This window comes from Bombina bombina, chromosome 7 (genome assembly GCF_027579735.1).
Source record: "Bombina bombina isolate aBomBom1 chromosome 7, aBomBom1.pri, whole genome shotgun sequence".
NCBI classification, from domain to species: domain Eukaryota; kingdom Metazoa; phylum Chordata; class Amphibia; order Anura; family Bombinatoridae; genus Bombina; species Bombina bombina.
This window is the reverse complement of record NC_069505.1, coordinates 82,625,555-82,697,643: the sequence shown is the minus strand read 5'-3', so window position 1 is coordinate 82,697,643 and position 72,089 is coordinate 82,625,555. Positions and strand designations below refer to the sequence as shown.

Below are 72,089 nucleotides of genomic sequence, written 5' to 3'. Positions count from 1 at the left end.
ATAGGAGAGTGCATACTATGGCGTTAACCTTCCTCACTTTGAATGTGAAGGGGCTGAATTCCCCAACAAGCGCAGTCTGTTAAGAAACTTTCTTAAATCACGTAATCCGGATGTAGTCTACCTACAAGAGACTCATTGGTCGACCACACACATGCCTACACTTAAGTTCTCGGACTACTCCGAAATATTCCATTCTACCTACAAAGACAAAGCGAGAGGTGTCTCTATTCTGATTAATAAAAGGATAGCGTTTCATTTGGTTCATGCTGAAAGAGATGAGGAGGGCCGCTTCCTCATCTTGATAGGGAAACTTAATGAACAATTGTTCACTCTTGTTAATGTATACAGTCCTAACCAAAGACAGGTTTCCTTCCTAAAGAGGACTCTTCTCCTAGTTGATAGACTGAAACAGGGCACCCTGGTCTTAGGGGGCAATTTTAATCTGGTTTGGGACCCTCTCCTAGACAAGAAAATCTCTTCTAATAAAAAGATAGACTCTTATACCACTTTGGTGGCCCCAAAGTTCCAACACTTGATTGCCCAACATTCTCTTTTTGACGTATGGCGGGCACATCACCCCGACACGAAAGATTTCACTTATTTCTCAGCCTCTCATAGGTCTTATTCCAGACTTGATTATTTTTTTGTTAATTCATGGACATTGAACTCTATCGACAGGGCGCATATACACTATTGTACCTGGTCAGACCATGATGCCGTCACATTCCAGGTGCATGGCTCGAGGGCATTTACAGATGGGCCTCCATGGAGGTTCCCTCGGTTCTTGTGGAAGGACACTTCTTTCCTACTGGGGCTCGAGGAAGAGATCATTAAGTTCCTACAAGACAATCGAGAGGGGCAAACATCTCACCAGATTTGATTTGCGGCCTTGAAAGCTTATTTACGGGGCGTCTGTATTACTAAGGTGGCGGAGCTGCGCCGCTTGAGGGGAGCTCCCTTGGGAAAGCTCCATTGCGACCTCCGGGTGGCAGAAACTCTGAATAGACAAAACCCCTCTCAGGCACTCTCTATTGAGGTACAGAGACTGAGAAGCCTGATCAAGGAGCTGGAATTACAGAGAATCCAAAAGGCCCTCTCAGTTTTCAAACAACTTCTTTACCACAAAAGCAACAGGGCGGATTTGTTACTGGCTGGTAAATTGAGGAAGCGAACGGCTGCAGCAAGAATACCTTGTATTGTTCATGACGGTAGGAGAGTATGCGCCCCAGCTGCCATTGGATCAGCCTTTGCTATATTTTATGACAAGCTATACAACATAGCCAAAAGTGAGCACCCTCGATTGACCTCGGTCACAGAGATTGGCAATTTCCTTCGGGGCCTCGGTCTCCCGACGCTCTCGGAGGAAGATGGAGAGTCTCTCCTGGAACTGTTTAATAATAGAGAAATCTCACTACTTCTTAAAAATCTGAAAAATAATAAGGCCCCGGGACCGGATGGTTTCCTCTGCTTTTTTTATAAGAGATTTTCGAAGTTACTGATCCCAGTGCTAGGACCACTTTTTAACAAAATTAAATCAGACGGCCTAATTCTGAGAGAGAATCTTGAGGCGTCCATTGTCGCTATTCCTAAACTGAACAAGGACGTGATGCTATGCAGTAGCTACCGTCTGATTTCGTTAATCAATGTTGATATGAAACTCTACTCGAAACTCCTTGCGGACAGGCTGGTTAATCTACTACCCACCCTAATACAGTCGGACCAGGTCGGCTTTACTAAAGGCCGCCAGGGTCCAGACAACACAAGACGCTTAATTACGATATTCTCCGACGCCCGTAAGAATGGTACCCCACTGGTAGCCCTGTCCCTGGATGCTGAGAAAGCTTTCGACAGGGTCTGGTGGGAATACCTATGGGAAGTTCTCAGGGTATTTCATTTCCCTCCCCAAATTATTTTAGCAATTCAGGCCCTCTATACTTCCCCCCACGCGCGTATTAGGGGCCCAGGGTTTTGTTCGCCGGTAATAAATATTTCCAATGGCACCAGGCAGGGGTGCCCCCTCTCTCCTTTAATCTTTTCCCTGGTGATGGAACCCTTTGCCCAAGCAATACGACTGTCAGACATAATTACTGGAGTTCCATACTCGTCACGCGAGGAAAGGATTGCCCTCTATGCGGATGACGTGACTCTATTATTGACTAATCCGGAATCTTCGATTCCGAGGGTCTTTGACCTAATTGAAAAATTTGGCGGGTTTAGTTACTACAAATCCAATGTAGCTAAGACTGAAGCATATGCCATGAACATTTCCGCGGCGTGATTACTTGCACTGCGGGATAAATTTGACTTTCAGTGGTCTACAGAATGCTTACCCCACCTGGGTGTAATGCTTAGTGACAATGTAGACACTATGATCAAACTTAACTTTGATAACGTTTAAGATGTCGCTCCTCCCAAAGGCCTCACCAGATTCTTCAACAGATCCATAGAATTTTCCTCCGATATGTATGGGGACACAAAGTCCCACAAATACAAAATTCTCCAGAGACCCTTTTCCAAGGGTGGTATTGCGTTTCCAAATATATATCTCTATTATGAAGCAACGAGGCTCACTCATATTACTGCATGGGGAGTGGAGACAGATAGGCCAGGCTGGTACCACCTGGAACAATTAGCCTTGCCGATAGACCTGGACCTCCGGGATGCCATCTGGGTACCTAAGCATGCGAATCTCTCTGCCCAGATCAACAATCCCATTGTCAGTCATTCCCTACGCATTTGGCATGAGCTACGTCACAGGCTGTGTGTTTCACCCTAACCTTCCCCTATTCAGAGTCTGAAGGGTCTGCTGTGGAGCTCACCGGAGATTCACTTTGACTTTTGGAAGAGTAAAGACATCACAAAGGTTTCTGATCTGTACCGCTCAGGAACCCTTATAACTGCCTCACAATTAGCAGGACCCGGTGGGGAAAACCCGCTATGGTTTCGCTTTGAGAGCTACAGAGTACTCAGTATTGTCAGGGCTAGGGGATTCCCCACGACATCCCTTCAAGAAAAAACAGGGTGGGAATCTAGGTGGTGTCAAGGGGGACTGAGATCCCGTCCCATTTCGTTCCACTATGCCACGCTTCTTAATGACTGTACGCCTGGTTTACCATGGCAAATACGAGCCTGGTGTTGGGAGCTTAATACATCCATTTCCTAGTGCGACCTTGCTTATGCAATTACTCTTACTAAAAAGAAGCTTCATTGTGTCACAGTCTTTGAGACATATATGAAAGGTGTGTTGAAGTGGTAAAGAGTCCCAACACGACTGGCAGCGATGTTCCCATCCTCCACCAGAAAATGCTGGAGACAGTGTGACCTTGAAGGTTCTGACCTCCACGTGTGGTGCAGCTGCCCGAAGGTTACCCCTCTATGGAGAGAGGTTGAATTATTACTTAGTTCCATGAACCTAGATGTCCACCTGACACCTAAGATGGCTTTGCTCCACATTCTCCCGAGATCTTTCTCCCTGAGCGCCAAGAAGTTCTTAATCTATGCCCTGGCAGCGACTAAACTGTGCATAGCTCGGGCATGGAAGCGGACTGATCCCCCAAATTTAAACGAGGTCTGTGATGTGATAAATCACTTTGCAACCATGGAAAGATATGTCGCTGGGGAAAACAATACTCTAGACTCTTACTGGGAGACGTGGTCTGACTGGCTTGAGCTCCGATAAATGAGACCTACCAGCTGTGCTGTTCGCACTCGAATCTCGAGGAGGCAGTCTATGTGACTCCTTCCCCGCTCCATCTCCTCCCCCCCCCTTTTTTATTTCTCCTCCTTCTTCTCTTTCTTTTTCTCTCTTCTTACCCTCTTTATGAGGGAGATGTGTATAACCTCTAATCACCAAGTTGTCTGGAAAATCAGTACATGTGCCCTGTTGGCTCACATTCTACTTGCTCCCCTTTTAGGGCCAATTAATGCCCGGTATCATGTTTTTTCTTTATATTCGCTGTTATGTAAATGTACACTGCCGACACACAAGTTTTAATGTTTCTGACTATTTCAGCAAGTGAAATGTATGTTTCTGCTAACCTTTACCAATTGGTATATTTTTGTTCAAGATATATTTTGCTGCAATGCTACTACGATATTATTGGACGGTGCATTTCTATTTAATAAAGAAAAAATATTTAATTAAAAAAAAAAGGCTATAGAAATATGTAACTTAAATAATATTCAATTAATTAATCTGTTACCCTTTTGATATAAGCACAATATTGTTGGAAATCAAAATCTTGACTCAAAATGAATTAAATGTCAAATATCATAGTAAAGATTTTCTAGAACAATTCAGAATAAGCCACAATACTAATTAATAACACAAATGGCTAATTAGTAGAATTAAGCTATTGGGTATCAACCAAAAATTTCCATCAACAGAACCTTTGTTATAACAATTTAATAAGATCATACCATCAAATATAAGGCCTGGTTAGCAGACCTAACACAATTGTCAATAAATCACATATATTAGTTAGAAGCTTTATAATGGTTCACCAACTTTTCAGCATTTATCCGAAAATAAATGTAGCTAAATTATATAACAATATTGCTAACAGACCTTTAGTCTCAATGCGTACATTAATTTCCTAGGACAGTCACTTTTAAAATATCAAGCTGAGACATACAATACATTTTTATTTTTAAGCAGGAAGTTAAAAGTCACTTCTAGCTATGTTAATAATTCAGGGATTTTACCATTGCACCAATCAGGAAGCTCTACGAGCATGTTAACCCCAATTAATGCACATCAATTAATACAATATGGCTAAACTTTAAGTACAATTTCTAAAATATATTATAATAATTTAAAATCAATTAATAAGTATTTTTTACAGAATCCCTTTTTCTTCAATATTAAATGTTTTCAATGAAAAAATAATCATCTATGAGATATTATATTATAAATATAAAACACACTTTTAATAACAATAATACTTCAGAGATTTCCCAGAGATATCAGTACTAATTTAAATTAATTTTAATTATAGCTACTATTTTAATATTAAATTGCTATTATACGTTACCGGGTACCAAGTTTATGTTCAGGAAAAACATATCTCTATATCTGTTGGGCCTGAGTGTATCCCTCAAGCAAAATTTTCCAATAGTTAGGTGGGCAGGCAACAAGATCGCCTAAGTAGTCTTCTGAGTTAGTAAGTCAGCTGGAATATAAGATTTGTCTTAGCCCAGAGGTTTCACTGTCAGAGCAGGGAATTTTAGCCACCAAGGCATAGGATTTAGCAAAAATTATATGCCTCTCAACTCTGTGGGAGCTCTATTCTTTCTAACATTTCCTCTTCCTTTTTGCTAATCATCCAGTGAAATCATTGAAGCTGGTGTGAGTGACATTTCTCTTGGGTCAGCCTCTTGCCCCCTGTTGTGAGTGAATGCCCATAAGGTCAAATATACTTGGTTGCATTCTCCCCAATGACCAAAAGGTGTCAACCCTGAGCAGCAGGACATTGAATTTAGGTATAGTAAAAAAAAGTATTAAAAAATGTTGTGTGTTCTAATATTTAATTATTGTATATGTCAAAACACCATAACCATAACAGCATTAAAGATAAATGAGGAGGCGGAGCAAACCACGGGACTGAAAAGTCGCAACAGCACAGAGCTCTCCTGACAAACGAGAGACAAAGTGCATTATAAATGCCCAACAACCCCCCCCCAAAAAAACACATTTAATTTTCTCATCATTTTGCCATAACCTAGGCACCTGAAGCACAGTGTCTAAGCCGGTGTCCTGTGTTGGTGAACCTTAACAGCCAGGAGCTACACAACAGTCCCGTGATAAAGCGGCAACCTAAGAGGTACCTCTAGACTCAGGCTCAACTATACAAGTCTAGCAGCAACCTCGTCCACTGAGATCGTGAACCATACTGCTGAGCCAAATATGACAGTAAGTGCAGCTGCGGCCATCTTCACCTTCCGTTCAATCCACAAGTGCTCCATAGCACGTGGAAGGCCGCCATCTTGCCATGACTCCTCAGCCAGCACACGGACACAGGAGTAATGTTGCAGAACAGTCACTGGATTTCCTAGGACCCGACTGAGAAGAATGCTAGACAGTAAGTCACTCCCAACACCCATCCACACTTGGGACGATATCTAGGAGTAGACAGTTACTGACCACTACGCCTCGCAGGCTCTCTTTACCATGCTTCCTACAAGGATTACACAGAGCCTGGCAGTTACATTCCAATCAGGGAGACCTTCAGTTAGTGTCCACATCTCACCTAAGACCAAGCACTAACCCTCCAATAAAGGCTGTTAAAGCTGAACTCACTCACAACACCAGTAATTTAAAACCACCACACCACTGGCCTAGTACGGCCTAGATCTCAAAGAAGCCAGTCTCAATACCTAAGACTCAGTGCTCCACACTCAGAGGCAACTTAATAAGAACACTTCTCATCTGCATTTGAGAGCCACTAAACTACTCTGGCACATAACACGGCCTAGTGAGGCCCAACCACCAAAAGATCTTACAGAGGCCTTCTCACCTACGCAGCTGAGCACAACACTGCATACAACCATTTTCATTGTAGGTGTTCTAACCTGAGCTCTTCCAAGGTGGCCCATATATCATAGTGCAGACTACTGCTTCATAAATCAAGGTCTACATTATTACCCAGGCGCTAAGGCGCACCGACAATGCTACTGACTAAAGCTGTACTATCTCCACTAATTCACTGAATATAGGCCATAGCCCTCAATACTATTCAGTGCCTGCAGCTCCAATTACTACCAAAGACATCCACTGAACCTTCTTGAAGAAGCGGCTGATATACAGCTCTTCCATAGCAATCAACCCCCTACAACCCACGTACTCCGAGTACTAAGCCCCTCTCCTTCCTTTCCCGCCGGCCCTCATTGTCTAGAATCATCCACCTTCCTATAAAATACAAAGGAACAACAGACCACACTTAGCAAACCAGTCCAAGTTCACTTATACACTAGTTGAATGACCATGCAGTGCTAATTACTCTGGGTTGATGGTGCCGGACATACTCCCCCCAGTTTCTATTCTCTTAAGGGAAGTTGCTACTTAGGGTCTATATATCTTCTTAAAATTCAAAGTGAAATATCTTATCTCTTAAGATGGCTCAATCTACAAAGAAAAAACAAAAACACCAAGAAAATCCTAAATGGACCCTAGCAGACCACTTAAATAGTAAAATTCACTATGACCAAGAGGTTTCAGATGAAGATTCTAGAGAATCCACTACTTCACTTAAAGGAGCTCATAGACCTGACAATCAACTTGCAGACAGGTCTATCGCCCCACACTCCTCTATACTCAACTCCATCAGAGCCTTATCTAATAAAATGGACACCCACTACACATCTCTCAAACAAGACATCAAGTCATCAGTTAGTGAACTCAAAAGAGACATCTCATCTCTAGGAGAACGTTCAGAGAGTTTAGAGAGGAAACATGAAGATCTCAATGTGGACCATACAAATCTCCTGTCCTATACTCAGAACCTGGCAGAAATGATATCAGACCTAGAATCCAAACTGGCAGATCTGGAGGACAGGTTACGCCGTAACTCCATACCTACCTGGCTTCCTAATTGGCTTATTTAAAGAATTATTTGGAACATTTCAAGACCAGGAGCTTCTTGTTGATAGAGCACACAGGGCCCTTCATCCAAGAAACACAGCCTCTGATATCCCAAGGGAAGTTATTATCAGATAGCATTACTATACCTTCAAAGAGAAACTTCTTAGAGCCGATTTCCTCAATAAAAACTTGAAGGACCCATATCACACCATTCAAATCTCCCCAGATTTATCTCCACATATGCTAGCCAAGAGATGCTCATTCCAACAGTTTACCCAAAAGTACCCAAAGTCTACGCCAAAATAATGTGAAGTACAGATGGGGCTTCCCGGTGAAGATATTCTTTCAATACGAAGACCACTCATACATCTCCTTGCTGGATCAAGGCATAAAACTCTTTCAATCACTTGGCCTACATCAACCTCAAGACCCAAACATCAAACCGTCTGAGACCTCTTCTGGACACAGCTGCTCCTGAGTGGTGACCGCTACCTAGAAGGCCATCTCAACAATCCAAAAGAAAAGACACAATTATTCCCAGATAACGTACTTAAATGACCCAATCCTGTTTAACCCTTATGGTTGTATTATCTCTTTACATGGGTACATACTCTGGCCCTGTGACTTTGTATAGGACTCAATGTATCCTTTATCTAAAAATGTAAGGCTTTCTCAGGACTGTAGCCTTAACTGTACTAAGTTTACTGTTATTGAAAGTTTTGCATCATCACTCTTAGTATTCTACTATGTCTCTCACCTAAAATAATGGATCTACCTAGAAGTAATACCCCTATCCTAACTGCAAGTAGTTAACTTATTTAAATGTTTCCACTGATTCTTTCATTCTCCTGGTTCTAAATCCTACACAGTTACTACCCAAACCTTAAACATATTGCCCATATATTATTCCATACCCCATTTAATTCCTAGTTCACTTAAGACTAAAAGTGATATCCCAGGTACCTCCTAAATAATCCCTTCATGAAATATGGTCTGATATTAATGAGGTTTGGGACACAGAAAAGAAACACTAGAAATCTAGAAAACACTAGAAAGCTTGTTGTGCAGTTTATATAATCCTACTGTTCATATTTAAGCTTATCTAACCCAAATGTCCTTTTTTAGAGGTATGTTACTATGTACTATTTTAACTTGACTATCTCAATACTCTCTCCAATACTATAATATTAATCAATCTATACACTCAGGGAACCACATTTCCATATACTTCCCTAACTACACACTTTTCCACACTATAACTGGGGGGAGTGTCTACCTCTGGTACCCCCTCTGTCTTCTCTCCTTTTAATGCCCAGTACTCATACGACAAACTCTATCTCCTTTTAGATAGCACCTTCTCTCTACTCAATATAAAAATTTTCTTACCCTATAATAGGCGCTAACTCTACTCCTATAACCTATTACTATGTAACTCTTCCATAATTCTACAAAAGAGCTAAACATCATTTCTACCACACTTGCACTGTTCTTCCCATATCAATCTACATCAGTTAGCCTCATTAGAGGCTACATTATTGTTTCTACCACCTCCTTCAACCCCTCCTCCAACTTAAAGCGACTCTTGACTGCTGATTCACCCCAACCATAGTTTACATTAGCACCCAAATTCTATACTCCCATACTTATTAACCATATTTATATACAGGTGTCCTTACAATTTAAATAACCCCTAAATTCCAACTTGTTACAGAAGCATTAGTTATTTTGTTGTGAAGAGCTTATTTCCCAGCAGCAATGCCTGAACCAGCAAGCCAGCGCCTAAGAAGGGCTCCAAGAAAACCGTAACAAGTTTCATTTCATAAAGAGTTAACTCTTTTTTTTCAGCTTTTAGAAACTATTGTCTAATCACCTCTGGAGCCAGACTGCTAATTGATAAGATGAACTTGTAAACTTGTTATCTTAAGTACTGTAATCCTATTGTGGCCTGTCAAAGGACAGTGCTCTCTATCTAAATGTTTGATGGGGGATTTTGTGCTTCCCCCCCTCTCCCCCTGGGAGTGCCCTGTGTGCATGTAACCTTAATAAAAAGCAGGCTGGGCATCCCAGTCCTGAGTTCTTGTTTTGACCCTCAATCGCAGCGTTGACTCGTTTTTGTGGGCAGAAGGGTATCCTAGCTGTACTGCAGCTAAGGGAGATTATTCTATATTTGCGAGACTCATATAGAATACTATGGAAAGCAGCTTCTCCCCTCTTTAGCAATAGGGATCCAGGCTACTAAGCGGTCCATCTCTCAGCGAGACTAAGGGTAACCGTAACATTTGGCGGCAGCGGCGGGATTTTCCTGGATTTCCTAGGAGAGGTACAGAACGGATGGAGAGCGCTTACGAAAAATTGAAGCGTACAACCCTAAAGGATTTACTTGAAAGCAGAGGGGGGTACGCCAGCAACCGGCCGAGGAGAGAGCTGATCGCAGAATTGACCGAACTGGATCAGAGCTTCACAATGGCGGAAACACCGACCACGATTAGTGACGAAAAAACCAGGATTGTTCGGGAAAGGCTCTCATTATACGGGCCGAACCCCTCCATGGAATTGGTACAGCAGTTGATGGCGGAGGCGGACGAGGATATACGAGAGACTCGAGCCCACGAACTCAACCTAGCGAACGCACACCGCAATGCTGAAACCCCGCAGGTAATCATCCCTGTCGAAAATGCTGGGAGGCCCAAGATACCCTATGCGGCATTTCGACCCTTCCTAGAGAGCGAGACAGGGATTGATGAATATTTGGCGGACTTCGAAAGGCAATGTGCCCTGCACCAGATTCCCAACAGAGAGTGGCCCACGATATTGTCTGGGAAACTATCCGGGCGAGCCCTGGAAGCCTTTCGTACTCTGGGTGCTGAGGAAGTGACACAGTATGAGCTAGTTAAGGAGACACTGTTGCGACGGTACGCTGTAACTCCGGACACGTATCGCCGACAGTTTCGGGGCACGGAAAAGAAGCCTAACGATACCCATATGGAATGGGCGCACCGAATGCGGAGAGCGGCAAATCACTGGCTGAGCGGAAGTAAAGCGGTGACTGGGGAGGAAATTTTACAATTGTTTCTCTTAGAACATTTTTATAATGGCATGGAACAGCAAGGGAAGGAATGGCTGCGAGACAGGCGGCCTTCTACCTTAGAAGAAGCAGCCAAATTGGCCGATGAACATTATGACTCCCGTCTTCACGAACCCATGAACTACCGAGCTCCAGCACGGGTCGAACCCAGAGAGGTTTACCGTGCACCCCCTCGTGCTGAATTCCGAGCCCCGGTGCCCACAGGGCCCATCCGACACTCAGGACCACCCAATAACAGCTCTGAGCGTCCCAGACCGACTTGCCACCGATGCAAGCAACCAGGGCATTTCATGGCTAGCTGCCCCCTTAATACGCACCAGACACCCAGGAATTACAATTACCCCTCTGGGTCCTATCGTCCGGCCCGGGCCCTCTGTGTTAACCAAGAGGCCCCTATGGAGGGATATGTGGGGCCGCTTCACGAGGCAGACCCTGTATATGCTGCCTCAGATAACCGATAGCACCATCGGCAGAGGGTATGGCTCGAGGGGCGATCTACCGAGGGATTGCGAGACACAGGGGCTACTATCACGCTGGTACAGAGTCATTTGGTGCCAGAGCACAAGCGATCCGGACAGACTGTGGCCGTTAGAGTGGCGGGGGGGGATGTGTACAAAATTCCAACAGCTAAAGTGCATCTTGATTGGGGAGCGGGAAAGGGGGCTGTGAACGTGGGCCTAATGGATAATTTACCTGCCGAAGTACTACTGGGCAACGATTTGGGCCCCATGACTTCTGCCTATGCTCCAGTATGCAACAACGAGGCGGACCCAGTGACTACACGGGCCCAAGCCCGGACGGAGCGAGAGCTTTCACCAGTGCGGGAGACACAGGTAAGACCTACCCCGACCTTGCCTGACAGGTTAGGCCCCATACCCTGGGACACCCCAGATGCTTTCGAGGCAGAGTCTAAGACTGACCCGACCTTACAAAAGTACCGGGAACGAGCAGAGACCGGAGGGGGCGGGGCAGATAACGAAACATTCTTATGGGAAAAAGGGAAACTATACCGCTGGACAGAGAAAAGGGGACAGCGTAGGCGACAGCTGGTAGTGCCCCACAAATACCGTCAAGAAATCCTCAAAATAGGCCACGACATCCCCTTAGCAGGCCACCTAGCCGTTACCCGTACCCTACACCGCATTACTCACACGTTCTTTTGGCCAGGGGTGCACGCTGACGTTAGAACTTACTGTAACACCTGCGATGTGTGTCAACGAGTAGGAAGGCGAGGCGATCACCCTAAAGCCCAGCTAGTAAATATGCCCATTGTAGAGGAACCCTTCAGCCGGGTTGCTATTGACCTAGTGGGACCACTGGCTACCCCTAGTCCCTCCGGTAAGCGATACATTCTTACCGTAGTGGACTACGCTACCAGGTACCCAGAGGCTGTCGCCCTATCCAACATACAAGCGGATACGGTAGCGAATGCACTAGTACAGGTGTTCTCCCGGGTAGGATTTCCAAAAGAAATCCTATCCGACCGAGGCACCCAATTTACGGCTGAATTGACCCAACAACTCTGGCAGGTTTGCAAAATTAAGTCCCTCCTAAGCTCCCCATACCACCCCCAGACGAACGGGCTGTGTGAGAGGTTCAATGGGACCCTCAAGCAAATGCTCAAGACGTTCACTCAGGAATACCGAGACTGGGAACGCTTCCTGCCGCACCTCCTATTTGCTTATCGGGAGGTACCCCAGGAAACGACAGGGTTCTCTCCCTTCGAGTTGCTCTACGGAAGAAAGGTACGGGGACCCCTAAACCTGATCCGGGAGCACTGGGAGGGAGAGATGGAGGCTGACGGTGTCCCAATTGTGCCATACGTGCTGGAACTCAGGGACCGAATGGAGCAATTAGCCAAATCCGTGCGGGCTAATCTCCAGTTGGCCCAGAGAAGACAGAAAGTATGGTACGATCGGGGGGCCCGAAAGAGAATCTTCACCATAGGACAAAAGGTGTTAGTACTTAAGCCGGTGAAGACAGACAAATTGCAGGCGTCCTGGCAGGGTCCCTACCAGATCGTAGAGAAAAGGGGAGACACCACTTATGTGATAGCTAGCTGCCATGACAACAATCTTAGAAAGACATTCCATGTAAACATGCTCAAGGAATATTTTGAGCGACCAGAGAACGTGACGGCCGTATGTTGTTCCCCTCAGGAAGACCCCGACAGTTTACCCATTCCAGACCTATTAGAAAAGAGCCTCCCCACAGGTATAGTGGCGCAGGTTCAGATAGGGGACCGACTTAGCCCCACTGAAAGGGAGCAGCTCAACCAACTCCTCAAGTCCAAACACCTCACCTTCTCCCCGAAGCCAGGGTACACTACTTTAACCACCCACCAGGTAGATACTCCGGGACAAGCTCCCTTGCGCCAGGCTCCGTACCGAATCCCCGAAGCAGTTAGGACAGGAATGAAGAAGGAGATCGATGAGATGCTCCAGCTCAGGGTAATTGAGCCCTCCGATAGTCCCTGGGCCTCCCCAGTTGTCTTGGTGCCCAAGAAAGATGGGACCACCCGGTTCTGCGTAGACTATCGGAGGCTCAATGAAAATACCGTGACGGACGCTTACCCTATGCCCAGGGTAGACGAGCTACTCGATCGTATAGCCAGGGGAAATTACCTGACCACTATTGACCTCTGCAAAGGTTACTGGCAGATTCCCCTGGCCCCGGAGGCTATCCCCAAGTCGGCATTCGTCACCCCATTCGGCTTATATCAGTTTAGGGTAATGCCGTTTGGGATGAAGAATGCCCCAGCTACATTCCAGCGCTTGGTGGATAGGCTCCTGGATGGCTTCCAGAGTTTTGCTTGCGCCTACCTGGACGACATAGCGATCCACAGTGAGTCCTGGGAGGACCACTTAGCTCATGTGGGAATGGTTCTGGATCAGATCCGGGCTGCTGGCCTGACTCTGAAGCCAGAAAAATGCCACTTTGGGATGGCCGAGGTACAGTACTTGGGTCACCGGGTGGGGTGTGGAAAGCAGCGACCAGAGCCGGCCAAAATAGAAGCTGTCGCCAATTGGCCCACCCCCATCACTAAGACTCAGGTCCTAGCCTTCCTGGGCACGGCAGGGTACTATAGACGGTTCGTACCAGACTACAGCACACTTGCCAAACCCCTGACTGACTTGACCAAGAAGAACTTACCTCGACAGGTCCTGTGGTCTCCCCACTGTGAAACAGCTTTCCAGGCTCTCAAAAATGCTCTAATTAACGCTCCTGTCTTGGCGGCCCCAGCCCTTAACAAACGTTTTATCGTCCATACAGATGCTTCCATGTTCGGGCTGGGAGCCGTCCTCAGCCAAGTAGGCGAAGATGGAGGGGAGCATCCAGTTGCCTACATCAGCCGGAAGCTCCTGCCCCGCGAAGTCAGCTATGCAGCGGTCGAAAAGGAGTGTTTGGCTTTGGTGTGGGCATTAAAGAAATTGACTCCCTATTTATATGGTCAGGAGTTCACTCTGGTCACCGACCATAACCCGTTGGTGTGGCTGAACCGGGTCTCTGGAGATAACGGCAGGCTATTACGTTGGAGCTTATCGTTGCAAACCTTCAATTTCACCATTACTTACAGACCTGGGAAACAGAATGGCAACGCCGACGGGTTGTCCAGACAAACCGACCTCAGCCCCGCATAACCAGCGGTCTGGACAGCCTTAGTCTGCCCCGAAAAGGGGTCAGACCGTGTCTGCCAGAGTGTTCCACAGAAAGGGAGCAATGTTACAGAAGCATTAGTTATTTTGTTGTGAAGAGCTTATTTCCCAGCAGCAATGCCTGAACCAGCAAGCCAGCGCCTAAGAAGGGCTCCAAGAAAACCGTAACAAGTTTCATTTCATAAAGAGTTAACTCTTTTTTTTCAGCTTTTAGAAACTATTGTCTAATCACCTCTGGAGCCAGACTGCTAATTGATAAGATGAACTTGTAAACTTGTTATCTTAAGTACTGTAATCCTATTGTGGCCTGTCAAAGGACAGTGCTCTCTATCTAAATGTTTGATGGGGGATTTTGTGCTTCCCCCCCTCTCCCCCTGGGAGTGCCCTGTGTGCATGTAACCTTAATAAAAAGCAGGCTGGGCATCCCAGTCCTGAGTTCTTGTTTTGACCCTCAATCGCAGCGTTGACTCGTTTTTGTGGGCAGAAGGGTATCCTAGCTGTACTGCAGCTAAGGGAGATTATTCTATATTTGCGAGACTCATATAGAATACTATGGAAAGCAGCTTCTCCCCTCTTTAGCAATAGGGATCCAGGCTACTAAGCGGTCCATCTCTCAGCGAGACTAAGGGTAACCGTAACACAACTCATTTAGTCTGATTGACAACTTCACATCTCTAGGAATATCCCACTTCCTATAAAAGCTTGAACCTTCCCCATTCTTTCCTTTCCTCCCCCACCTCCTCCTTTTTTTTTTTTCTCTCTGTGCCCCCATCCCCAGGATGAAGGGCCTCCGCCTGGTCATGCTTAACACCCATTGTCTTAACTCTCCCACAAATTGCCACTCTCCTGCAATAAACTACTTACAGAGGACCATAGCAGACGTAGCTTTCCATCAGAAAACCCACTGTCTTCCTACCCCAGGTACCAAACGCACATTCAAAAAATACCCGACAGTAGTAGAAGCATCCTTCCAATCCAAATGGGGAGTAGGTATAAGTATTAGCGCTAATGCTAAATATGATCCCATCAATGTATAATGTGATCCTCAGGCCTGCTTTATTATACTAATCTGTAAACTAAACGTCACTTTAGTAAACGCGTATGCCCCCAACTCTAAACAAATCCAGTTTCTAAATAAACTTCTGGGGTCAGTGTCGGCTGTGAAACAGGGTGAGTTTATCTTAGGCCTCAAACTTATATGGGATCCTATTCTAGATAGAGCAGGACCAAAGACGTCCACATCATAAAGATCTAACCATTCCCTCTCTAATGCCTTCCAGAAACTCTTCCTCCAGTGTGATCTGTATGATTCATGGAGATTGTTCCACCCAAAAGACAAGGAATTTACCCTTTATGCCTCCCCTCATAAATCACACACCTGTATTGATTACTTCTTCACAAGCTCTTGCACAGTTGATCACATATCATATACCAATATACCAAGATCATAATTCTCTAACTTTACTACTTGGCCCCCATCTTTCCAATTAAACTCCCCCTCCATGGTGCCTTAAAGACTGGATAGTTACAAACTTTATCAATTAGCTCGAACTTCAGGAGAAGATCTCTGAGTTCTTAAACTTCAATGGTAACTCGCAAACCTCAGTAGAATTCTCTGGGCATCACTGAAAGTCTACCTAAGAGGACACTTTATTAAGAAAGACGCAATCATGTGTAAAAACCAGGGATCCTAACTTTCTGTCCTCACCTCACAACTAAGAACTGTAAGACACCAACTCCATATTTCCTATTCTAGTAATGACAAAATAATAACTACCACAAAACAAAGCCAGGCCCTAGAATTCCAGAAAGTTCATTCTACTTTAGAGAGGCTTAAAAAAATCTACTAGTACCAAGGCAATAAAGCCTCCTCTTTACTAGCAGCAAAGCTACGACAGCCCAATCTAAAACTTCCATGAAAAAAACAATAACAGTTTAGCACTCTCCCCCAAAGAAATAGGAGAAACCTTTAAATATTTTTATCACTTTCTCTACAACATAGAATTCAACTTAACCACCCCCCTCTCCCGACAGCAGAAGTCAGCCGATACTTACACAACCTCCACCTACCCCAACTCTCCTCAGAAGACTTCCCAACTCTCACCTCCCCAATCACACTAGAAGAGGTGCAAAGCTGCAGCAAAGACTTAAAATTAGGCAAATCCCCAGGCCCAGAAGGCTATACTGCCCTATTTTACAAAACATTCCAACCCCTGATTGCCCCTATCCTATGTAGAATGTTTAAAGAGGTGATGTACAAAGGCACTTTTTGTAAAGAATTCTTAGAAGCCACGATAGTCACTATATTAAAACCAGGCAAGAACACAGAGGAATATGGGATCTATCATCCCATCTCCCTCATCAATCTAGACACAAAACTTTTGCTAAAATCATAGCAAATAGATTATCTAAAGTTATCTCCTCTTCAGTCCACCCAGATCAAGTGGGCTTCATCCCACATAGATAGGGTCCAGACGCCACCAGGTGCATATTAAATGTACTCTCAGCAGCCTCCAGCTGGGGGGTTCCTTTTCTCACCCTGTCCCTGGACGCCAAGAAGGCCTTCGACAGGGTGAGATGGGAGTACCTTTAGGAGACTATGAGGGCATTTAACCTCCCCAGTGAATTCCTGCTTGTGGTCCAAGCCTTATATACTTCCCCCACTGCGAAGGTCAGAGGAGTAGGTTTCCAATCCTGGGCCTTCAACATTGCCAATGGTACCAGGCAGGGATGTCTGCTCTGTGCTTTCTTATTTGCCCAAGCTATAGAGCCAATAGCACAGGCAATCAGGATAGATCCCAACATTATAGGTTATTCCTTAGGGACCTCCCAACATAAAATCACATTAAACGCCAATGACATTACCCTTCTCTTAACCTCCCCAGACACCTCCATACCAGCAGTCTTCAAACTCCTTAATCACTTCAGCTCACTAAGACCTAGATTTGGAGTTTGGCGTTAGCCGTGAAAACCAGCGTTAGAGGCTCCTAACGCTGGTTTTAGGCTACCGCCGGTATTTGGAGTCACTCAAAATAGGGTCTAACGCTCACTTTTCATCCGCGACTTTTCCATACCGCAGATCCCCTTACGTCAATTGTGTATCCTATCTTTTCAATGGGATCTTTCTAACTCCGGTATTTAGAGTCGTTTCTGAAGTGAGCGTTAGACATCTAACGACAAAACTTCAGCCGCAGGAAAAAAGTCAGTAGTTAAGAGCTTTCTGGGCTAACGCCGGTTTATAAAGCTCTTAACTACTGTACTCTAAAGTACACTAACACCCATAAACTACCTATGTACCCCTAAACCGAGGTCCCCCCACATCGCCGACACTCGAATAATTTTTTTTAACCCCTAATCTGCCGACCGCCACCTACGTTATCCTTATGTACCCCTAATCTGCTGCCCCTAACACCGCCGACCCCTGTATTATATTTATTAACCCCTAACCTGCCCCCCACAACGTCGCCTCCACCTACCTACACTTATTAACCTCTAATCTGCTGACCACAAAGCGCCGCCACCTACGTTATCCTTATGTACCCCTAATCTGCTGCCCCTAACACCGCCGACCCCTATATTATATTTATTAACCCCTAATCTGCCCCCCTCAACGTCGCCTCCACCTGCCTACACTTATTAACCCCTAATCTGCCGACCGGAGCTCACCGCTTTTCTAATAAATGTATTAACCCCTAAAGCTAAGTCTAACCCTAACACTAACACCCCCCTAAGTTAAATATAATATAAATCTAACAAAATTAATTAACTCTTATTAAATAAATTATTCCTATTTAAAGCTAAATACTTACCTGTAAAATAAACCCTAATATAGCTACAATATAAATTATAATTATATTATAGCTATTTTAGGATTTATATTTATTTTACAGGTAACTTTGTATTTATTTTAACCAGGTACAATAGCTATTAAATAGTTAAGAACTATTTAATAGCTAAAATAGTTAAAATAATTACAAATTTACCTGTGAAAGAAATCCTAACCTAAGTTACAATTAAACCTAACACTAGATTATCAATAAATTAATTAAATAAACTACCTATAATTATCTACAATTAACCTAACACTACACTATCAATAAATGGATGACGTCATTTAAAGGAACCGTCATTCATCGTTCAGTCGTCGGCCAGGATGGATGTTCCGCGGTGGAGGTCTTCAGGATGCTGCCGCTTCGCTCCGGATGGATGCCGCTTGGATGAAGACTTCAATCGGATGGAAGACCTCTTCTGCCCCGCTTGGATGAAGACTTCAGCCGGATCATGGACCTCTTCAGCCCCCCGCTTGGGCTTGGATCAGGACATTGGAGGAGCTCTTCTGGACGGATCGGTGTGATACCCGGTGAGGTGAAGACAAGGTAGGATGATCTTCAGGGGCTTAGTGTTAGGTTTATTTAAGGGGGGTTTGGGTTAGATTAGGGGTATGTGGGTGGTGGGTTGTAATGTTGGGGGGCTTGGGTTTTGTATTTTTTTTTTTACAGGCAAAAGAGCTGTATTTCTTGGGGCATGCCCCGCAAAGGGCCCTGTTCAGGGCTGGTAAGGTAAAAGAGCTTTGAACTTTAGTAATTTAGAATAGGGTAGGGCATTTTTTTATTTTGGGGGGCTTTGTTATTTTATTAGGGGGCTTAGAGTAGGTGTAATTAGTTTAAAATTGTTGTAATATTTTTCTAATGTTTGTAAATATTTTTTTATTTTTTGTAACTTAGTTCTTTTTTATTTTTTGTACTTTAGCTAGTTTATTTAATTGTATTTATTTGTAGCAATTGTATTTAATTAATTTATTGATAGTGTAGTGTTAGGTTAATTGTAGGTAATTGTAGGTAGTTTATTTAATTAATTTATTGATAGTCTAGTGTTAGGTTTAATTGTAACTTAGGTTAGGATTTCTTTTACAGGTAAATTTGTAATTATTTTAACTATTTTAGCTATTAAATAGTTCTTAACTATTTAATAGCTATTGTACCTGGTTAAAATAAATACAAAGTTACCTGTAAAATAAATATAAATCCTAAAATAGCTATAATATAATTATAATTTATATTGTAGCTATATTAGGATTTATTTTACAGGTAAGTATTTAGCTTTAAATAGGAATAATTTATTTAATAAGAGTTAATTAATTTCGTTAGATTTAAATTATATTTAATTTAGCGGGATGTTAGTGTTAGGGTTAGACTTAGCTTTATGGGTTAATACATTTATTAGAATAGCGGTGAGCTCCAGTCGGCAGATTAGGGGTTAATGTTTGAAGTTAGGTGTCGGCGATGTTAGGGAGGGCAGATTAGGGGTTAATACTATTTATGATAGGGTTAGTGAGGCGGATTAGGGGTTAATAACTTTATTATAGTAGCGCTCAGGTCCGGTCGGCAGATTAGGGGTTAATAAGTGTAGGCAGGTGGAGGCGACGTTGTGGGGGGCAGATTAGGGGTTAATAAATATAATATAGGGGTCGGCGATGTTAGGGCAGCAGATTAGGGGTACATAAGGATAATGTAAGTAGCGGCGGTTTACGGAGCGGCAGATTAGGGGTTAATAATAATATGCAGGGGTCAGCGATAGCGGGGGCGGCAGATTATGGGTTAATAAGTGTAAGGTTAGGGGTGTTTAGACTCGGGGTACATGTTAGAGTGTTAAGTGCAGACGTAGGAAGGGTTACCGCATAGCAAACAATGGGGCTGCGTTAGGAGCTGAACGCGGCTTTTTTGCAGGTGTTAGGTTTTTTTTCAGCTCAAACAGCCCCATTGTTTCCTATGGGGGAATCGTGCACGAGCACGTTTTTGAGGCTGGCCGCGTCCGTAAGCAACTCTGGTATCGAGAGTTGAAGCTGCGTTAAAAATGCTCTACGCTCCTTTTTTGGAGCCTAACGCAGCCTTTATGTGGACTCTCAATACCAGAGTTATTTTTATGGTGCGGCCAGAAAAAAAGCCAGCGTTAGCTACGCGGGTCGTTACCGACAAAACTCCAAATCTAGCCGTAAGCTTCCACAAAATTCATCTTTCCAAAACAGAAGCTCTACACATTAACATCCCGCCTAGAGAATTGACTCACCTGCAGTGTTTATATAAAAGTCTCTGGAATTCACTGTCCATTAAAACACTTGGAACACATCTAAGTGTTGATCCCTCCCTAATGATATTTATTACGAGATATGGACACCCTGGGTGAATGCATATCCAGATTAATCCTCCAAAACATTTAGTTTTGTTTTTTTCTTCCCCGCTCCCCTCAGATTTCGTTATCTCCCCCTCCCTCTTTCAAGCCTTCAGACTATACCATCCCCCAATAGAGGGTTCACCAAATTACACACACCTGTACCTTACTACTCATCAAACTAGACAGCCTACCATCTACTGAAAATGAAGTCTAATTTCTCAAATCCAGGATTATTTACTCAAAGTTTTTTATTCTTGTTGGAAGTTCATATTGTATATCACATTCTAACATAATTGATTACTTTAGTATGCGTAACTCACGGACCACACCTGTTTAATATGATTTGATTTTTATTCTTAAGGTCACACTGTTAGACATGCAATACTACCCTGTGATTGTGTTTTATTGATAACATGTGGTATATAATTACCTCAAATAAAATAAAAATTTGTATTGTGTTATTCTTTGTTGAAGAAATATCTAGAAAGGTAGCGTGCACGTCAGGAAACAGTGCTGCCATCTAGTGATCTTACTAATGTATACAATTGTTGTAAAACTGCTGCCATATAGTACGGCAGACACGTTCACACTGCTGAACTTGCCCTTCTGCTTTTCAACAATGGATAACAAGTAACAAAGAAAATACAAATACGATAATAGAATTTTAAATAACTTTCCATTTTACTTCTATGCTCTAGCTGAATAATGAAAGAAACAATTTGGGTTTTATGTTCCATTAAGTTTTAAATGGGGTCTGGAGTTATTCTTTAAGTTATATGTAGGTCTATATATATATCAATGCAATAAATAATAACCTGCACTGTTTAATTAATAGCTGTTAATCATAAAGCTACATTTGTAAAATCTGGTCTCCTTTATGTCATAGAGAATTTACATCCTGTTTTTATCATTTTACCTATTTAAAGGACACTGAGTCAGAATTATGTTTTATGGTTTAGAAGGATATGTAGTCTGAATTAATTATCGCCTAGATTTAGAGTTCTGCGTTAGCCGTCAAAACCAGCGTTAGGGGCTCCTAACGCTGGTTTTGGCCGCCCGCTGGTATTTAGAGTCAGTCATGAAAGGGTCTAACGCTCACTTTCCAGCCGCGACTTTTCCATACTGCAGATTCCCCTACGCCATTTGCGTATCCTATCTTTTCAATGGGATCTTTCTAACGCCGGTATTTAGAGTCTTGGCTGAAATGAGCGTTAGAAATCTAACGATAAGACTCCAGCCGCAGAGAAAAGCCAGGAGTTAAGAGCAATCTGGGCTAACGCCGGTTCATAAAGCTCTTAACTACTGTGCTCTAAAGTACACTAACACCCATAAACTACCTATGTACCCCTAAACCGAGGCCCCCCCCCACATCGCCGCCACTCTAATAAAAAATTTTAACCCTTAATCTGCCGACCGCACACCGCCGCAACCTAAATTATCCCTATGCACCCCTAGACACCGCCGACCCCTATATTATATTTATTAACCCCTAAACTGCCGCCCCCAGCGTCGCCGCCACCTACCTACAATTATTAACCCCTAATCTGCCGACCGGACCTCACCGCTACTATAATAAAGTTATTAACCCCTAATCCGCCTCGCTCCCGCCTCAATAACCCTATAATAAATCGTATTAACCCCTAATCTGCCCTCCCTAACATCACTGACACCTAACTTCAAGTATTAACCCCTAATCTGCCGACCGGACCTCACCGCTACTCTAATAAATTTATTAACCCCTAAAGCTAAGTCTAACCCTAACACTAACACCCCCCTAAATTAAATATAATTTTTATCTAACAAAATAAATTATTTCTTATTAAATAAATTATTCCTATTTAAAGCTAAATACTTACCTGTAAAATAAACCCTAATATAGTTACAATATAAATTATAATTATATTGTAGCTATTTTAGGATTAATATTTATTTTACAGGCAACTTTGTATTTATTTTAACCAGGTACAATAGCTATTAAATAGTTAATAACTATTTAATAGCTACCTAGTTAAAATAATTACAAAATTACCTGTAAAATAAATCCTAACCTAAGTTACAATTAAACCTAACACTACACTATCAATAAATTAATTAAATAAAATACCTACAATTATCTACAATTAAACCTAACACTACACTATCAATAAATTAATTACATACAAATACCTACAAATAAAAACAATTAAATAAACTAACTAAAGTACAAAAAATAAAAAAAGAACTAAGTTACAAAAAATAAAAAAATAATTTACAAACATTTCCGATCAGCCAATAGAATGCGAGCTCAATCTGATTGGCTGATTGGATCAGCCAATCGGATTGAACTTGAATCTGATTGGCTGATTCCATCAGCCAATCAGAATTTTCCTACCTTAATTCCGATTGGCTGATAGAATCCTATCAGCCAATCGGAATTCGAGGGACGCCATCTTGGATGACGTCCCTTAAAGGAACCGTCATTCGTCGGGAAGTCGTCGGCAAGGATGGATGTTCTGCGTCGGCGGGATGAAGATGGATCCGAAAGAAAGAAGATTGAAGATGCCGCTTGATAGAAGACTTCAACCGGATGATGGATCTCTTCAGCCCCCGCTTGGATCAAGACTTCAGCTGGATGATGGACCTCTTCAGCCCCGGATCGGATGAAGACTTCGGACCCTCTTCTGGGCGGATCGGTGATACCCAGCGTGGTGAAGACAAGGTAGGAATATCTTCAGGGGCTTAGTGTTAGGTTTATTTAAGGGGGGTTTGGGTTAGATTAAGGTTATGTGGGTGGTGGGTTGTAATGTTGGGGGGGGTATTGTATGTTTTTTTTAAAGGCAAAAGAGCAGAATTATTTGGGGCATGCCCCGCAAAAGGCCCTTTTAAGGGCTGGTAAGGTAAAAGAGCTTTTCAATTTTTATTTTAGAATAGGGTAGGGCATTTTTTTATTTTGGGGGGCTTTGTTATTTTATTAGAGGGCTTAGAGTAGGTGTAATAAGCTTAAAATTGTTGTAATATTTTTATAATGTTTGTAAATTATTTTTTTATTTTTTGTAACTTAGTTAGTTTATTTAATTTATTTGTAGGTATTTGTATGTAATTAATTTATTGATAGTGTAGTGTTAGGTTTAATTGTAGATAATTGTAGGTATTTTATTTAATTAATTTATTGATAGTGTAGTGTTAGGTTTAATTGTAACTTAGGTTAGGATTTATTTTACAGGTAATTTTGTAATTATTTTAAATAGGTAGCTATTAAATAGTTATTAACTATTTAATAGCTATTGTACCTGGTTAAAATAAACACAAAGTTGCCTGTAAAATAAATATTAATCTTAAAATAGCTACAATATAATTATAATTTATATTGTAGCTATATTAGGGTTTATTTTACAGGTAAGTATTTAGCTTTAAATAGGAATAATTTATTTAATAAGAAATAATTTATTTAGTTAGCTAAAAATTATATTTATTTTAGGGGGGTGTTAGTGTTAGGGTTAGACTTAGCTTTAGGGGTTAATAAATTTATTATAGTAGCGGTGAGGTCCGGTAGGCAAATTAGGGGTTAATAAGTGTAGGTAGGTAGCGGCGACGTTGGGGGGGGCAGATTAGGGGGTAATAAATATAATATAGGGGTCGGCGGTGTTAGGGGCAGCAGATTAGGGGTACATAGGGATAACGTAGGTTGCGGCGGTATACGGAGCGGCAGATTAGGGGTTAATAATAATATGCAGAGGTCAGCGATAGCGGGGTCGGCAGATTAGGTGTTAATAAGTGTAAGGCTAGGGGTGTTTAGACTCGGGGTTCATGTTAGGGTGTTAGGTGCAGACTTAGGAAGTGTTTCCCCATAGGAAACAATGGGGCTGCGTTAGGAGCTGAACGCTGCTTTTTTGCAGGTGTTAGATTTTTTTCAGCTCAAACTACCCCATTGTTTCCTATGGGGGAATCGTGCACGAGCACGTTTTTGAAGCTGGCCGCGTCCGTAAGCACCGCTGGTATTTAGAGTTGCAGTGGCGGTAAATTATGCTATACGCTCCCTTTTTGGAGCCTAACGCAGCCCTTATGTGAATTCTAAATACCAGCGTTATTTAAAGGTACGGGGGAAAAAAAGTATGCGTAGCTAACGCACCCCTTTGGCCGCAGGACTCTAAATCTAGGCGTATATGTTTTATAATCTGATTTTAGTGTTTTACAATATATTTCTTATGTTTAGTATAATGGTGCAATATATGGCAATATCTCAACTGACATTAAAAGGCTCAGAGTTTCCTAAACCATAGATACATTCTAAATATAAAAGTTATCATATATATTTGTACATTAATTTGGTATCATATCAAACATGTTGATCAGCATTGATTATAAAATTATCATGATCTCTATATAATATCAAATTCGACTTATACATTTTTAATTTTAATTCCGTTTTTGTTCCACACAATTTTACATCTTTATATATGTTTTACAAACTCCCATAGCTTCTTCTTGTTTATATTAAACAAGTGTAAAAATTAGCTTGTTCCTGTCACTATTGTTCATTAATAAACTTAGGGCTCGATTTATCATGCCCCTACGGCTGCACGTTCTCACAAGAACTTGCTCGCCGTGATTTATCAAGCAGTGGTCACCAGACCGCTGCTTCCCTAAGCTCTTCACCACCTCTAAGGTGGTGAAATTCAATCTCCTCGGTAGAGACCGACCGAGGAGATTGACAGCTCCTGCCCATGCGTGATTGGCTGTGCGCGGGCAGTGGGCGGGATTGCACTCGAGCGCAAAATTGCGCTCGTGTGCAATGGCGAATACCTGTGGGTAATTTTGCCCCACCACAGGCGAGCTGAGGTGTACAGGGGCGCGTATACGCTCCCTTGTACGCCTCAGCGTTAATAAATCTAGCCCTTAGTGTCTCTCTCACCACAGTGGTTTGGTGTTTGAAACTTGTTTTTCTTTAGACAGGAAACCTTTGAAGGTAATTTCTTTAGTTTATTCCAATATTTGGAGGATGAATGAAAGAAGGGTTTTCTGCAGTTACTTTTTTACAGTTTGGGCAAATTAATTTCCTTATAAATTAATCATATTATATACAGTATAGACGTGTATAATTCCCCCTACAATTAATGCAACAAAGGACTGCTGTGTGCTGGGGCACTCCATATATCCAAAGTAATGTGCACAATCTGTCCAGATGACTTTGGACAGCTCCTTCTTTATTTGGAGCACCCAATCAGTAGAGAGAAGGGACAACTTTACTGGTAAATTCTTAATTTGGAGCCAAAGCTTGTATTTCCTCATGAAGGGCTCCTCTTCTCGTTTAGAGAAGGAATTCCTCTGAATGTAATAATATACCCACCCCAGCTGTGTTATCTTATTCAATTGCTTCATTGACATACCCCTTCAATGTATGGACCCACAATTTTTCAAGGGTCTATTGATTGAATTGCCCCTGTCCCACTCTTTTCTGTGAACCACCTTTAGGAGTATTAGTGGAAAATTGTACATGGCCACAACTCCTGCCACAGTCAAACTGCTACCACTGATAGTGGTGGTGCTGCTTTTACAGTGCCTGCTGTGGTAGTGGTGGCTCCCATGCTGCTGCAGTGTTACAAACCTGTTCTAGCAGTATAACTATGCTATGGTATATGTGAAGGTGCTTGTTCATACCTGAGATAGTCCCACACTGACAAAATAGCCCCACCGCATGCCACATGTCTCTTTGCCAGCTATTGCTCAGCGTTACATGAAGGATCTACTGCTGTTCTGCTCCTCCATTGCTCTGCCTCTGGTTGCTATGGTGCTGCTCTGTTGGGAACACATGCAGATGAGGAAATTGACTAAGCATGCTAAAGTGCTGATGCTGACAACTAGGAGATGAGGTTGAAGTAGACGAAGTAGATAGGTTTGACTCCTGCTCCTTCTCCATCTACTCTACTCATAGTCCAGGTCCTCCTGATCCAAGCTAATTATTTCATCATATATTTTGGCAGGAGGGGAGTAGGGGCAATGTATGTCTCTAAATATAGTGCTGGGAACTCTGAGGAGACCAGGGTTGTTATGATTTGATTGTGATTGTGAAATTATAGTATTATATCCACTAATTATTGGAATATTTTAATGATATAATACTCAAATACTTGAACTATGAAATTAAAGGTCAAATAATTTAAAATGTTAAGTTGCTACTGTACCAGTCTATAACTAAATAGAAAGGTATAATATAACTGAAACAAATTAAATCACAAAAAGAGAGTAGAATACTAAAACGTTTTAATTTACTTCTATTACCAAATTTTCTTTCTTTTCTTGCTATCCTTTGTTGAAAAACACGAAGGTAAATTTAGGAGTGTCTTTAATACTATACATCAGCAGTTTTGCAACAATTTCATACATTAGCAAGAGCACTAGAGGGCATGTAGTGCATGCTACCTATCTAGATATCTCTTCAACAAAGACTAACAAAAGAACAAAGCAAATGTTAAAATAGAAGTAAACTGGAAATTTAAAAAAAAAATTGTATTCTCTATCTGAATCATGAAAGAAAAATGTTGGATTCCATGTGCCGTTAAGAGTACACTAGTACACACACAATCTCTATAAAATAAACTATTATACAAGTATATATAATTAATTCAAGTTCAATTAGTAGAAAAGTAATGATACTGCACTAACTAGTATTACAAGATTACTAGTATCTATGTATGTGTATATAAATATATATATATATACTGTACATATATATATATATATATATATATATATACATACTGCTCATATACTGTATTCATATATACATATATATATATATATAAATATGTGTGTGTGTCTATAAATAACTATATATATATATATATATATATATATATATTTATATATATATGTATCTGTGTGTGTATATATAAATATATATATATATATGTGTGTGTGTGTGTATATACATATATATATATATATATATATATATATATATATATATATATATCAAAATAACAAGAGTAACTATACATTTATAAGATGACAAGCTTTCGGAATAGTGTCTTCCTTTTTCAAGTCTGAAGCAAATGAGTATTGCTTCAGATTTGATAAAGGAAGGAACTCTTCCGAAAGCTTGTCATCTTATAAATGTATAGTTAGTCCAATTAAAAAAGTATCATTGCTCAATGCAATACTCTTGTTATTTTGATATCTAAATCTCTGGACTAACACGGCTACTCCAATCAATATATATATATATATATATATATATATATATATATATATATACACACACACACACACAAATGCAATACAAATACAAATAAACATATATATATATATATATATATATATATATATGTATATATATATATACACACACACACACACAAATGCAATACAAATACAAATAAACATATATATATATATATATATATATATACATACACACACACACACAAATGCAATACAAATACAAATAAACATATATATATATATATATATATATATATATGCTCACTTATATACCTTGATATACTTATATAGTTCAAGTTCAACTAGTAGTCATTTAGCATTACTGTACTAATTAGTATCACTACAGTACTAGTAACTAAATTGTATTTAATGAATATATATATATATAAGGGAGATAACAAGTGAGGGATATCAAAGCAGCTGATTTAGTAAATAATAATAATTAAAAAAAAAAATACCCATTTAGCATTTTGCTAAATTCTCTTTTTTACCATTGAGCTGTAAGTGTTGATTGTTCTAGTTTAACAAACGTTCAGTTGCTAAATCAGTAAATCTCACTGATTTAATTAATCACAAATAGGCAATTCTGTTAAATGCTTAAAAGATTTTTTATTTCAATCACATACTCTGGAGATAACACTTAACCCTTTAACCTCAAATGACAGTTCTAATACATGATACAAATCATAAATTCTCCAGCAGAACAAATAAATAGCTAAGAGTCTATCTTCTTGTTGTAGAAAAATAGGAATCTGAATATGCATATATCTATTTGAAATATTTAAATAAAAAATTTAAAAATATAAAATACTCCTTCATGTATACATTTGGGTTAATCATTTTTTGTTTATAAGTATTTAACCATTGTTCCATCTTCCCTATATCACACAAATGATGCCATTTTCTGCCTGTGTTGCCAAAATAACCAATTGAAATGTGTTGATGGACCTGTTAGATTGTCAAGCGACATCAATTTATTCGGTTGGGGACTTTAACAAGAATAAACAAATAAAACCGTACATTCTTGCTAGTAAGATTGATCCGATTTGGAATATAGATGATGTAAGAGTGCAAAAAAAACACCCAAATACATTTCAAATGAACCAAAAGGCTATAATGAAAACAATTTAAGCAGATAAAAAGCATCAGTTGAAGATCTAATGCCAAAAATGGGCAGACAAGATATTGTTTGTATTCTAAATCTAGGTTGTCTACTCTAAAACCCTAAAAACTATTATTTTTACTAAAAGGATATAGTTTAAAAGTACTAAGTGCTAACTTCATCATCAAAGGAAACATATCATATTTCAGCTGGAAGTAAAATTCAGATTAATGTTCTTGAAAATATAACGTCACAAATATAATTGTCCAGCAATAAATCAGACATGGTGAAATAATTCAATATTGATATTGAATTGTACGTGTGCATGAACTGTTGGTGGCATTACTGACATGACATTTACAATTAGAAAGCAAAGCAAGTTGTCATTTGATGGCCATCGATAGGAAGTGTTTACCAGAGAGACATAATGTCAGAGAAAGTATTAAGTGAAGTATCTTGTATTTTTTTTTTTTACAATGTTCAGTCTATCAATTTTCTTTTAGTTAGTTTGTTGTATTTGTTGTTCTTGTTGTTGTTGTTCATGAAATGGTTCTTTATGGAACTCTTCTTGCTGATGTTGTTGAGACTGGGATGTCTGAGTATCTTGTTCACATTTTGTTCTGGTGCAGCCACATTGTTCCACATAAATATAAGAGTACATTGAACTGGTTCCATCAAGGCATTTAAGGGCCACCTCACGCTTGCTGGTCTTCATCTCCTGACAACAGCTACATTTGTGTTCCATTGTGTTTGCGTCAGCAGAGTAACTGAAAGGAAGATCACCATAAAAAGCAATAAGAAAGCATATTGGAGCCAACATTAAACCTACAATTCAGATGTGAAAAAGTATGCTGGATCTGAACATCCTAAGCATATTATACTACAAAATATTTTGCATTACATTATGTGTTAAAAAAAAAGGATTGTTTTATCTCCAGCACACCACATGCCATTCTTTGTTTTCACATGGGCAGCATGTTTCATGCCATTTAATAGCATTGATCAGTGATCCTCAATTCTAATTCTCATGGCCCTGTAACAGGCCAGATTATCAGGATATCTATACTAGAGTAGGCTTTGAAATATTGAGATAATCAGTAATTGTGGTTATCAACTGTCTCTTACTCAAGGTCATCTTGACAATCTGGCCTGTTAGTGTGCCTAGAATTAGTATTCAGAAACACTGGCCTAACGTGCATCTACAAATTAGTGTTAGTGTAAGTTTAGAGATCAATACTAGACTAGACCAATACTGATCTTGTGTTAAAAAAGCTGAAGCAGCCTTTTTAATTTGCAGTACGCTTAACTACTAAAGAATAGTATGCTGGAGATCATTATGTGCCTTTAAGTTTTTTTTTTTTATTTGCAATCATCTTTTTTCATAAAACATCACAGATGGAATTATAAGGTAACTTACGTGGATGAGGTCATGCAAGCTCCCTCGCAGTAAGACAGCTCCACAGTCTGGTCTGATTCACAGGTGTGGGTCCTGATACGGGTAGATTGTTTATGGACCTGGCATTCTGTTGGTGGAACTGTAAATTAAAGTGTAGAGGTTAGCCAATGTTTTTATAATTATAGAACGTTCATTTAAATGTCATTCATTTTTAACATTGCCAGGATTTCAGGATATTTAAATGGACTGCAATACACTCAAAATAATTATTCATTACATTATGAAAAAAAATCCCAGTACATAACCCTGATGTGCTAAAGAACACAGTCTGGAAAGTCTGCTTTACCTGTCTACTTACCCAATAAATTATTAATTTTACTCAATTTTACTGGTGTTTTTTTCTAGCCTAAAAATAATTCCCTTCCATTTTATCCATGGGATAAAAGTGTAATGCCCTCAACTTGCAATGACATTTATTGCATTCATGTATGTCATGCATTAATTACAATTACCTTCCCCATTAAAAAAAATAATAATATAAATAATAATAAATTATTTGTATTTATTGCCTTTGTATGTGTCATTCCCCCAAAGCAGTGTGTTTTGTAGCATGTACCACTAAAGGAATCATTTGTATGCCCTAAGTACCCATAACTGCAACATATGAATATTATTAGGTTAAAAAAATGCTTTCATGCATACCCCAGAATTAGGGGAAAAAATAATCAAAGAGCAAGTCACTGAATACCCATTATCAAAGCTGCAGGGACCCCACAGGGTGAAACAAGACTCTAGAGCACTCTATCAGCACAATAATTACAATATTCATTTTAATAATCAACTTTTTGCATTAGGGGTATTTGGCTCCCTGTGCTTCCATTAAAAACTAATTTTCTCTTACCTTCACAAGTCTTGCAACAACCATCATCTGTTGTTTTGATAGTACCCTGTAATAGGCAATATATAAATACACAGTTAGAATTGTTTTTTTATATAATCACTACATTCTTATTTTGTATCCATTGACATCCACCACTTTCATATTCCTATTGCCCGTACCTAAAATGCAAAATATAAGCACTCACCTCAAGACACTTGGATGGATCAAAAACTGGACATGGTTTCTTCATGGAAGACACTTGGTAATTATCCTCACAAGTGTATTTAGTGCATTTGTCCTCTGGTGGGGTAAAGGTCTCTCCAGGCTTTAATGCAGAAGGAAAGTGTCACAATGATATTGACTTACTTTAGAAATATATGTAATCTAATATGTAATCTATAAGATTTTATTTCACAAAATATATTCACTAATACACATTTTCTTGTCTGACTACCCCTGGTGAAAGTTTATTAAACTCTAAATTTAATTCCTCATAAAATATTTAACTATCCATAGTAAATGTAATATATTTTTATTGGTATTCTGTCAATTTTTCCTTTAATTTAACTTTAATTATTTTTTTTTGCTGCCTCTACAATTATTTGGGCAAAATAAAACTGTAGGGCCTTTTTTATTTTTAATATTTTGCAGATAGAGGTTATTTAGTAATAAGGCATTCCCCAACATAACTACTGGAACCAAATAATTAGGATTACAGTAGCATTCATGCCCAGTGGAACAAAAATGCGGAATTTGCTTAATGTAGTAGATGCATTAGAGGTTTTTTTGCCAAAACAGCATCGGGATATTTGTTGCTGGAGAAAGCAAATAACTTAAACAGCATTGTGGATTTTAAATGTATTACGCTGCACTAGTATTTTTGTTCTTGATGAGACTTTGGACTTTTTACACTTTAATAGTAAATCAATTTGCTATCAAGCTCTGATCTTTCTGGATATTTTTTTTTTTTTTGACAACCTTCTTGTTTAATTTGAAGAAATAAACATTCCAATATTCTAATTTTGGTGAACTTTTTCTGATATATTTACCACATCTGATAATAACCTTGTGTCATAAACATTTTAGAGGGAAAATGTAATTAGGAAGAAAACAAAAAATATGAACTGTCAGGTACAGCATAATAATGTTTGTTACTATTCTTATACAGTGAAATAATTTACATGTTGTTGTACCTGGAGGAGTTTAGTTGTGTTGTCATCCATCTTCATTGTACAAGCCACTCTAACACAGTCACCACAGCACTCTCCAGATTTGGTAACATATTTAAAACCCTGCAGTACAAAACAGTGATAAGATCATTTAGGTTTTTAAAGATATTTTCAGCCAATGGTGGTTCTAGAACATAATACTTGTGGAGCTCAAAAGTGACCCCAAAGCTAAATAACAAGGGTACACCATGGTATTGGTGGTGGAGCTCATGCTCTACTTTCTAGAGTTTTCTTTTACTAACGCCACTTATACCCCCTATTTATCTCTCCCTTGCCTATTGTAGAGAAATGGGGATATAATTCAGCTGGCACCTTTGATTTTGGGTGGTGGTAAAGTAAAGAAGAGAATGTTTGGAATCCCCTAGAACCACTACTGTTCCCAGATTGACCATCAGCTAATTGTAGGTTACCAATAAGTCAGCAGAGAAACTTACAGCTTCACAAGTAACATCAGAGCAGGCTCTCTTTACAGTAACAGGGACAAGCTGGTCTTCAATTTGGTGGCATTCATAGTGAACGCAAACATCTTCTGGTGGACTCCAGGTTTCCCCAGGCTGAAAGCAATGCAAGTGGATACATTAGCAATAATATATTTTACACACATGTACTTTCATGTAACATATACACGCGTTAAAACTTAAAAGATCATGGTAAAGAATTTCCGTTAGCTAAAGAAGTGCAAATACTTGAAATGTGAGAAAAACTAACAAGAACAATAGTTCTGGAATTGATGGAACATTGCTGTACTAATTTATGTTAGCTGAAATGTTTGATCACGGATGGAAACATAATCACAATGGATTACCAGTCAAGGAAAAAGTAAAGACAAGTTTCCTAACCCACTTATGTTTAAGAATCTAATGTATTACTTCTCTGATTTTATGTCTTACTAGTCTCAAGACAGTGGAAATTTACAGCCGCATATTTGATGCTATTCCTGAATTGAAAGAGAACATACCTTAACTACTTTGAGAGAATCATCTTTCATCTTTATTGTACATGCCACCTGCACACATTTGCCACAACATTCTCCTGCAACCTTTTCATACTGATAGCCCTGTAAGGATAAAACTGCGTTAGGACATATTGTCAAAGTTTGACCTACAAGATGACTGCTATGTATACACCCAATTTACCTGTGTGCATTGATCTTGACTGTATACACTGCATTCCTTTGCAATGCTAACTGTTGTAAACTGCTCACCAGATTGGGTACACTCATAATGAGAGCACTTGTTGTTTGGAGGATACCAGGTCTCACCAGGCTGTAAATCAGAACAAAACATTATTGCAATTTTTTTAACAACAATTGTGTTAACAAGTTAAGTTAAAGCTCATTAAATTAATTTCTTAATGTTGTACAATTAATAAATAATATATAGACTTTAATATATAGGCTATTAAAAGGACAACAGATATTTTCGGTCAGATACATGAAAGAGCAGCAATTAAAAGTATGGTCTAAATGTAGCCACCAATCAGCAAGCACTACCCCGGTGCTTAACCAAAATTGGGTTGACTTCATAAGCCTACATTCTTCTCTTTCCAAATAAAGATACAAAGAAAAATTGATAATAGGAGTAAAAAAGAAAGTTGTTTAAAATGGCATGCGCTATCTGAATCATGAAAGTTTAATTTTGTTTTGTTAAAAAAAAAAATCACAACTGATGTTTGAATATCAGTTGTTTGTGGGGAGACACACAAAAACATTTGTTCTTCAAAGAGGTTAAAAATTACAATATTTAAAAAAATCCCATTTTAGAAAACAAAGAAAATATTTTGAATTGTATATCTATTTAAGTGTAGTTTCATACCCTTGATCCATGTTCATATATGCATAGTATAGTGTATATGGGCATGAAATCTGAAATATTGTGATAAACAAAAAGTTATCCAGATAAGATTACCATGATAACGATAGTGGAATTGTCATCCATTTGATGTGTGCATGCGTCTTGTATACATATACCGCAACACTGGTCATCCATCTTTTTATACTTGTATCCCTGCCACAAAAAAAGAAGAAATGATAAATAATCCCAAATATAGTACTAATAATTAATTTCATAGGCAGACGTATATCAAAATGTAACTGACCTTTGGACATTCTTTATTGCATGGGATGGGGTTACATGAGATTGTGTTCAGTAACGTTTTAGGGTCTTTTTCCTTTGTGCACATACATTCTAGGCAGAAGTCTGTGGATGGTGGGATAAAATGCCCTGGCTGTTTAAGAGAGAGAAAAATTATGGAGATTGTTAGTTTATGAGTGAACATTTCCTTATCTGTGTAATCAACAGTAATACTTTTTTACTGCTCATATCGAATATATGATCACACTATCTTTATTTTTTCAATAACTCAGTTATTAGCTAAATTAATATTGTTTCCCTTTGCATTGAAATGCATTTTTCATGACTTAATATTTCATCTCTCAATATTCGTCATTGCTCTTTCTTTAGAACACAACCATAGCTTACCTTATACAAGGTGTCATGGTCCACACAGGCTTCCGTGGGTGCTGATAAAGACAAAATGAATGAGGATCATATATTTTCATTTTGGTTTCAATAATAAACTTAAACCATCATATTCTGATTAAAAACAATAGCACTTACTGCAGTTGTAAGTGACACAGCAGTCTCCCTCCAGAAGAATAGGTTCAACCTCAAAACCGAGAGGACAATTCTTTGCCTCGTTTCTACAATTGCTGACATTGCAGCCTATAAATGGAGAAAATGAATGCTGCTTAATATAATAAATTAGGGGGCTTACATTATCTCTTTATAGTATGGTTTTGTTTTGATCTTGCAGTTCACTTACGGCATTCATTTAGAGTACAACAAGGCTTATCTGGGTTTGGTACTTGCACAGGAATTAAACCTTCCTTATCGCAGGAGACAGGCTCAGGTTCAGCACATTTAAGTGGCTTGCATTGTACAGTAAGAGAGGTTGGCTCACAAATACATTCTTGGCAATTGCTAGTCCAGGTCTCTGAAGCCTGTGAACAGAATGATTATATCGTTGGTCAAGTCAAAACAGGCATACAAAATAAATAACTGTATTGGATCATCAATTATAATAGTCCTGCTTCATGTTACTGGTTAGTAACATTACTCTATTAATATATATGCAGTTCTGAAAAAAAATAATATTTGGCTATTAAGTTAACACTTTTTAGATGCATTTATTTAAATTTGAATAAAATGTACAATAAAGTATACCTTTATTTTAGATAATATGCAGAAACATGTTCATATATACATCTCTATCTATCTATCTATCTATCTATCTATCTGTCTGTCTATCATCTATCTATCTATCCATCTCTCCATCAATCTATCTGCCTGTCCTTCCATATAGATATACTTTACATATTTCCCACTGTTAATTAAAAGTATTAAAAGGTAAAAACTGCACCCACCTGTTTCGGCATTCCATCAGGCCCAACGCAAGCTGAAAAACAGAGAAAAAAATAATACATTTGATAAATGGTTAAGGACATGTCTACTGATCAACAACTCTTAATATAATTCTAATGGTTATACAATACCTTGCAAAAAATGTTAAAGGGACAATGTATTTTAATATTTTCTCCGCTTTAGTGTGTTCCCAATTATCCATATTACCTTCTGGAGTGTATTAACTTGTTTGCAAATAGCTCCCTTCCCTTTAGAAAAACTGAGGCTGTGGGTATTTTACATAAAATAGAAAATTCAAGAACAAGGGGTCATGATCTCAAGCTGAAGAGTAGTAGATTCAGGAGTAATTTGAGGAAGCACTCCTTTACAGAAAGAGTGATCGATTTATGGAATACACTTTCTCAAGAGGTAGTAATGACAAACACTGAGGGGGATTTTAAAAATGCCTGGGACAAGCATAAGGCTATCCTACGAACTAGATACGTTTTTACGGTTAGGTAATATCGGGCAGACTTGCTGGGCCTATGGCTCTTATCTGTTATCGATATTTATGTTTAAGTAGACAAAAAAAAGAAGGTATACAATACGGATAAGCACTCCCCTCTGGTTAGAACCGCTGCCTTCCAACAGTCTCTCCCAAAGGCTGTTAAATTGATATACGTTGTAGAAGGAGGCGTTGGTTCATGGGGGGTTCCCAAGGATTCCACTCTGTCCACAATTCTTCCAAAAGGACTGTATCTGTGTAGAATTGTATTGGATAAAGGCTCCACAAACGGTCAGGAAAAAGGAACAAACTTCTTTGAATATAAAAAGTAGCTTTTATTCAGCTCTACACAGATACAGTCCTTTTGGAAGAATTGTGGACAGAGTGGAATCTTTGGGAACCCCCCATGAGCCAGCGCCTCCTTCTAAAACCAATATCTATGTTTATTTTCTCATTTGAAATGGCTGATTTTGCCTATTGATTCCCCACCTGTACTGAACATTTCTGAACTCAAGTTCTGGTTCCAAAATAAAAAAAATACAAGAAGGTTTAGATAAGCTAATGTTCCCAGAGAAGTACTAACATGTTCAGTAATAAAGAATATAAGTAGGGCTTTGTGTAACTAATTATGGAGAAAACATAATAAGGCATTACAAGATCAGCCCACAGTGTTTTTTGTTGTTATAGTTAACAGATACAGCTATTTCATAAAAGAACTATACCTAAAGGAACAAAGTTACATATATTTTAAACTCTGCAGCTGGTATAACAAATAATTTAAAACATGTTTAGGAGAAGCCAATTTTACAGTATACTGTACCTTTAACTGTTTGTTAATCTGAAGAACCATGATCAATTAGGTATTGTTTTTTTTTTTTTAAACAGCGCACTTTTGTAGTTATGAAAAATACTATTTAGTAATAGTAACTACATTTTAAGGATCAGAGATCTAGTGTATTGTTTACAAATATAGGACAATGTAATAGCTTCTATAAAGATTTAATTTGTAAAGTTTGGTTGTTCCAAACATTAGAAAATCCAGAAAAAAATATAAAAAAATGGTATGCTTAAGTAAATTGTACTCACAGCAGCTCTTTACACAGACGTCATTATAAGAGTTAAAGACCTTAGTTCCAGCAGGACAGTAACAACCTTCAGTAAGTCCATTATTAGCATTTGGTACTTCCCTGTAAAAAGAATATTAGATATTAGATATAATTAAGGAACACCTCTCTTACATCTCAGGTGATAATCCATTGTCTGCATTATCTGAAGACTTTACAGAGAATCATTCCTAATGGGTAGACACCTTTAGGGGTCTGCTATAGAATGGGTAGACCTTTGAGGGGGCAAATAATTTAGACTTTTATGCACACAAGAAACCTATTGGATATTCAGAAACATAGAAACAGAGAATGTGATGGTAGATAAACCAAAAAAGGCCCATCAAGTATATCTCAGATATCTCAGATACTGGTAGGTTTTAGGTTAGAGGTAGGTAGGTAGATTTTGACTTAGACATCATAAATAATTGGAAATATAACAAAATACTTTTACGTATATACATATAAAATCACAGGTTAAAATCTCATATACTGGTAGGTTTTTAATTCTGAATTTGACATATATATATAACTCTTAAATGATAATTACGACCACTTCTTCTTAACTTAGGTTTTAGGCGGACCTGAAACTATTGGCTTGGTTGCAGCATCCTCTGTATAATAAATCTACCCCATAGGGTGAAGTTAAAAATTTTCCACCTTTTTCTCTAATTAACCATTAGTACTCTTTTTAATACTCAATTTAAATGTGATGATGTCCTTAGGTAATTAGGTCTATGAGTACTCTCTGTGGAGGACTGAAATTGTTCAGACTATTTCCTTATTTCTTTTATGGTTTTGTATGCCTTTTTCCAATGTAATGTATACAATGTTACTGATATTGAATTCAATTGGGCCATTCTTAAAAAAAAGTGATTTCTTACTTGCTGTCACAGGTTGGTGCATGAATTGGACCGCAAGCATTATAAACTTTTCCAGCAGGGCAATTGTATGCTATTTAGGAGGGAGACAGAAATAAATACAAATATTAACACAATGTGTATGATAAACTAATTTTAGAATGGAGCATCAATTTTAATACTAAATCATATGCTTATCATAAATTTGCTTCTTATTCTTAATTGGAAAACCCACAACAGAAGAACAATATTCTCCCACATCACTTACGGCAATGGCCTCCAGTCTTTCCTCTCCAGTCAACACAGACTCCACTGGAGGTACACAGTGAAGCATAGATCTCTAAGCTGGAACATTGCACTGAATCATTTCTAATACGGCACGCATCATAAATGCATCCCTCATGGTAAGGCTTTGGAGGTATCTTCTTATGACATTCTGCAAACACACTGTAAAGCAAAATAATTGTTAAACTCAGTTCTGTAAGAGTCCATAAAAATACTAGTTTGATCTATTACATCTGAGGAGGAGGTTTAACCTCATGTTAGAATATTTTACTAACACTTATTGTTCCAATTAGTTTATACCAAACAGGATAGCTTATAGTTTATAGAAGTATATCTGCTTAAAAGAACAGTTTGATGAAATTTAAACTTATAGATTTAAGAGTTCTACAAATATCATGTTAAATTCTATTGACTAACTTCAATGTTAAATACTCTCTATGCATCTTAGATGATAATACTTACTCGCTTAAGATCACATCACAAAGTGGCGAAGGTGGGCATTTAGGTGGTGGAGTTGGTGTACTGGGTGGTGGTGGTGGTAAAGGATTACAGTATGGTTTATCTGGAACATTAACCTTCCAGTGGTGAGCCATCTCTGAGCAGTCTTTAACAATCCTACCAGTTGGCAGACGACAGTCTTCAGTGCTGTTATTGGAGCAAGTACCTGTATTGGAAATGAAAAGACAATGATGTTATTAAGAGTGATACCATAGGAAATTTCAACAAAGTAACATCTTAGAACAAGACATGAAGTTTAGAAAAAAAAATACAAGCGTTAGAGAACCTTAGCATTAGGTTTAAGGTGGGAAGCAAAAAAATATTTATTGTAATGCAGAACACAATGTTGTTCAAGGGCTATTGTCATGTTGTCTGCCATAAGTTTACTGCTGGTAGGAGATTTTTTTAGAAGGTTATTTCCAACTTGTGTGCACCCTCTCAAAAAGGCTACCCCTGCTATTAATGTATAAAAAATAAACATGACTTGCCTATCAATGAAATGACATACAGATAAGTACTTAAACTTATAAGCCAATACAAATATTTAGCTATTCTTAGCTAGATAAGAAAGTTTTAGGTTTGCATAGTATTATATTATTAATATTATATTTTTAAGGAATATACGGTTAATATTTTACAAAATATTAATGGGACAAAATTCAAATTTAACAATTAAGAAAGAGGATGCACACTTTTTTTTTTGCACTGTATTTCTATTTGCACACTTTTGAAGGCTCCATCTCCTACTGAGCATGTGCACAAGTTCACAGTGTACACGTATACTAGTCTGTGATTGGCTGAAGGCTGTCACATGATACAGGGGGCTGGTGAATAGAGTGAAAAAAATTGTCCGAGAAATATCTACTGCTTATTTGAAATTCATAGTAAGTGTCATTTCATTGTCTTTTTATTATGCACTTTTTAATTATGCAATTCTACCTTTAAATTACATAGTTAAATATAACTATTGAGATGAATATACCACTCGTTTTGAAATTATGATAATTGCATTGTTTTATGTGCTTTCCCTTCTATTGGAGATTCATTTTCCAGGACGCAGGATGTTAGGCAGATAACAGGAAGCTGTAAATGGATATTATTACTCAACTTAATTATACCCAGTTTAACGCACCTTGAATGGTCAAAGGCTGGGTTAGCTTTTCTGGGCTTCAAGAACTACAATCCCCAGAGGTTTGAAGCAAATACTCCAGGCAACCGATCAGCTATTTTGTTACATGCAGAATGAAAATGTAATAAATGTAGGTACTCAGGGTTAGTGATTTTGTTAGCATACCACATTGTCCTTCTGTTTTGAGCCGAATTTACTGATGGCAATTTGATCACAAAGATCATTCCACTGAAAGAGATTAAGCATTGATTTCTGCGGATTTCGCACAATCATGTTGATACCAGCACTGGTTACAGTAATTCCATTCTTGGTGAATCCTGAGTAACCCAGTTGTTGTTAAACCTAATCTGTTGATATAAGTGGGAAAAGAGTATATTGTTTTACAATGAGCCTAAACAAATCATAGAAACAAATATTTTAAAACAGATAAGACACAAGGGGGTGTTTGGCGATCAATGTTTTGTAACTATGTTATACATATTTTCATTAACCCTTTCCACCTGGACTAAATTGTCTAGATCAGAGCTAAGTTCCGATGTAAAAAAAAGTTGAAATCGACGCGATCATTCATGGCGATCACATGATTTTCAATGATGGGGATAAGGTCAGGGGAAAGTGGCCTATGATGCTGAGGCATGCCCTCCAGGCCCGCAGGTCCCATTTAAGCAAACCGCGTATGGCTTCAGGACACCAAACGGCTAGGACCATCCATGCCGTCCTAAAACCACGGGGGAAAGGGGATTAAGATATGCAAACTAAAGAGCTCAAGCAATTAGTTTAAATAAAGGATAAATTAGATTTTTTTTTATGTAGGCATTTTATCTGGATTTCTGGAGTTTAAGTTTCGACCAAAATTAAATTAATTTTTTTTTTTTTTTAATTATATATATTTTAAAGAAAAGGGGGGAGAATTTAACGACAAACATATTTCATTCAAAATTAGTTTTTTGTTTTTAACTTTAAGTAACTTTTTTTTAGGCTTAGTGAATTTTGAGTATGAAAGTGGCTCAAGTAGGAAATCTATATCCATCATTCTCATTAATACACTACCCTATTGGTCATTTCGCCCTTTGTACATCACCCGTGTCAGCAGCCACTTCATCTGCTTTATAATAAACAAGAATGGACCCTGGACATGATAAACCATCCTCAGCATCACAGAAATAGTTATCAACAAGGACACGGAAGTTGTCAAACTTTGGGAGTTATCTGTTGCACAAGGACGTAGGTGCAATTTTGGCAGGAAGGTGTAGTAGATCCCATCAAAGGTAATATAATGAGGGTCACCCCAACCACTGCACACACCTATCAAGATAAAAATCTGAAAAGTTACATTTAGCAGGCTAAAAGACCTTTAGCCTACTACTTATTCTTTGTTAAAGAGATACCTAGGTAGGTGTCTGGAACACTACATGGCAGGAAATAGTTCTGCCATCTAGTGCTCTTGCAAATGGATACTATTCTTTTAAACTGCTTAAACTCTACTTATACTGCTGCCATAGAGTGCTGCAAACACGTGCACACTCCTAAGTGCAGATCCCAGCTTTTTAATAAAAGATACAGAGAGAAGTCAGAAAATTTGATTATAGACTAAATTAGACAGATGTTTAAAATTGCATGCTTTATCTGAACCATATTGGGGTTTCATATCCTTTAATGTGGAGGCAAAGTACATGAGATAGCATTTTTAAGTTGCAGGCAAGTTATAATAGTTACATTTATTTTTACTTTTATGATTAGAATTCAGTACTTACATTGACATTCATAATGGTAGCAACATCCATCTTGACTGTAAACTGTGACTGGTGGGAAACCATTGGCACATGTTATGGCTTTTACTGGAGGACAACTCACAGGCTCAATAGTAATAATGTTGTTTCCATGGCAGGTAGCGGTCGTGCAGTTGTTATACATCCAGGTTTCATTGGTCTGTGAAAACAAAGACATTACTCACATGCACACACATACATAAGTCCTTCTGTCCCGAACTAACACCTATTTACCTTTCTCTGTCTTTTCCTATTGCCCCCTTTCAGTTGCAAAATACCACCTAACCTAGTGCTCACCAAAGTTTAAGAGTTTTCAGTCAGTTGTAGTCTTTTACCTTTCTGGGAGGACATCCTTCAACAGGAGGAGATGTTTTTGTAATTGGTATTGTAGTCACAGTTGATGCTGTGGTAGGTTTTGTAGTTGTAGTTGAAACTGTAGTAGTAGTGGTTGTGGTAGTAGGAGTTGTTGTAGACTGGCAGGGACCTTGGAATCTCTCAGCCTCGCATAGATCATTACAGATTGCATAGAAACGACAGCCAGCCTCATCTGTCTTATTGTATATTACTTCCCCTGTGAGAAAAAAGTGTGCATTAGAGCCTTATATTGTTGCAGTGAATTATTATTATTATTATCATTTATTTGTAGAGCGCCAACAGATTCTGCAACGCTATAATTAAAGCACAAATTTAAAAATACACATAAAAATGATTAAAACAAACTTTTACATAGATCTATATTACAAATAAAATAATAAAAAGATTTCACTTCACTGATATGAATTGCATGTAGCAGATTCTGTACTGACAGTGCAATTCACATGTCTTAAATGACCAGTGGTTAAATAGATGAGAAAGATATAAATCATATATTTGATAGTAATAAATACCTGGTAAGAAGAGAGAATCGGCAACATGACAGAAGCAATGTGTTGTCTGTGAAGCTTTGGTAATTTCCCTTGTAGTAGTTGGAGGAGATGTTGTTGTAGTTGTTGTTGGTGTTGTTGTAGTCTCATGTATGGTTGTTATTGGTGTGGTAGTTTCACAGTGAGTGTAATCATCACAACAAAGGACTCTAATCTTATAATTATAACACATCTTAAGGAGTCCTTCTTGGTCTTCATTCTTACACACTAGTCCAACCTTTACATTGCACTTGACATTTTGGCCAATTTGTTCAATGCTAACACCTGGGAAATTCTCAGCCTGGCATTCAATTTCTGATGGGTGCTTACAGATTAAATGGTTTTTGGAAATTATGTTCTCATAGGTCTCAATGTCTCCTCCCTTGATATCAGAAGATGGATAATCTACGTCGATCCATTCTGACCACTTGCATTTGGGCTGACAAGTTATTCTAGTTGATGGGATAGTTTCTATAGTGGTCGATTCAGTTGTGGTGGTTTCTGTTGTGGTAGTAGTGGTTTCTGCCTTTGTAGTTACAGCAATTGTTGTAGTTGTTGTTTCTGGAGTTGTGGTAGGGGTTGTAGTTTTTACTGGGGTTGTTGTTTCAGGTGTGGTAGTGGTAACAGTAGTAGTTATTTCTGGAACATTTGGAGTTGTTTCTGGACTAGTAGTAGTGATTTCTGTAGTCTTAGTTTCAGGAATTGTAGTTGTGGTTGTTGTAACAGTTGTAGTTTCTGGAGTAGTTGTAACAGTAGTCATTTCTGGGGTTGAGATTGCTGTAGGGGTAGTTTCTGTAGTTGTAGTAGTAGTTTCTGTAGTGGTAGTTATAGGTGTTGTTGTAACGGTAGTAGTAGTAGTTGTTTCTGGGGTTGATATTGTTGTAGGGGGAGTTTCTGTAGTTGTAATAGTAGTTTCTGTAGTTGTAGTTACAGGTGTTGTTGTAATAGTAGTAGTTTCTGGGGTTGAGATTATTGTAGGGGTAGTTTCTGTAGTTGTAGTAGTAGTTTCTGTAGTTGTAGTTACAGGTGTTGTTGTAATAGTAGTAGTTGTTTCTGGGGTTGTTGTAGTTTCAGTGATAGGGATTGCTGCAGTGGTTGTTGTTTTTGGAGTTGTAGTAGTAGTTTCTGTAGTTGTAGTTACGGGAGTTGTAGTAGTAGTAGTTGGTGTTCCTGGGGTTGATATTGTTGTAGGGGAAGTTTCTGTAGTTGTAGTAGTAGTTTCTGTAGTTGTAGTTACAGGTGTTGAAGTTGTTGTTTCTGGAGTTGTGGTGGTGGTTGTGGTTTTTATTGGTGTTGTAGTTTCTGGGGTAGTTGTTGCTGATGTTGTAGTAGTTGTTGTTTCTGTAGTTTTGGTTGTAGTTTCAGGAGTAGTTGGGATAACAATAGGGGCTGTTTTTGGAGGAGATGTTGTTATAATTTTGGTAATTATTCTTTCAGCTGTTGTGGGCTTTGGTGTTGAGGTTGTTGTAGTAGTTGGAATAGTTGTTGTTTCTGTGGTAGAGGAGGTTTCAGTTGTAGTGGTTGTTTCTGTAGTTGTAGTAGTTGCTATTGTTGGGCTAATACAATGGCTGTCATCACAGCACAAGACCTTTACTTCATAATTATAACATTGCTTTATTTTACCGATTTGCTCTTCATTGTTGCAAACTAAGCCAAAAGTGACATCACATTGAACTATCTGGCCAACATTATCAATACTAATATCAGGGAATTCCTTAGCTCGACACTGTATGTCTTGAGGGTGTTTACAAATGTTGTGTCCTTTAGAAATAATGTTATTATACGTCTCAATATCACCTCCTTTGGGTCCAGTAGTAGGAGAACTCACATCAATCCATGTTGTCCATTTGCATATTGGCTGACATGATGTTGTTGTGACAGGTGGTACCTCTGTTGTAGTTACTGGAAAAGTTGTAGTAGTGATAGTGGTAGTTGTTTGTGGGGTAGTTGTAATTTCTGGAGTTCTTCTGGTAGTTGTTTCTGGAGATGTAATAGTGGTGGTTGTAATTTCAGGGGAGGATGTAGTTACAGTAGTAGTTGTCGTTTCTGGAATGGGAGTTGTGGTAGTGGTGGTTATTTCTGGTGAGGTGGCTGTAGTTTCAGAAATAGTTGTAACAGTAGTAGTTGTTGTTTCTGAGGTTGTAGTAGTTTCTGTTGTAGGGCTAATACAATGGCTGTCATCACAACACAAGACCTTTACTTCGTAGTTATAACATTGCTTTATTTTACCAGTTTGGTCTTCATTGTTACAAACTAAGCCAACAGTGACATCACATTGAACTATCTGTCCAACATTATCAATACTTATATCAGGGAATTCCTTAGCACGACACTGGATGTCTTGAGGGTGTTTACAAATTTTGTGTCCTTTAGAAATAATGTTATTATATGTCTCAATATCACCTCCTTTGGGTCCAGAAGTAGGAGAACTTACATCAATCCATGTTGTCCATTTGCATATTGGCTGACATGATGTTGCTGTGACAGGTGGTACCTTTGTTGCAGTTACTGGAATATTTGTAGTAGTGATAGTGGTAGTTGTTTGTGGGGTAGTTGTAGGTTCTGGAGTTCTTCTGGTAGTTGTTTCTGGAGATGTAATAGTGGTGGTTGTAGTTTCAGGGGAGGATGTAGTTACAGTAGTAGTTGTCATTTCTGGAATGGGAGTTGTGGTAGTGGTGGTTATTTCTGGTGATGTGGCTGTAGTTTCAGAAATAGTTGTAACAGTAGTAGTTGTTGTTTCTGGGGTGGTAGTTGTTTCTGAGGTTGTAGTAGTTGCTGTTGTAGGGCTAATACAATGGCTGTCATCACAGCACAAGACCTGTATTTCGTAATTATAACATTGCTTTATTTTACCAGTTTGGTCTTCATTGTTGCAAACTAATCCAACAGTGACATCACATTGAACTATCTGTCCAACTTTATCAATACTAATATCAGGGAATTCCTTAGCACGACACTGGATGTCTTGAGGGTGTTTACAAATGGTGTGTCCTTTAGAAATAATGTTATTATATGTCTCAATATCACCTCCTTTGGGTCCAGAAGTAGGAGAACTCACATCAATCCATGTTGTCCATTTGCATATTGGCTGACATGATGTTGCTGTGACAGGTGGTACCTCTGTTGTAGTTACTGGAATAGTTGTAGTAGTGATAGTGGTAGTTGTTTGTGGGGTAGTTGTAGGTTCTGGAGTTCTTCTGGTGGTTGTTTCTGGAGATGTAATAGTGGTGGTTGTAGTTTCAGGGGAGGATGTAGTTACAGTAGTAGTTGTCATTTCTGGAATGGGAGTTGTGGTAGTGGTGGTTATTTCTGGTGAGGTGGCTGTAGTTTCAGAAATAGTTGTAACAGTAGTAGTTGTTGTTTCTGGGGTGGTAGTTGTTTCTGAGGTTGTAGTAGTTGCTGTTGTAGGGCTAATACAATGGCTGTCATCACAGCACAAGACCTGTATTTCGTAATTATAACATTGCTTTATTTTACCAGTTTGTTCTTCATTGTTGCAAACTAATCCAACAGTGACATCACATTGAACTATCTGTCCAACTTTATCAATACTAATATCAGGGAATTCCTTAGCACGACACTGGATGTCTTGAGGGTGTTTACAAATGGTGTGTCCTTTAGAAATAATGTTATTATATGTCTCAATATCACCTCCTTTGGGTCCAGAAGTAGGAGAACTCACATCAATCCATGTTGTCCATTTGCATATTGGCTGACATGATGTTGCTGTGACAGGTGGTACCTCTGTTGTAGTTACTGGAATAGTTGTAGTAGTGATAGTGGTAGTTGTTTGTGGGGTAGTTGTAGGTTCTGGAGTTCTTCTGGTAGTTGTTTCTGGAGATGTAATAGTGGTGGTTGTAGTTTCAGGGGAGGATGTAGTTACAGTAGTAGTTGTCGTTTCTGGAATGGGAGTTGTGGTAGTGGTGGTTATTTCTGGTGAGGTGGCTGTAGTTTCAGATATAGTTGTAACAGTAGTAGTTGTTGTTTCTGGGGTGGTAGTTGTTTCTGAGGTTGTAGTAGTTGCTGTTGTAGGGCTAATACAATGGCTGTCATCACAGCACAAAACCTGTATTTCGTAATTATAACATTGCTTTATTTTACCAGTTTGGTCTTCATTGTTGCAAACTAATCCAACAGTGACATCACATTGAACTATCTGTCCAACTTTATCAATACTAATATCAGGGAATTCCTTAGCACGACACTGGATGTCTTGAGGGTGTTTACAAATGGTGTGTCCTTTAGAAATAATCTTATTATATGTCTCAATTTCTCCTCCTTTGGGTCCAGAAGTCGGAGAACTCACATCAATCCATGGTGTCCATTTACACTTTGGCTGACATGATGTTGGGTAAGTTGTCACTGGAATAGTTGTAGTTGTGATAATGGAAGTTGTAGTTATAGGAATTGTTGTGGTTGTTACAGGAGTAGTAGTTTCTGTAGTAGTGGGGGTTGTTTCAGGAATGGATGTAGTTGTAACAGTAGTAGTTGTGCTTTCTGGAGTGGTAGTTGTTGTTACTGGAGTTGTGGTAAGGGATGGTGAACTTTGTGTGGTGGTTGTTGTTTCTGTAATTGTTGTTTGCTCTGTGGCAGTTGTGGTTACTGGGGTGGTAGTTGTTTCTGGAGTTATAGTAGTGGTGGTTGTTTCTGGTGTGGTGGGTGTAGTTTTGGGAATGGATGTAGTTGTAGTTTCTGGGGTGGTAGTTATTGTAGTTTTTTCGAGAGTTGTGAAAATGGTGGTAACTGTTTCTAGGGATGTTATTTCTGGAATTGGAGTAGTAGTTATGTCTGGTATGATGGTTGTTGTTTCAGTTGTAGTTGTAGCAGTTGTTGTTTCTGGGGTTGTAGTAGCAGTTTCTGTGGTGGTAGTTGTGGGAGCTGAAGTAGTTGTTGTTTCATGAGTTGAAGTTGTAGTCTCTATTGTTGTAGGAATTTCAGGTATGCAGTGACTGTAGTCATCACAACAAAGTACTTTTACTTGATAGTTGAGACAAACTTTGAAATCTCCTTCCTGTTCCTCATTTTTGCATACAAGACCAATAGTGAGATTACACTGCACAACCTGACCGATACGACCAATGGGTTCTTGAGGAAATTTTTCTGCTCTGCATTGAATGCCATCTGGCTTTTGACAAATTTTCTTCCCCGCTTTAAGAATATTTTCATAGGTCTCAAAATCTCCTTCATCTTTTCCTACACCAGGTGTATGCACATCAATCCAGGAGGTCCACCTACACTTTGGTTGACACCCTGTTGTGCTTGGAGTAGATGTTATTACTGGTGTTGTTGGAGTGGTGATTGTTGTAGGTGATTCTGTGCTAGTTGATGTGGACTGTGTAGTGGTGATGACCTTCTTTGTGGTTGTAGGAAGAGTGCTAGTGGAAGCCTCTTTTGATGTTGTAGGTTGAGTAGTAGTTTCTGTAGATATAGTTGTTGGCTTTTCTGTTGTAATAGGGGTACTATGACATGGCACAAAGCTACAGCATTTGACTCTAAGCTGGTAGTTGTAACATATAGGTGGAAGTTGGTCTTTATTGTAGCATATCAACCCATACGAAGCATTACATTGTACATTTTGCTCTAGCTCTTTCAAGGGTGTGTTTGGGAACCTTTCTGCTCTACATTCAATATCCTGTGGATGATTACAAATGGAGAGACCTTTGGCTTTTATGTTCTCATATGTGTCAAAGTCTCCATTTTGCATGCCTGCCTCAGGATAACTGGCATCATACCACTCAGACCACTTGCAAAGCTCTTGAACACAAATGGTTGTTGTGGGAGGATGTATTGTTGTTCCTAAAGAAAACAATAAAAAGTGTTAACTTAGACAAAAATACTTTCATTATGGTTGTGCTGCATTATATATAGAGAAATAATGTATGAATGGAGTATACTTTAGGACTGTGATAGGTATTTATTCATATGCTTAGTTACAGCTTTGGATGTTTAAATGCTAATTATTTTTATTATAATAATCCCCATTAATATATTATGTTTTATTAAAACATATCAGCAGCTTAAAAAGAAAAATTGAAATGATGGCTGTGTAAAAGTAATAATACAATGTTAAAGTAACTGTCAATGTTAATGTAGTACCTATCTGACAATGTTAAAGTAACAGGGGAAATTTTGTTACATAGTTACTTTAACATTGTAAAATTACTTTTACACAGGTATTGTTTGCACAGTTTAGTATTTGAGTGCTGTATTGCCTGTTTTATATATGCTTCTAATTGCCCTCAGCAAAAGAGAAAGATGAGAGGAAACTTAGGTTTCAATTTGGTGGCACCCATTAGTTTATAGAAACTAAAGTAATTTATAGAAACTAAACCTTTACACTTAAATCTTTTATATTTTAACAACAAATATAATAAAACGTAGATCTGCATAGTATTCTCAGGTTAATCTTTGCAATAAATATATAATTATATCAAGCATGTATTTACTGTATAATATCCTTTTAAGATAATCTGTAAATATTACTAGCTGAAGTATCTGGCAGATCTGACAAAAATAATGGTGTAATTAGATCAATATTTATATTAAAGGGCCAGTTTACGCAAAATTTTCTCCCCTTTAATTTGTTCCCAATTATCCACTTTACCTGATGGAGTGTATTAAATTGTTTACAAGTATTTCCATTACCCTTATATTGGCATTTACAATAGTTTATTTAGCCTCTGGTATCCCCACCCATCCTGAATGTTTTTGGCCTCAAGCCCAAGCTGTGTTAACACAGCCAGTAGAAGAAATTACACTCCCAGTGGGTTATAGAACAGATAAGGTAATAAAATGTTAATTTTCCATTGTTCTCTCCAAGTATTGGTGATTGGTTTATGGATAGATATAAGATAAAGAAGCTTGTATATGTACACAATGTGATAAAGTAATGAGATCTGATTATACCTACAAGCTCAACCCATTTTATTAGGCTGTGGCTTCAAAACACAAAATCAGCTCATTTCTATACACAAATAAACCTTAAAAAAGCAAATCTCATACATTTTATACTCTGCATCTGGTAAAACAAGTAAGTGGAAACACATTAAGGGAAAAACAATTTTATAGTATACTGACCCTTTAAGTACTATGTTACCATTACATTAAATACCCACATGAAAAAAAAATACAAATGAATGAAAATTATAATGAAAAATGTATTTTAGTACTTGGCCAATAGCTGAATTCTGCATCAGATGGATTTGCATGTTATTGTACAAAATATCTGGCAATTCCTAAAACAAATGCACCTGATGACTGTTGGACAGCAACCAGGCCATTGTTACACGGAAATACAACTTATTTCATGACTCAGACAGAGCATACAGATTTAGACAATTTTCAGTTGACTTCTATTATCAAATTTGCTTCATTCCCTTGGTATCCATTGTTGAAGAATCAGCTATGTACTACTGGAAGATAGCTGAGCTCCTAAAGTGAGCCAATAACAAGAGGCATATATGTGCAGCCACCAATCAACAGCTAGCTTCCAGTAGTGCATTGCTGTGCCTGAGCCTTCCTAGGTATGCTTCTTAAAGGACCATTCAATGCAGTATAATTGCATAATTAAGACATGCATAATAAAAGACAATGCAATAACACCTACTGTGAATTTCAAATAAGCAGTAGATTTTTTTCTGACACATTTATTTTTTCTGCCATTCTCGGGCCTCTGTATCATGTGACAAATGTAAGCCAATCACAGACTAGTATAGGTATACCCTAGGATCTTGTTCCCAGGAAAGTGTGTATATAAAAAGACTGGGCAAAATTTAATAATGGAAGTTAATTGAAAAGTGTCTTAAAACTGCATGCTCTTTATGAATTATAAACATTTATTTTGACTTGAGTGTCCCTTTAACAAAGAACACAAAAGAACAAAGCAAATTAGATAATATAAGGAAATTGGAAAGTTGTTTAAAATCCTATGCTTTCTTTGAATCATACAAGAATTATGACTTTACTGCCCCTTTAAGCATCAAATGCATGCAATCCAGAGGACACACAAAGGAAACATACATTGAGAGTTGATCAGTAATAATCTCATACTCATGGATTAAACTGGACCTCCTCAAGCATCTAGAAGTAGCACTTGCTCAGTTTTAGTACCCACAATCAGATACAAAGAAAGACAGACAGACTCTATTTACAGACTTACTCTCTCTTGTAGTGGCAGGAGTGGTTGTAAATGTAAATGGTGTTGTTGGTGCTGCTGTTGTTGTACAATTGACGATAATATCTCTGTAGATTGTACCATTTTCTCTGCATATAGCAACAATACAGCCTCCAATGCCATCAGTGGTGTCATAAATTACATCATTGTAGTTATACATCTTTCCATTGTATTCACAGTGACAGGCTGTAAATCACAAGAAACTAATATATGAGAAATCAGCCAGATGTATAGGAAGTGAAGATCATTCTGCTCTGACTTTACTATTCAATCATTCTGCTCTGACTTTAAAGGCATCCTAGAATTTGAGAAATATAACTGGGGGTTCTAATTAATAGTAAAGCAACACAACACAATTAAAATATTGTAATCATAACTATTAAACCCCAAAGCAATGTTAAATTGAAGTAGAAAATATGTATTGATAGGACACATATGATAAAACTCACCTACTACAGTTAGTAAACAGAAAATACAAAAGTGAACTATAGATTATTAGAAAAAGAATATATCCAAGTTTGATTGCTCTATGGAATTAAATAAAGGGTCAACTAAAATAGTTAGGCTATCTGATAGCTACCAGCATTATTTTTTCTCTCACAGACCTACCTTCTTTTGTGTATTTGCAGGCAATACCAGACATTGTGCACTCACTGCAGAAAAATAAAAAACAGTTTTTAATGAACAAGAATATTAATTTTAAAATAACACATAAATGCACAAGAGACTCTGTAATCTCTCTCTCTCTCTCTCTCTCTCTCTCTCTCTCTCTCTCTCTATATATATATATATATATATATATATATATATATATATATATATATATACACACACTTTGAATTCTTACTCACAAATCAGATATTACCAAATACTCATGACATTCAGAAAGAAAAAACCTTGATAAAGGTCAATGCCTGACCGAAACGCGTCGACTGGTAAGTGATACTCTGATAGGGAGCTATTTTGTAAAACGTCTGCACTATTATTGTTCTTGTATCTTTGACAGAAAGGATCAATATGGCAGATCACTGACTGACCGATTGGGTCATCACTTAGGAGTCTTATCCACATCTAACACTTGGGAGAAAAAACACTGGGAGGAATACCACTACATCTGTTTGGGACAAACAAGTACATTTATTCATTTTTTATTTTTTAATTTTTCACATCTGACATTCTCCACTGTTGTTTGACTGTTCACTTTGTTACAGGACTTTTTTGGACCTTTTTTTGGATTTTTATATTTTTATTTTTATATTTTTATATTCTAAATTATTTTTTTATAGGTTTTTTTGGAGTTTGCCATTGTACACTAACACTACACAATTTAACGATTGCTAGTTGTGTTCACATCATAGGTTTACACTGATCTTTACACTGTTCTTTGTTAACCTTTGTTTGCACTTTATTATTTCACACTGATGTGTTAATAAGAGCACCCACAAACAACATTCAATCCATTTGCTTTAAAGCACTGCTAAGACACATAGCTTGTATCATTGACTCACAACATATCAGATTTCCAAACCAATCGAAGTACTGATAAAATCAAGTTTTGGATACATCTGTTTTTACTGATTGCTTTTACATTTTGTTTTAATTATTGTAAATCTTGGATCCAGGATATATGTATATATATTTTAACTGTTTTCTATATTCATTGTAATAAATGATTTAATTTCACTTAGACCCAGCCTTGTCCTTTTGGCGCTTTAATAATAATTTTTCTTTCTGAATATCCACTTTTCTGACCACTAGGGGTCAATTTATTAGAGCAAAGGGTCCCTTTTAGCATTAGGCGCTTAGTGTCCACCCAGATACAAATACTCATGACAGATAAATGACCAATGTATTACCAAGACTTGCAGTTCTCCTTGGTGTACACTGGAGCACCTGGCTTGTAGTGATTTCCTTCATCGTCATAGCAGCCACACTTAGACACACACTCCATTTCATCTTCATCAAAATAAGGTTTGTCTGCTGGGCATTTGGGGTAGCATCCTAATGGCAGAATATAAGAAGTGAACAATATATAATATGACCAGAGATTCAACTGTTTATATGGACAGTTGGTAGATTGGAACTTCTACCAAATCAGAGAAAAAAGGATTAGATATCTTTATATTAATACTTGTATATTTTTTTTATAATTTTGAAATTATATAATGACATTGTTCAAAATTACAAAGATGGATCATGAACCAAAAATATTAAAAAACAACTATACAGTATTATAATTTGCTTTCTTACCTTCCAAGCCTGATAGTTCATTAAGACATTTCCCGCTTGGGTTCCTACATGTTTTCATGCAAGGTGCGCCACACGGTTTGTAGTGCCACTCACACACTCCTTCAGGATTGTAGTAATCACAGAACAAAGCTAAAAGGAATACAAACAGTTGTGGTTAACATTACAAATTTTTTAAAAAATATATGTTTATATTTATTTTTTGCAGTTTGGATAAAAAAAAAATCATGCAGCAGTGCATGTTTATCACTGAATTTTATCGCAATTAAATAGTTTTTTTTTAATACTCACGACAGATGTTTGGTGTTCTCCAGGAAACGCAGATGCCAGATTCGCCGCAGGCCTGGGCATAGGCTGCAATGGCAGTACAGAAGCACTCACAGTCTCCACCAGTGTCACAAGCACAAGAATCAGTGACACAAGCATCATAGTATTTTGATGGGTCAACCTATCAAAAATATTAATATTAATTAATAAAATGTTAACTCTGTAGCAATTACTTGTCAAAAGTAAAAACATACATTCCTCTTACTACCATGTTGGCCTCATGTTCAGAACTACTCTACCTTATTTCTGGCCCTTCATGTCAGACGTACCTGTGCGTGGCAAGCAGAAAATGCCACACTGTTGATGATGCTACACTGCTTCTGAGCCCAAGATTTCCTGTATGGGTTAGCAGAGCAAGGGTCTCTGTTGTGCTTGGCATCAGGGCATGATGGAGACAGTTTCCAGCTGTTACCAAACTCAAGGACATCTCCAACCACAGACAGACTCCTAGTAGTGAAGTCATTGTTTCCATTTCCATCATAGTCACCACAGAGACCACAAACTTTTCCCTACAAAAAAAGTGTTAAGTTTTAAATTGTTATAATATAGTTTGATACTTGTTTTAAACTAGATAAAGTGTCACATTTTTATTAGAAGCTTTGTAAGCCCTGCGGAGTGAGAATACCACTGATGGATTGCTAACTCTTTTTAAGCAATATAATGCATTGGGATATGGTTTAGATTTTATTACATTTTCAGGCTAGGATAGATACATAATTTAAAATGAACTTAACTAATTATTTGTAATAATTTTAGTTGAATATATGAGAAAATATATCTATGTTGAATCGAATGTCAACTTAATATCCACAATAAATTAAAACATTTTTGTAACAATATCTATCATGCATACATACACATACATTTTAGTTTCTTTACATACTGTGATCAAAATCATATCACTATGCAAAGTTGTTTCTTTTCATTTTAACTATATACCTCAAAATCTTTGCTAAGTTTGATGAAGATGTGTGTCTTCCTGTCCCACATCAATATATGAGAACATATTGTGCCAGGCATTCATATATTTATCTATGTTGAATTTTATGTCAACTGAGCAAGCACAATACATTGAAAATAAATTGTAATAATCTCTATAAATCTCAACACCTAATCACTAGGAAACATTGTTTCTTTACATTTTGACTATATACCTCAAAATCTTTGCTAAGCTTGATGAAGATGCTTGTCTTCCTGTCCCACATCAATATAAGTCCATTGTTTGCTTCAATGACAAGGTAGATACCCATGTGCCGAACCTTATAGGGAACCTCAGCTCCGATTCCTCTTTCAATCACTTCAAAGTGTTCATCAGTAAGGATAAGTTCATAACTCTGTATAAGGTTGAATAGATCAAATGGTCACCAAAAATATTATGCTAAAAGTAAACCATGGAAAGCCTGAATAATAATAATTGATTCAGTTATAAACAAAACCACGCTTCAATTTTTAGTGATCATGGGTAGAACCCACTCAAAGAAGCATCCTTAAGTAAAGATGTATATATGCAATGCCTATGCCTACTTTGCCTAATAAGAAAATCAGCCCTATGTAAAGATGTATTGTTAATAAAGAACATATAAATAAAAAATATACTACTTACCCCTAGGAAAACCTTGATTGCTTTAGAGCAAGTTGTGCCAGTGGTACCACAAGGAATGTTCTCAGTAATGACTCTAAAAGAGCTGCTATTTCCAGACTTGCCACAGTGATCCTACAGAAATATACATAAAGCATAAAATATGAGTCCTTGCTTTCTATGCATTTATATTTGAAAAGATAGTTCACCACAGGGAGCCATACCTGAGCAAGAATATATTCACAGTCTCCATTAAAGCTGTAGCGCTTTCCATCAAAGGTAATAAAATGGCCGTCTCCATAAACTGCACATGTTCCTAAGCATGGATTGTTGGTACACTTCCACATGCGGTCCTTGCAAGTACTGAAATTGGATATTTAATTTATTTCTCTCTGATATTTTAGGCAAAGCTATATATGTATTGGATTATAATCACTAAGGCAAATAAACATACCAGGTATTGCATTTTGTTTTGATTTTTTCTCCTGGCTGGTAACTGGCATCATTGTGGATACATGGGCACTGTTCTTCTTTAATGCAGCCACCTTTTCCATCTGATACTAGGTCATTAGGGCACACACAACCAGAGACACATTTTGGGCTGTACTGTTGGAACAATGAAATGGGTTCAGGATAATAAATAAACAATTATATAAACAAATTAGTAATATATAAACAAGTAAGTAAATAAAATGCAACTTAAACAATACGTTTCATTTAAACACTGGCTGAGATTCACAAAGGATCATATTTCTGGACGAGGTGCAATTAATGTTTTCATTCAAGATGATGCCCTCTGCTTTTTAATAATGGAAAATGTTTTTAAAGGGACAGTAAAGACCTTGAGATTTGCATTTAAAATGTTTGGTTATGCACAATGAAACAACTTTGCAATATATTTTAATTATTATTTTTTTTCTCCTTTTCATGTAATTTAGCTCTGAAAATTGAGCAATTTATAATTCTCACAACTTGAAATGCACCATGCTGACTTCTCAAGGCTGCTACATATATGTCCATAATTGGCTTTATCAGATAAGAATTGCAAAACAATGCATTTTATACTAACGAATGGGGCCGATTTATTAAGCAGCGAAATCAGGATTTAAGAAGCAGCGGTCCTTAACCCGTCTACCATCTCTAAGGTGGCGGACTGCAATCATCCCGGTCACATGCGATCGGGATGATTGACTCCCCCTTCTAGTGGCCGATCGACCGCGAATGTGCAGGGGGCGGCATTGCACAAAGATTTCACCAGAAATGCTTGTGCAGTGATAAATGCCGACAGCATATGTTGTTGGCATTTATTGATGTCGGGCAGTCATGATAAGCTACAGCATTTGTTGTCTGTTGACTAAAGCCCAGACTCTTGCTCCTCCAAAAAAGGTTTGGCTATTTAAAAATAATTGCAGTAAAACCAATGTTAATTTGTTTTAAAAACATTAGGACTTGGCTAATATGTTATTCTATAGAAACACAACAATTCATAGCATTTTACTTGTCTATTTAATTAGATATTTCTTTTTTATAAGTAATCTCATAATCTATTTTATGGTCTAAGTTGCATCTTGAAATCTAAGTGACTAAAATACTCACGCATTCCATATCCAGAGTCTGACAACTTTTCTGACATTCTGCACCCTTGGTGGCAGCAGAGGCGTTCTTACAGTCAAAATAAACCATTGGGGATTTGCAAACTGCAAAAGAGAATACAACGGAATCAGTGTAACATAGTAAATTGATAACATCAAAAGACAAAATGTGGGTCCACATATAACTATAATTAAAATAAAATGCATACAGGTACTATCTTAATTATATTTAAATTCCACATTCACTTGTAAATGGAGACATAACTTTGTTATATAAAGACGCCTATAGGCAAATATAGGATTAACCCCAGTGCCATCGAATGTATATCTATAACATAGTCCGAAGTTATTTTTTTACCTGGCTCTGGAGATCCCATACAGCTCAATTTTCCTTGAGTGCAGGTGCTGTGAAAAAGTAAAATATGTCAGTGAGATACAGGAACATTCTTTTTATGTAGTTTATTACTTTAAATAGTAACGTTTAACTGTATGTTGCTCATGGAAGATGTATTTAAATAAAAAGATATACAAGCAAAAAAAATGTATACCAAACCAGTAGCAATGAATACAATTACATAAACAATGGGTAAAGTTACTATTGTATTTCTTCTATCTGTAAGATATAAATAAAAGTGCAGATAGAAGATTATTATTATTTGTTGCAGCACAAAGCTTCTGCTTTAGAGATCATCATCTAATTTGCACAACTTCATTCCTAGGCATTCCTAGGGGCCTCTACATAATCATTATTTCATTAGTAGGTCCCTGGCAATAATTAGTGGCCCCTCTTCTTTTGAATGTGGAATTATGTGTGGCCCACACCCAAATATGCTCCCCAGAGACACCTTTGGCTATGTTCACGTTATTTTTTGAATATAGACAAAGAAAGGAAGGAACATTTTTATAAAACTCTATGAAAGATCTAAAATGCATTAGTAAGTTAAGTAAAATATTGCATCCTGACTAATGAGACCAGTCAATTTGAAGAGAAGAAAGGTCAAATTATTTTTAGAAGGTATTTAATGATTCCTTTATTTATCACATTCAAATATTCTTCACTTCTACGTTTAACAGCATCCGTATTGTCTGAAATCATTATTGTAAAAACTCACAAACTTTTTTTGGTAATAATAAATAAATAAAGCCATCAAATGACATCGATACATAGTTAATAGCATTTTTCATTCAAACAGTAGGATGTCTAGATCACTGGTTTTCAAACCTTTCCTCAGGCCTCCGCAACGATCCAGATATTCAGGATTACCTTGGATGAACGCAGGTAAAATAACCCTGTTTACTAATCAGCTGATTATTTCACCTGTGCTCAAGTTTAGATAACCTCAAAATGTGGCCTATTATGAAGGCCTGAGGACAGGTTTGAAAAAGATTTTTGGGACATCCTTTTATGAACCACTAATTAATGAGCTTTAAATGACTGGTATGTCTTTAGACATCAAGGATAAACATTGGAAAACATGTTCTAGCCTATAAGTGTATGCTATAAGTACTTACCACATTACTCCATTGTCATGGACCACTTCACCAGAAGGAACAGCAGATCCCTTGTAGTAACAAGGACAGGCGGCGGCTGGGACGCATTTTCCACTATCATCCATATAGAAGTCCTTACTACAGGTGCAACCATCCACAGGGATAAACTTAATGCTGCAGGTGACGTCTGGCTCACTGAGTGAGCGGCAAGTGGGTTGGCAGGTGCTTGTAGAGTAGGTGTAGTTCAGAGTCTTAGGGCAAGTATTCATGTACTTTGCTGTATAGAAAGAAAAACATTTTGTTATCTATTTATAAAAACCCTGATATTATTGTATTTATATTTAAAGGGAAATTATAGCTAACAATTACATGCTCTTATTTGTTATAACAGGTAGTTTAAAGTCTAGAAAGTAGTGACCTTGCACCACTGTGTGTTTAACCCCCACAACGTGGTTAAACACATAGTTGAACTATAATTCAGGATCTGCAGAGTGGTGCTGAGCCAAAAAGCAGCGCTAGTCGCACGGTCCAGCTGTGTAAAAAGCACCAATGATTTTCCTCTTAAGACCAACAGTTCCTTGTGGGTCCTGAGCGGTAATTCTACAATTGGTAAAATATAGAGGTGTTACAAGTTATAACAAATTAGAGCACATAATGTTTTTACATGGGCAGTATAATAGCCAGATGCACCCGTATGTAAGACAGATTCATGATAACAGAGCAAAATCCTCTTTCTTCTGATGTTTCTGCTTAAATGCTTCAGTCATGATATTGTGGAACAAGATATCATCGTCCTCATTACAGTAAGAAAATAAGATCATTGGCAATTCCCCTATTATATAAAGCTAACAAAGAGAATATTTAACTGCCAGTGAGTTGTTTGTAATAAGCAATATAAAAGGTATTTAAATACACTTGGTCACTTACTGCAGACATTGGCTCTCCATCCAGTTAATATGACTCCCTTTGCAGCACAGGCGTGAACATAAGATGATAGGGCAGCACACATGCACTCCTCAGTCTTCTCACAGTTACAGGTATCAAACATACAATTCTGTGAATGCATAAAATAAATATTTTAGTTGGGCATATAAAAATAGTTTTTTCCATTTAAATTGAACATCTTCCTTACATCAATGCATTTTTAGTGCATCAGGAATCTATGTTGTAGAGTATTTTCTATATCATATAAAGTGTTAGGCTGCTAAATACATCAAGTGCTTTGTATGTCTGGAGAAGGGGGCAAATACTCGGCCACTGGATTTCGCTACTCACACTATATATGAGCATTAGCACCCACTAGAGTTAATCTTTTGATGCCTGTGAGACATTTTCAATAACCTGAGCAGTTCACAAGCAACATTCTCACGCTACACATTCCCCCTGATATTATTATGTGTCTAACAATTTATACATTTGGGACCTCCCCAATTCAAATTTTTGCAGATGCCAATTCAAAACATGACAACATTTCTGGACTGTGAACTGAATTCATTATGTTGGGTTATGATTAAAAGTTGAAAACACTTTCAAAGATACCTAAAACTGTATCCAAAATCTCTTTCCTCTAACCTTATTACAGCATGCAACCATTAATACTAATTTGTAGAAGCAAATGATAGCGATAATATCTATAGGGATAATAATAGATAGAAATATGAAACCTAAAAAAAATATTTGGTGACTCAGACAGAAAATAACATTTTTAAAAAGGTTTCCAATTTACTTCTATTATCAAATTTGTTTCGTTCCCATGGTATTCTTTGTTGAAAAGTTACCTAGGTAGGCATTGCAGGAAATAGTGCTGCCATCTAGTGTTCTTGCAAATGGATAACATTCTTGTAAAACTGCTGCTATATAGTGCTCTTGAAATGGTCTGGCTCCTAAGCTTACATCCCTCTTCAACAAAAGATACCAAGAGAATGCAAATTGATAATAGAAGTAAATTAGAAAGTCAAATTATCTATCTGAATTATGAAAGAAATTTTTTTAAACAATATAGAGATGAGACAACAATTGGTTAATGGTTGTCACATGATACAAGGGGCTGGAAAATATAAGTAAATTTGTCAGAAAAAAATCTACTGATCATTTAAAATTCAAATTGTTATTGCATTGTCTTTTTATTATGCACTTGATTATGCAAACCTACTGTATTTAATAGTCTTTTAATTAAAACCTTGGTTAATCAATTATAGATGTTTTTCAAGAAAAAAGTGGAAACAATATTGGACAATGAAAGTAGGAAACAGAGCTATGATTGTTAGTTTCATTATGGAAAATAACTATTCCATTATTTGATGAATCTACAGGTTATAAATTGCCTAATAATTTTAAATAAGGAAAAGAAAATGAATCACTGAAAACATTAAATATAAGAATGTGGTATTCCTCGCTTTGATGCCTACATATCTTCAATAGATTATTTTATAAATATAATAAAGTTATATTTTACTTACTTGTTGGTAAAATTCTGGAAGCACAGCGCTGTGACATGCAGCGAAGGGGCCAGTTGGATCAGAAATCAATCCACACCAGTGCAGAGCATATTTTTCTGTAATGTAGAGTGGGGCACCAATTTAAATCTATTTATATTGGGCAAATTATCATTTAAAGTAATTTTTTAGTTTTTAGCCAACATTCTATTGATGTCCATTAGAGTTTACAATAAACAATACAATGGACAACTTATAGACCTTAAAGGGACATGTGCAGGCACAGTCATGTTATTTTCCTATTCAGTTTATTTTTTTTTTTTAATAAGAAGCTTTACAGCAGCTGAAGTATAACTGTACACAGAGCACTTACTCTGGTGAGCTGAATACATTTTGAGGTAAAATATATATATTTTTTTTACATAGAAATGTTCAGTTGATATTTTTAGTCAGCTTTTTAAAGTTATGCTTTATCACTTTTGAGTGATTTAGCATATGAGTATTATATCCTTTTAACACACCATTTATAGTACTTTAGAGAAAGGAATTATCATAAGGTCACTAAGATGAAGCAATATATTGTAAACATTTTCTAATATTCAAAATGTTTTAGCTCTATCTATGCTATGTATTACGTATTTTATAGCATATTCATCTTGGAATTTAAGTACGCAATAATATACTATCAGTGTTAAATAAAATATAATTTTTGATACATTTAACTCATTTATTGTCTTACTAATTTGTATAAACAAAAGCAATTTCATATGCTTAGTAATATGATCTGACATTTGCCTTGATAAAAAAAAATATTTTTAGACCAAAAGATTTTAAAATAATTTGCAAGATTAAGAATGTGTGTTTAAGATTAAAACATCATATTTTATTTGGATGTCTGAATATCCCCTACACTAAAACTCCCATAAAAATGTTTTTTGGTTTTTTTTCATACCATTTTCCACACTGAGGGAGCATGGGTCTTCATAAACATTCTTAACATTAGGACAATCTGCTTGGGTCTTCCAGGTATTGGCAAAGCTTGCTGCAGTTCCTTCAATTACTCCATTGATGGTTTGAAAATCATCTGATTGCTTGTCATTGAAATTTCCACAAAGACCTGAGAAGATTAATCAGTTAGAGGGTATTCTCTAAAAAAGGGGTTAAATTAAAAACAAAAAGAGGACAGAAAATGTACTTACCACACGTTTTGCTTTTGAATGAGGGGTCTAGGATCACATAAAGCTGCATAAACGGTGTAAGTTGAGCAACTACCTGGACTCCAAGATTAGTCTGAACAACAATGTAGAATGATGATGGTCTGAAGACTGTAACGTTGGCTGTAATTAAACAAAATTACAATTAGGACTCATGCCATAGTCAATAATATGTTTATAAATATGGTTCCATTATAATAAATTAAATGCTAGGGGGTCTCAGAATACAGAAAATGTATTTCTTACCAGCAGATATTGGCAACTGTGTGTAGATTCTGTTGATGTATACACTGCCACAGGGTTTGATTACAACAATCTTTTGAAATCAAAAAAGTAAAACTCTGTTATTATGTGTAAATAAATATATACATAAACAAATATAGAAAATTAGACAGATGGATAAATAAATGAACAGTCCATCAGACAGACACAAATACATTGATGAGAGAGTTAGATAGATAGACAGATGATAGATACTGTAGATAGACAGACAGACAGATAGATAGAGCCATTTACTGTGGATTTATACTAATTAAAGGGCATTGCTTAAGTATTTGATACTCACAGTTTCACCTCCATTAAGGATGATGGTAGCACTCTTAAGGCAAGTCTCGCTCTCAGTAAGTCCACATTTACGAAGTTCAGAGAGAACTGTAAATCCATTATCACTACAAGTCTGCCAAGGAGAAAAAAAATATGTTGTACTTACTGAAATTAGAATCCCTGATGACCTTAACAGGCTTAAATTATTCTACATTTTATTTTGGATCAAATTCTAATAGATTGTATCTGCATACCTTAGACAAGACATAGTTACAGTCTCCATGAATATTGTAATGAGTTTGATCATAGGTGCTAATGTGAGATCCTCCCTCTAAGGAACATGATGCTGGGCAAGGCATGTTCTTGCAATTCCACTTTCCTGATGCGCAAATGCTAAATAGAAAAATAATAAAGTTTATTAAATAAACCACTAGAGGGTACTAGATCATAATATTTGGTTTGTCAGACATTATTTAATTTTATTAATTCTTTATATAGGATAAAATATCTGTTAGTGGATAAGATTCACTAACAACATTTTCATTTTACCAGTCACCCTAGTTCAAATATTAATTCATAATATGATTATGACAATACTACAAATAATGTTATTTCATGAGGGGGAAAAAATGGAAAAGAGTTAAGGACTTATGTTCAAAACTGTTATCAATGAATAACAAGAAATTACCACATGCTTTCCTATTAATCATGGCTTGACTAGTATTCTTAGCTAATGTTTAAACCAGAACAAGTTGAGAGGGCCCTTTTCTTTAACGTACTGATTACTTACTTCCAATTCCTACCAAAGATGGTAGCCAATAGGTAAGTTAAATTGCTGATTATTCAGCTATGAAAATTGTCATCATGAATGGCTTAAAAGGATATATATTTGTCACAAAAAGTATAAAAATGTAAAAGCATTTGTTTTTTTACAACTCATAACATATATATATATATATATATATATATATATATATATATATATATATATATATATATATATATACACACACACACGTAAAATTAACAAACATCCACAATGAAAAAAAAAAAAAATACTGGAGAGATCTAATGAAAATTAATCTTTCCATTTATTTATAGAGGAAACACCTTTAATGGTTTAAGGAGGCCTATTCTTTAAGTGAACAGAGGGAGGGATTTGTTTATCTTCTCATAGTGAACAATTTCTTATCGCTAACAACCCTAAGTCAACACTTAAAAGATAAGAAGCAAGTGAAGGGATATACTGAACAAAACAGATCAAAGTAGGTGTGTGCTACAATCTCTTTCTCCTGTACCACCTAACTCTTAATCAAAGAGGGGAGTTTATAGTGAAACACCCAATGTTTTAACAAAGGGTGTTGTTGCTATTAAAATCATTGGGAGCTAATATTAAGATTGGCACATTGTGTTAGAAGTTTTTGCCACCCAAATGATGAGAGGGCTTCTTAATCTGGTGAAACTTTGCTTCACAGTAAAAGATTTCCCTTAAACATTTCCTTATTAAATGTATGATGAAAGAATATTTGCACCCAAAAATGTGCACACAAATCAATGCCCCTATTTATTCTTCAAATATGTACCTAAAATTAGGAAAGTTTGACTATAATATTCTGCTACTCTGTTCTCATTATCCTTGGTGCTTGTGCAAAAAATGGTTAATTTAGATTGTTTTATTCTTATTTCCTAAAGTACTCCTCATTAATTTGGCTAGTTACAAATTTTTCATTTATGTTCTCCTATAGAGGATTGACAGTTCTGCAAATGTGTGCATTAACGTTCTTCATAACTAATGTGGAGAACAGCTTTAGAAATCTATACTCTACCAGTTGTAGAAGCAATGTTAGAAAACAATAAGGGCTCAACAGGGAGTAAACATAATATATTAGACATGTAATATATGAATAATGTATATTGGAGCGCAAAAAATAATATATAAAAGGACGGAAAATAATATCTATTGGGGTGGAAAAATAATATATGAAAAAGAAGAGCAAAAATAGAAGCGTAAAATAATGAAAAAAGATCTATTTTCTTTCTTCCATGACAGTTTGTTGAAGAGGGGCATTAACAAAGCTACTAGAGGGGCTGTATAAATATTGCTATTGGTTCATATTCGACTAACATGAAGAATAGTTGCTTATTGTTATTGATAAATAAGAACCAGATACTAATCCAAATGAAGAAATTTATCTTTACATTTCCTCAGCTGGCCTATGAAGAAGTGCAAACCCTCCCCCCATTTTTTTTTACATTTGAGAGCACATATGCATTTCTCTAAGAAGAAACCATAGGGTAATTACCTGGATAATTCTTTAATCCCCTTTTAATAATGTTGTTTGTAGAGCTTTTCTAAAGTATTAGAGTATTTCACTTATATTTTAATATAAACTTGGCCAGATTTGCTTATTATTACCAAACTGAAATTCCTCTTACCAAGTGCTACAAGAGGTGGAGAAAGATGTCCCAGAAGCATAGGTGTTACTGTTGAAGGTACAGGAGCACTGGTCAATAGGGACACAGCCTGAGTTGTTGATATCATCAAATACAGTCCCTATATAGATAAAATACAATTACATATTATACATTTGAAGTATACCCTTATTAAATATCAGTATATAGATATTTGGGTAGATAAAATTAACCCTTTAAGAGCTATAGATTACAATACCTGCAGGACAAGTGCACCCCTCAAGACAATGGTCTTCACAAAGAACTCCTCTCTCTGGGTTTGAGCATGTGTCAGCACAAGGAGAAGCACATTCCTGGTATATCATGTTAAATGGACACTTCTGGGCTGTGGTCAGAGAATTACAAGTTTTAAAAAAAAAAAATGTTTTCTGAACCTAAATGTTCAACAGACTAAACAGGGATACAAATATATATATAATTGTTAAGAAAAATGTTGATCCAAAAACTAAAAGGCAATGCAGCAATACGTTTGTAAAAGGGCCATATACTACAGTTAACAACTTCACAGACAAATAAAAAAAAGACTTACGACACAGATCGTTGGTTCTCCAATTTTCTGGCACACCTCCAGCATGGGCACACTGTCTGGAGTACTCAGCAAATGTGTTACATAGGCAGACGTTACCGATTTTGCTGTCACATGAACACAGGTCCTGAACACAAGCATTGATATATGGCTGAACACCCACCAGTGAGTGACATTGTGAGAAGGCAGTACCCAACAGGATTCTTTCACAGGTTTTTTCCTAAAATAAATATTGACAAGATTAGGAAAAAAAACATGTCTGGTATATTTTTGAAGAGATGGAATAAATCTTTACAATCATATTTTATCAATTAAATGTATTTATTAAACAGTTATAAAATGAATAGAAGATATAAATCAGCCCTGATGAGTAAGTTGCAAAAACATATTTTAAATAAATAAAGAAAGAAATTCGCAACATCAAGAAACCTTATTAAGTCAAGAACAATTCAACAACTAATTATATATTGATTACTGGTGTTATTGAATAAACTAAACCAATGTTGTGAAAAGTAGATTAGCATAGTATTATCTACAGTTACAGTTTTAAAAATGTAATAAATCACACTTACATAGTCAGTGCAATTATTCTTGGGAGTTGGTGGTGTATCTTGACATTGTTCTGTTGGTCCATCCATCTTCTGGAGGTTTCCAAACTGAGTTGCTGTAATCTGGACACCTACCGAAAATATGAAATATTTTTTTATTTTTTAAATAACAAAAAAAAGTAAATTACATTATAATTTATACTTGAGTATGTTTATTTGTTTGTTTATTTTTTATTTTATAACTTTTTGTTTTAAATAGTGCTGATATGGGTTATTACAAAGTCGGTAAAATTAACCAGTGAAGTATTTTCCCATTTCACTCCTCTCACATATATTCCTGCTTAGACAACACAAAGTAGTCTTAAAAGTTACTTACTTTCCACAAAGCTTTTTGAGAATTATGCAGTATTTGGCAGATTTTTATTTTTTTTATTTGTCAATTGATTTGTATTGGTTGATTTTTAGGGTAGATTCAACTAAAAGAAAAACTACGGGTCACATTTTTTACATCCCATGGTGAATTCCTTCTGTTAAACTTCACTAATACAAAATAAAAAGAACCACTTACCATTAGATATGAACTCATTGTGGATAGAGATGCTGTTGTAGTCTCCACACAATCCACAGGTCTGGTTGGCATATTTTTCATCAAGTTCCAGCTTTAGGGAAACAAAAGAGAATATTTTGGTAACCAATTAAAATGTAACAATTCATTTCTACTAAGGAGAGCTTTAATAGTATAAACTTACCAAAAGACTATCATCATCATTCCACATAAAGACCAGACCAATTTTGGAGCTGACTGTGAGGTAGACTCCATGTTTCTCAATCTGAATACCAGAAGCGCTGTATGGCAGTTGCACTCTGGATTAAGATTAGATAGGTTAGTTTTATTAAACTATCCAATTCCAACATTTTATGAAGGTGAAAGTGAAGTTGTTGATATTATTTTCCCATCACATTTAACATTTTATTAAAGATGAAAATAAGTAAAACAAATAGAAAAAATAAATATGAAGATTTTTGGTTTCAGCGAAGACATTATACTTTTACCCACAGTTCTATTATATTGTATAAAGTTAACTAATTTCATAGATATATGCCAAAAGACTACTTAAAATGAGAAGGGTGTCAAAATAAATGCATAATTACAAAAATGTAGTAAGACAAAGTAATATTTTATATATGGTCAAATTTAATCAGTTTGGTAATTAACAAAAGGCTATAGAGTGAATTAATAATAATGCAAAATATACTTCTTCTGAAGAATGAGATTAATTATTGAACAATCATAAATAAGTATTTGCTCAAAATTAATAAAAAAAAATAATTTCAATTACATATTTTTATTGCTCCATGACATTTCAGTAGTGAGAGATACATGAGAGTAGTCAGAATAAGAACCTACTCTAAATGTCTCTAGCAATATATTGTAAGCATGCACATAAAGAGACAGTAAAGTGAACTGGCAATTGGTGATTGATCTATCTGAATAGTTAAAGTATAATTTTGACTTTACTGTCCCTTTAACAAAATACTGATTTCCATACAAATTGCCTTGTGATTCTTATAATGTTATGAAAAAACAAAAAGGTGTAAATAAACTCACATTTTTTCATTGACTTCAACTGTGTTTTTGTTGATCTGCAGAACCACCCCATCTATCTTCATAGTGATCTTTTCAATGACTGGGACATTGTTGACCACTTCACGACGAATCTGAATATTGAAGTCTTCATATGCGCTTTTGCAGTGGGAGGAATAAACATAGTTGCAGGTGCCAGGGAAGTGGAACACATCCCCATCAAAGTTCTTGAAGTGGAAGTTCCCCCAGGTACTGCAGATTTTGCTATTGTGAGCAGTGTTGATCGCTAAAATTTAAAGCAAAATATATTTTTAGATATTGAAAAAAACATAAACATTATTACACTTAAGTATAGCCCTTGACCAAACGTATTTTTAAATATAATTGTAAATTTTATTTAAAAAAATAAAATAAAAAAAACTGCAGCCAAAAATTTAAGTTTATATATTTTCTCACTGCAAAGTCGTTTTTTTTTCTTCTTAATGTGGGTAAAAACATTGAATTATTGAATTAGAACATTATAGATAAGATGGATTGCATTGTTTATCATACAAGTATAATTATATAGCAAATATACTATATTAGATAGAGCACACATATATATATATATATATATATATATATATATATATATATATATATATATATATATATATATATATATATATATATATATATATATATATATATATATATATATATATAAAGGTCTTTTCATAGATTAAAGGGGCATTGCAGAGTAGAGATAAAATGTTCTATCAGAATTTTATTTTTAGACAAATTCCTTTCTTTAATGAAGTGTTTAACCACTTTAACTAAGTCTTTAACACATTGTCATAGCACTTATGAAACACCCCAATTCTGCTCTAGATGAGGATATCCTATATCCAAACCTGGACCTGCACAAGATCATTTAACCCTGTTGCATGGGTTAAATAGATAGTAACATAATGATGCCTGTAAATTAGCATACGCAGAATCTTTTATATGCATGACATTACCTTTCACAACAGGTGTATTTGGAATATTTGGGATGACCGAAATCCTTGGAGCCCCTGTTATGACATCTAAAAATAATAATGCAGATTAGTAGACATATGTTAAAATTAATTAATGTATAATTCTATGTGGTAAGAATATTTAATTCCTGGGACACTTTAGCGATAATATTTTTTTCCATAAATCTTTAGATGAATGTATGTTATAGCGTCTCTGCAGATTATAAAGACCTGGTATCATTACAGTTGGATGCCCTTGAAGAGTTATCCATTGACTATGACCTTATTTAAAAGCTATCTTTGGTGATAAAAAGTCAGAAACAAATGGATTAAATAAGGAACAAAGAAATTGACTAGAACCTATAATATATCAATATTTTATACTCACCATTCTGTTGTTGAGGTATATTCTCATTAAAAGAGTAATCAACATCTATGTCATAATCATACTGCTGGAATTGGGCTGCAACAAAACAAAGGATCATACGTTTTTAAATTGATTGATAAATTGCATTCATGTTTAATTATTTACTTTCTGTTATGTATATATTTTATCAATATACAAGCATTTTACTGACAAATGTGTGAATCTATCTATCTATCATCTATCTATCTATCTATCTATCTATCTATCTATCTATCTATCTATCTATCTATCTATCTATCTATCTATCTATATTTAGCAATGAGTCTATTCTTTCTTATATATGCACACAGAGCTATATATTTAGCAAGCTATGATTCATTTACATACACAAGAGATAACACATGCTGTGAAATGGTCCTAAGGTTAACTGAGTAGAAAATGATGTGATCTGTAAATCTGGCAGAGCATTTGGAATGTATTTATCTACCTGTCACTTGCACATAATACCTTTTGTTTACAAGTGCAAAGCCAGGGATATAACTAAAGAAGGTTATTCAGCTATTCAAAGGTTTCACCACACCCTCAGCAATACATGGCCACGAGCCACTTTCATTCTTTTTATTGTATACTAAATAACAGTCCTCAAGTGTTAGTCTGTGTGTACAGAATGCAATAGTCTCTTACTGTGGGTTATATATTGTGCAAACTACACTTGCAGGGATGTATTTTGTGTTTAGTTTTTTCTCAGTCTAGAGCGGACAACCCAAAAAGGTGTGTTTCAATTGTTAAAATTCTCTAGTTTTATGACCCATAAAATTATACACTAGGTTATAGGAATTTCTTAGAAGGTTGCTAACCATAAAGCATTGTCGTTTTTTTGTTTGTTTTGTATTAAATGACCCTGGCAGTGAACGACATGACAGCAATGTCACATAGCACGTTGCCAAAATAAAACACACAGCTGGTTACTTTTTTTAGAAGTTATTACATTTTTTAAGGTTATTGGAAGATGACTGTAATTCAGTATCAAGTGTAGATATGTAAGAAAGTAAAATGCAGAATACAGCTGATGTAAGGATTAGCCTATTTACACAAAAATATTTCTTGCATCTAACATCATAAAATAGAAAGGATGCTAAATACTCAAATTAAAATTTGTTATAAAACCCTGGCACATTACAATATATATATATATATATATATATATATATATATATATATATATATATATATATATATATATATATATATATATATATATATATATATATAAATATATATATATATATATATATATATATATATATATATATATATATATATATATATATATATATATATATATATATATATATAAAATGTTTAAAACCAGAGAATAATAAAAAACAAACCAAAAAAAACAGACTAATAGTTTAAAGTACAAAGATTGTTATATTTCAGAGTACTAAAAGTAACCAAAAGAGAAGGTTTATCAGAGGGTCCGATACTGCTGTAAATTTATGAACAGAAGCAAAACAACACCGAATATAACTTAAAAGACACAAAAGTAATTACTTTGCTGTATCTAAAATAGGAACGTTTAAAATGCATTACAGACTTTTTTTGTAAGAAAGATATTCCCGTACTGATATTTATATATATATATATTTATGCTTTCAAGACATGCTACTTTCAACCAATAAGGCAGTGGGAATTCTGCTTATCAGCTAATGTGCAATGCTTACATATGGAGCAGATCGTTTGATAGTTTCAAAGACATAAAAATAGCAATCTGTATAGTTACCCAAATGGCATTAATAAATTGTATTATACATTACTGTACATACTTGCTACTAGTTTTAATCCAAACACAAAGTGAGAGTTTTTTTTTTTTTAATTCATATTATTAATATTGCAACTGTCTGTCTTTAATTGAACCAGGGATGATATAACAGTATTCAAAAGAGTTTAAACATTTTCATTTAGTTGCCATTAATGCTAAGTTTTAAAAATAAACGTAGCACAGTTTATTTATTAAAAAATTCATAGTAACTGTCATTTTTAATTCATACTGTAGCTATACAAAAACTATTTCATTAAACAACAATTTAAAGCATTTCTGTTGGCTTATCTTAAGTGAAATGCATATATATATAAATAAAATGATTTACTGTAGCTATATAAAACTATTTTATTATTAATTAGCTTTAAAAATTTGCACATTTTTTAGTATATTTCTTTATAAAATTAATAATGGTATATAACCTTGTTAATCAGAAGAATTTAGTGATGACATTTATTAATACTGGGATTAAACACCAGCTGAATATGAAATTAAAAAAAAATACATTTTACATTGAATTTATAGTTTCAGCAGACAAAGAGCGATAAATCATTTTTAAATACATTTTATAGTTTTTCATTGTATCTCATGCTTAGTTTCCAATGATAGTTTCATGCATTAATCTTCTGTGAACCTCAGGTTTGTCTGTATAACATAAATATACTTACCATTGAGTGATCCTATGAATAGCAATAGGATCCCCAGTGGAGTCCTTTGCAAGGTCCCCATCTTCTTCTGTTAGTACAGTATGGGGGGAGCATGCACTGGGAACAGATTTCCTTCTTGTCAAGCGATCCTTATATACACTTGCTGTCCAGCTTGGTGCAATGCCAGGATTGCCACACACAGGTAAATTAGGAGGAGTTGCTGGGTCCTCCCCAGTTTGCAGGTGTAGGGAGGATGCTGATGATAGGTGCATACAGTATATGTGTGTTTGTGTATCTTAGGGAGAGCGTATGTGAGTATATTGTACAATCTTTGTGCCTGCTGTGTACATACTGTATGTATAACAGCAAATAGATCCATCTAGCCAGTTCAGACTACTCATAAAAATAGGTTTAATGAATAATCCCATTTACGCATATTCAAAGTTGCTTTAAAATTCCTCTACTGTATATATCACCACGACTACCAAATGAAGATTACTACATGCAACTACCCAATTTGGTACTTTGAATGCTTTATTATTTATATTTAAATTATGACCATATATATATATATAACAAATATAATTACATTGAAAAATGTTTGTAAATTTAAAAGGCACCACAGGATCTACAGATCTAATGGAGTAAATTCCACTTAAGCTGGGGATGTGTTGAATGTACTACATGAATAAAATAGGGCAAAAAAGCTTTGCTTTTAAAAGAAGCTTTTTTTTAATCAGAGTGATAGTAAAAAAATGATTTTAAGAATTATT

The 72,089-nt window shown here is 36.7% G+C and overlaps 1 protein-coding gene across 1 annotated transcript; it reads right to left on the bottom strand.

Annotated features, from left to right (window-relative positions):
• Nucleotides 1-28,275: 28,275 nt before the first annotated feature.
• Nucleotides 28,276-71,398, bottom strand: LOC128636235 (mucin-5AC-like). Its single transcript, XM_053689273.1, is given in 59 exon segments — nt 28,276-29,560; nt 30,211-30,328; nt 31,091-31,136; nt 31,275-31,394; nt 32,263-32,361; nt 32,733-32,852; nt 33,257-33,355; nt 33,435-33,563; nt 34,206-34,304; nt 34,396-34,524; nt 34,779-34,819; nt 34,917-35,021; nt 35,122-35,299; nt 35,723-35,754; nt 37,291-37,391; nt 38,192-38,261; nt 38,436-38,614; nt 38,915-39,116; nt 40,245-40,262; nt 40,265-40,399; nt 40,402-40,421; nt 41,125-41,150; nt 41,153-41,284; nt 41,286-41,318; nt 41,320-41,384; nt 41,834-42,008; nt 42,184-42,419; nt 42,736-48,546; nt 50,909-51,109; nt 51,533-51,576; nt 52,780-52,924; nt 53,174-53,302; nt 53,462-53,618; nt 53,767-54,006; nt 54,652-54,831; nt 55,101-55,211; nt 55,301-55,439; nt 55,531-55,682; nt 56,673-56,773; nt 56,878-56,886; nt 57,027-57,073; nt 58,181-58,436; nt 59,087-59,213; nt 60,619-60,713; nt 61,547-61,711; nt 61,794-61,931; nt 62,055-62,124; nt 62,374-62,484; nt 62,606-62,744; nt 64,788-64,905; nt 65,023-65,148; nt 65,353-65,569; nt 65,922-66,028; nt 66,466-66,556; nt 66,647-66,761; nt 67,507-67,768; nt 68,484-68,549; nt 68,869-68,943; nt 71,338-71,398. Coding segments are annotated over 59 exon segments (12,780 nt in total). The 3' UTR covers nt 28,276-29,292.
• Between the last annotated feature and the right edge of the window lie 691 nt (nt 71,399-72,089).